A 72,089-nucleotide genomic window follows, 5' to 3' on the forward strand; every position below is an offset into this window, starting at 1 on the left:
ACAAAGATATTGCAATACCGGTCCTTAGAATGGCCGGGCTATGCAAAAAGTCAGTAACCAGAGAATAAACCACAATACAAAAGCACATCTTGGGCTATGAAAGACCACAACAGGGCACTGAGGCAAGGGGGAGGTGGACTTATATACGCACAGGGTGTGTCTGATTGGCTAACTTCCAATTAGTGTTAATTACAACACGTGGGAGGTGTCTTTTCCCTCTCTAGTGATCAGTGAAGTCATCACTGTGTGCCGGGTCACATAACCGGGTCTTACACACATATAAGGAAGCTGCCTTGGAGCGTGCAGCATCAGAAACACTGTCAGGTTGAGGAGTGGCAGCAGGGACAGCTGCAAGCTGTGGACAGAAACTGGAAGACGCCGCTCGCAATGATGGGGTAAGCAAGGAAGCCGCGAGCGGCGCAGGGGCAGGGGCCTGACAGCGGCATTTATCCGAACCAGTGTACAGTTACATAATGTTTCTGCGCATCTCCCCAGTCAAGCACTTTGTGCTCCATTCAGCACTAACGAGTGTCATGAAAGCCTCAGGGGGCTAGCTTGGCAAAGGGCTATGCTCCTATCTCATTTCTCAGTCCTCTCTCAGCATGGAGGGACAAACATGGTGTTAAAAGCTCACTTGTGGAGTAGTTGGCCCAGAGTCCAGATTCAGATACAGTTGTTAAAGTGGCCGGGTCAATCTGTCACAGGACCAATAGTTAAGTGCCACAGAACTGTGTTCTGTTCATCATTCTCTGTACATTCTCCCTGAAATGTACTCTGTCTTAGTACATTTTAAACAGTTTTCCTATGTTTGTGTACTGTGACCTTGTAGGATTTTTTTTTCTCTCACAGTGTTATCCTACCACTTAAGTTTCTCCATTGGATGTAAACTACGGTGCTTATATCCCATGTTACATCCATCAACTAATGTTAGAATTCTTGTTAAGTGTTCACAAGAACGAAGGAATAGAAAACAATGAGAGAAACCAGAATGTCAAAAGAAACTAGAAATAGAGATTGAAGGGAGATGTGGAGAAAATGCAGCAAAATTGATTATTCCCAGGGCAGTAAAAATCTGTGCACAGCACTGGTTACAAGCCTGCGCTGGGTTAGTAGTTTTTGTAAATACCATGCAAATCACCTAGTTTTGACTCAGGACATGACAATGGTATGGGGCTGTATTCTGAAAGATCTTCTAAAGCTGGAATATGGGGTTCAAGAGTATGGGTATCCTAAAATCCAAAGGTTTGTATATTGAAGCTCTGAGGGGAAGGAGTAACAAGTATGTATGTTAGGGATGTGATCCTAAGGTGCCCTCAGCATATTCTTCATCCATGGTAGAATAAAGTTGTTGCACCACCTCTTGAGGGTGGAGCACTAAGCACGTGTGTGGTGTGTTCCTCCATTATTGCCCAGTTATCCTCCATCATCATGCAGATTTCAACAGGTTATGAGCCCAGAAGGGATGCTGGAAACCAATGGAGCAAGTTGTGTTTCGACAGATATAAAAAGAACTAGGAGTTATGGAAGACAAATTTCTTAAAAACATTAAAGAAACCATTCTGAGTGAACCAGATGATACCAATGACATACATACAAATTAGCTGAGTTAATTTTATTGTTAGATGATAAGAGTCTGTCTTTAATAATGAAGGAGGCAGATGATTATGGAAGAAAAGTGCTTCAAATATTGAGACAAGGAAAAGACCAGAATAGTCAGTTTATAGTCAGCTAATGTCCCTTTGAAAGGCATAAATGAGAGTGTGACGGACTATGTCATATGCATAAAGACAGCCATTACAACATTGAGAAATGTGGGAGAAATAATAATATTGCTGACTTTGATGACTCTGGAAGGTTTGCCTGAATCGTTTAAGCAATTTGCGATCCATCTTATGCAAGGTTATAAAAAGTACCTTTTGTAGCGTTAAGACACAGTTGGGAAGTTTCAAAGGTACTGAGAAGCCATTGTGGTGTAGCTACTGAAATAGCCCGACACATAGGGATGGAAACTGTAGGTGCAAGAAAATACATAATGTTAAACAAGCGTCAGACAACTATGGTAAGAGGCACTCATATCATCAAACTCAGAGATGACCAACTTGATGAGCTAATACTAAAAGGGCTAATTATTGACACAATGACAACAATTCTGGCTTACTGCTAAAAGAAAATGACACATTCCATTTGACCACTTTACCAGAAGGTAAACTTTCAATGCGTGTATAAAATAAAGAACAAAGCTGATGGATCATAAAACGTATAAGGTCAGATATGTGGCTAAAGAATATAATCAAGCAAAGGGAGTTACATAGTTACACAGCTGAAAAGAGAGTTGCGTCCATCAAGTTCAGCCTTCCTCACATATGTTTTTGCTGTTGATCCAAAAGAAAAAGACCTTTGTTGGTCGAAACGTTGCTTGATGTTGCATTTTTTCCTAATAAATCTGCATACGGTTTCAATTTGGAGTGCCTGTGGTCCTTTCTTCTTTCGTGTATAATTCTGGGATTGCTGGTCCTGATCCGGAGCACCCTTGGCCGCTGGGATTGAGTGCGGTTCCCACCATCTACTTTGCGTTGATCCAAAAGAAGGCAAAAAAACCCAGTCTGTAGTGCTTCCAATTTCGCCACAAACTATGAAAAAATCCCTTCTTGACGCCTAAATGGCAGTCAGATATCTCCTTGGATCAAGCAGCTATTACGCCACTAATTAGAAATTATATCCCTGTATGTTACGAAGATATATTCTCTCCAACACCAAACATTACATCAGTACAAATCTTAATGCAACTAGCAGCCCATATTACTTTCTTCATCAAATTTATGTAAAAAACACTTATTTACATGCTCTAATTGTTTGTGAAATCCAAACAGAATGAAAAACTAGTTTTTAAATTGAACAAGTTATTAAACGGTTCAAAGCAGTCAGATACAAATTAGAGCGAAATGTTAACCACTGAGTGTACACCACACAGTATGAAAATTAAAAAGTGATGCTGATATGGGTAGACGATCTCATTATAGCTACAAATAATTAAACAACGCTCAAGGATATAAAATAAATGCTTACGGCAAAATTCAGGATGAAAGACTGTGGAAGAATCAAACGTTTCTTAGGCATTGACGTTGAACAAAGTAAGGATGAACCAAAAGAGAGAAGTTCATACTGGAGAAGTTCAGTATGACAGATTGTATACCCAGATCAACATCATGGGAACAAAGGCTAGATCCTGATGATCACAATAATCCCATGGACTGCAATGTTTTCAGTCGCAGGTTTAAGAAAACAGGGACAGTGCACTCCAATGAGATGAAGTGATCTGGGCGCCTATAGTGTCCCTCTAACTAAGAGTTCTGCTACAAGAGGTGTAATCACGACTTGAAACTAGAAGCATACAATGATGCTGATTGGGCCTCTCATGTGAATTATAGAAGAATAATGACAGAGAAGGCCATGCTTGCTTTCTCTTCTCTCTATCTTACAGAGAAGGGTACACTAATCTGATGGAAGTCTAAGAAACGAAGAAAACAGTCTGCAATCGCTTTGTCCTCGTGTGAATCCATACAAAAGATTTAGTACCTGATGAAGTTGCCAAAGGGGAGTTGAACATCATTGTCAATATGGACGAGTACAACTTTTAGGACAATTAGGGAGCAATAACTCTAGTAAGGAATCTAGTTTGTCGTAAAAAAAAGAAGAAGCATGTTGATATCAAACAACACTTAATTTAATCAGTGATTAATAAAAAGGGTCATGGTCCTCGATTACTGCCCATTGACTGGATGATAGCAAATCTATGACAAAGCCGGGAACAAAGATTAAATTAGAAGGGTATTGAGTTATTTGTTTGGACTGTAATTTTATCTTGGAAAAAAAAGTGTTTTGTGAATAACATGTAAGAGCAATGGAAGGTGTTGGGAACCTAATCGTAAGGTGCCCTCAATATGTTCTTTGTTAGTGGTACAAGAAAGTTGTTGCCTTTCCACTTCTTGAGTGAAGAGCAGTGAATCAATAAACATGTGTGTGGTATGTTCCTCCATTATTGTATGCTCTTGCCGGTTATCATACTCTCAGAATACAGATTGCAACAATGTGTTAGTAAAGTTCATTGTGGGAGCTAGACTGAAAGGCAAGAATGAAAAGTACATAACAGCGGTTATAGTTCCGAAGGGATTAAAGTAGAAGAGGGTGGTATTAACAGAACCAAAAAAATTTTTTCAGGTACAGCATTAGTTGTGCATTGAGAGGAGAATTCAGATGGATAGGTCTAAGAGAGATTTAAACATGTCAGACTATGTAGCAGAAGGTTGAGAGGGTCTTAACATGTGTTTAAGTGAGAGACCAAGATGTGAGAGGATTTCGTTGAGAGAACAGGTGGTGATGTGCGAGGAAAACAAAATAGCAAAAACATTCTCATTATTAACAAGAATATAAACATGCTACTGGCAGAGATGCAGGACGAAAACAATTCTAATATTTAGGGGTTGTACAAAAAGTATTTATTTCCCTTTTACATATTCCCATACAAACATTTGAGATATTTCTTGTGTCACAACTCCAAACTTTAAGAACACATATTTTAGCCTTTTCGGTAGTACTCAAAAAGTATTTAAAGGGACACTATAGTCACCAGAACAACTACAGTTTATTGTATTTGTCCTGGTAAGTATAATAATTCCCTTCAGGTTTTTTGCAGTAAACAGTTTTTTTTCAGAGAAAATGCAGTGTTTACATTACACTCTAGGGATTTCTCTACTGGCCACTCCTCAGATTGCTACTAGAGGTGCTTCCTGGGGCAGTGCTGCAATTCAGTGTCTCCACCCTCTGCATGGATACACTGAACCTTCCTCATAAAGGTGCATTGATTCAATGTATCTCTATGAGGACATGCTGATCGGCCAGGGCTGTGTTTGGCTTGTGCTGGCTCTACCCCTGATCTGCCTCCTTGACAGTTGCAGTCAATCCTATGCTTTCCTATGGGAAAGTGTTGTGGTTGGCTTTGGTCAACACTTCTGATTATGTCAGCCAAGCAGGCAGATCAGGGGCAGAGCCAGCAGCAGCAGACTGGAGTAAAAATATATTTTTGCTGTATTTACATGTTTTTGTTTTTGTTCCAGGACCTATAGTGTTCCTTTAATATCCTGCTTCTCATTCCTCTTCTTTGTTGCTTTTTCTGACAAATTCATCATTGATTTCATTATAAAAAAAAAAAGATTGCGCATAGAATTTAAAAAAAAGACAGAAACAAATTGACAGAAGAAATGCAGTAAGGAATAATTTGGAGCAAAAAAGGATTAGGAAAAGCACAAGACAAGCTGAATTAAAAACACACTACACTTGTTATGCATAATCTCTTCAATTATTTATGTTGTGATGTTTTTTTCATGGAAATGGAACGAAAAATCCTAAACTGTGAAGGCAGGTAAATTCCAACCATGGCTGAGTATTGTGATGAGTGTACTGATGAATCATTTTGTGACTGAGACACAAGGCAGAAAAGAGAGAAGTAGAGTAAGCTTGATTAACACATGGGAGCACACTGCTATAGGAGAGTGTTAGAAACTGTCACGCAGTAAGACACTAATGCATGCAGATGGTGTCTCTGGTACCATCGAGCAAAAGGATATGTATTACTGATATTTGTTGGCTATAATAATCTGCATAAAAATATATGTAGATAAATAACAAGTAAAGAATCAGCAAGCTGCAATCTCACAATCTACCCAGCTGCAAAACGCTATACCTCTTCACAGTTTAGTTTTTGGCTGTAAAGTCCCAAATTTGGGGTCATCTCTCGCCATCCCGGATTCTTCACTTGTCCTGCGTCTGAGGACACCAGAGACAAAGTCTCTGTGAGGCACAACACAAGTGCATTGTGTGCTGCGCAAACTTTACTGGAGGCATTCAGCATACGGACAGAGTGCTTTAACAGCACTCTTTATATGTGCAGCCCTCAATAGGGAGAGTCAGTGCTATAACCAGTGATTCATGCCAGGCTGGTATGTCTGTTTTTCTGATAGTGAGATAAATAATTATTATATACATCTCTAGAACGGGGCAGTATATAATGGGATAGGGGGTTTTGTGGAACACCAAGGTAAGAACAATACAACCAATGTGGCAAAAATGATGGTATGGTATATATCTACAAATAGAAAGGACAACATATGGTGAAGTACATAGGGATAAAATACAGAGTCCACGAGGTAGAGAACTTACAAAATGTAAGGAATACTGCACCTGTCTCCCCTCAAGGGTATTTTGAGATGGCGAGGATCTTTCAAATGTAGCCAAAAACCTAAAAAGAACAAATAGTACAAAATAGTGCAAAATTGGTTAAAATATAGCAAATGTAATTACAAGTTGCACTTACATACGAATAAAAACACAGGCTTGTCTCCACTGACAAGTGGACCAGGTGAGCAGACATCCAATCTGAGAAGTGAGATGAAGATGCTGGACCATTCAACACATAAAAATATAAAAACAACAAATGTAAATATAAAAGTCCATAAGAACAGAAAGTATCCAACGCGTTTCGTCACAAGGTGACTTCCTCAAGGGAAGTCACCTGAGGATATCCCCGAGGAAGTCACCTTCCCCGTTGTAGGGACGTATATAATAATTCTTTATCTCAGTATTCTTGAAGTGTTTGTGAGGTACACTTTTTTAGGGTGGTTAACCTATCCTTTTTTGTGTGTATACAGTACTATTTTGTGTCGTTTTTCTTATAGGTTCACCCTGTTTGCAGAGCCAGGTTACCCATTAACAACACTATGCCTGGAACTCCAGTTCTGGCTATGAGGGGGGCACTGGCTGAGCCAGGAATATCAAAAAGATGGATCTGCTTCACTCATTTTTTTTTCAATATATTTTGAACAAAAGTGATGCATTAACTGGAATCCTGCTGTGATGTATAACTAACTACTGACTGTGGATACCAGTCCTATTTACTTACTTTAAAATGCATTCAATACAACTACAAGCTACCATTTACACCTTTATAAATACTTTTTCGTCATTATGTAAGATGCTGATTAAAAGGGTCCTTGAATATTATCATAAAGGAACGCACAAAGCACAATAAACATGGCAGCCCACGGTTGTGGTTATGGTGCTGGAAATAACTGGCACCCTCAAAACATTTAGTAGTCAAACATCTAAGAATAGTGTGTCAACTTACCTGGGTCATTGTCCATTGTACTCCTACAATAAAACTCACAGTAAACTTCCATGCAGGGGCAGAGCAAAAACTGTTTTGGGACCCTGAAAACACATGCCCATCAGGCGGACCTAATTGCATGGCCCACTCAATGGGCCCCAGTGTAACCGCAGCACCAGCACTCTCTTAACCCCTTCCCTGCCAGTCGATCACTGCCTACAGTGATCAAAACACAGATCACAGTATTATACTGTGATCTAATTTTTTTTAACCCCTGACGATTAACTTTTATTTATTTTTTAATCCTCAGGGGTTCAATTTATTTAATTAACTAATTTAAATATTGTATAATTAAATATTTTTTTCTAGCTGGGGTGGGTGGGAGTTATGGGAAAATGGGGAATTTACGGTTAGTGCTGCTTACTGCTAGTTAGGGGTTAACGATACAAAAAAAGCTTAGAAAAATGTTACATCTGTAAAAAAAAGTTTTAAGAAAGTTTAGGAAAGTTTAAAAAAATTAATAAGCAAAACAAAAGTTTAAAAAATAGTTTTAAAAAGTAAAAAAAAAGTAAAAAAATACATTTAAAAACGCTCATTACCACTACACCTAGAACAAACTAGAGAAAAAATGATCCCACGCTAAGGTTCAAAATATGCCTTTTGAATTACCCAAGGGTGTATTCTTTAATAAATAGTATGTGTTTGTGGGGAAGTTTCAATAACCAACCATCTAAACTACTCCAAATTGGAACATGGACACAGCGTAAAACTTCAAAGTTAGAAAAAAACGGAATGGCTGCGTCTCAAATTTGCCCCTTCCACATCCACATATACCTGGCAAAGGTACATACGGGGTTATTGCTGTACTCAGACCACATAGCTGAGCAACATATGAAGTATTATACAGTATAAAAAATATACTGTGCAAACTCACTTTGTGTGTCAAAAAGGCCGAAAAAACGATTATTACCACTACACCTGGTACAAGCTAGCGGAAAAATGATCCCACGCTAAGGTTCAAAATATGCCTTTTGAAATACCCTGGGATGTCTTCTTTAAGAAATTGTATGGCTTTATGGGGTATCTGGATCATATAGCCTGGTAAAATACTCTAAAATGGGACATGGGCACAGCGTAAAAATGTAAAGTTTGAAAAAAAACTGGAATGGCTGTGTCCCAAATGTGCCCCTCCGATGTCCACATATACCTGGCAAAGGTACATACAGGGGTATTTTTGTACTCAGCCGACATAGCTGAGCAACATATGAAGTATTATAGAGTGGTGGTGCACATAAGGTTTGCAAAATATACTGTGCAAACTCACTTTGTGTGTCAAAAAGGCAGAAAAAACGCTTATTATCACTACACCTGGTACAAGCTAGCGGAAAAATGATCCCACGTTAAGGTTCAAAATATGCCTTTTGTCTGTACCGTATTCATAGCATATCCTTCCTGGCCTGGCTGATCATTTTGGCAAACACTTTTCAAAACATCTACAGGGATCTTTATATACTAATCTGTATCTTATACGAGCCGTCATAACATATCAGGTGACTCAAATGTGCCTTAGCCAATCTTCTCCGGGTCACATGCACATGGAGCCCCTTTGTCACATGACTCATAGGATGGATTCTCTGGGTCACCTCTGCCTCATGCAACCCCAGTGAATTTAACTGTGCTTCAACTTGCTTGCGAAATTTTCATTTTCTAATGTATGCAGAAAAGGTTTTTATGTGGCTGCTAAATCTAGAGATAAGGACCATATTCTTCTTCAAAAAAGAAATTGGAAATGCAAATTTATATTTTGTAATAAGGAAATGCAAATTCACATCTTTACCTCCGGAAAAGTTACTTGACTTGTATCCACTACACTCCATTATCACTATCCATTAACCCCTACACGACCTTAATACTTACACTACACAATACTAAAAAACGTATTTTATATAAAAGCTATATTACAGCCGAGCATGTAATAGAGAAAAGTAATATGTCATCAAGGGGTTCTGGAGACATTTATCAGTCCCTGAACCATTGGTCTTGCGGTTTATAATGATGCCTCCGTGTCCATGATGTCTGTTGATAGATCTATCTATAATACCTAAAAATACACCCTTTTTACCATTATGTTTCATCACTTTGGTACATTTGACATACGACACAGTACATCACAACGTTCTAGTTAGCAATCACAACGCACAGTATATTCTTTCCATATAAAAGTCAGTCAACATCTGTTTCTCCGTTTATAAATGGGTCCATTTGTTGTCGAATGGCAGCATTTCAACACTATTTTGCCCTTCAGCTGTTTTCCTAAATTCCAAGATTTGGTTCTAGTCTGGAGAACATGCACTCAGTATAAGCTGTCCATAATTATAGTCACTGCAGCACAGGATTTTAAATACCGCCGAACACGTGAACATGTACACACCCTTATAATAACCAGCATTAGGGTCTCATAAAGAAAAGCTCGGCTTTCTGCTGTATTCTGGAGATTAGAAAAGGATCTGCAGGATATTTAGCCCTTAGGCAGGAATATTTAATGTTTGCTTATAAACATGTTGTAGCTGTCATATTTCAGAACATTAGAGTGACCTATAGCATTGTTTTGTTAAAATCACAACTTGTTCCTTTGTCTTTTAACCAGCATGGGTTCTCCTGCCTTTTTAACATGCATAGCTTTGTACAGCCACACTCTCATTAAATGACTAGGACATTCTATTCTGTAATGGAATCCTTAAAAGATTGTCTTCTTTAATATATTTTATGGAAAATTTCAGTACGGGTATTTCTACTTACAAATAATTGGAACACACAAGTTTTATGTAAAGTTGTTTCTAGGTATAACAGTTAAAATCTTTACTAAAATAATTTTCCATTCTTGAAATAAATCTTCAGTCACGTAACATAATGGGAAACGCAACTGCATAATATATTTTAAGTACTGGTGAGTAGTAGTTAGGGGTAATTAGTAACAGGTAGGGGTAAATGTCTCCAGAACCTGGTGCTATGAAGCAATGTAGCTTTTGCTATACACTATTCTCTTGAACCTTCCTTTTTATATTGTAGCAAACTTTTCACCATATGGTAAATAGATTGTGTTAAAATAACGTAGGGGCTGAGTATATTGCTCTCCAGGAGAAAAACTGTGCAGCATTTCATTACACAGTACTTCACTGTTAATGGATAGCTGCTATTTGAGGTGTAGCGCTATATCTGCTTGAAATAATCCCCATTTTTAGGATAAGTCCCAATCTTTGTGGACATCATAAACTCAATATTCAAACAGCTCCAGACAATTAAAAAATGTTTCCATCATGCATAGCAGGTCTTTCCCAGAATGCCATGCAAATATGCAAATGTGGTATATTTGGCAGTTTAGAGCTTGAACTGTATTAGTTGAATGGAGGTGGCAGCTCAAACACGGTTTCTGTAGACTCTCTTTTTCCAAGCTAACATAAGATGCTTGTCAGGGAGAAGGGAGTAGCGCCTTTCAGTGTTTTCCGTTTGTATATGTGACAAAAAAAAGAGTGACTAGATGGAGATGTATACAGGGAGTGCAGAATTATTAGGCAAGTTGTATTTTTGAGGATTAATTTTATTATTGAACAACAACCATGTTCTCAATGAACCCAAAAAACTCATTAATATCAAAGCTGAATATTTTTGGAAGTAGTTTTTAGTTTGTTTTTAGTTTTAGCTATTTTAGGGGGATATCTGTGTGTGCAGGTGACTATTACTGTGCATAATTATTAGGCAACTTAACAAAAAACAAATATATACCCATTTCAATTATTTATTTTTACCAGTGAAACCGATATAACATCTCAACATTCACAAATATACATTTCTGACATTCAAAAACACAACAAAAACAAATCAGTGACCAATATAGCCACCTTTCTTTGCAAGGACACTCAAAAGCCTGCCATCCATGGATTCTGTCAGTGTTTTGATCTGTTCACCATCAACATTGCGTGCAGAAGCAACCACAGCCTCCCAGACACTGTTCAGAGAGGTGTACTGTTTTCCCTCCTTGTAAATCTCACATTTGATGATGGACCACAGGTTCTCAATGGGGTTCAGATCAGGTGAACAAGGAGGCCATGTCATTAGATTTTCTTCTTTTATACCCTTTCTTGCCAGCCACGCTGTGGAGTACTTGGATGCGTGTGATGGAGCATTGTCCTGCATGAAAATCATGTTTTTCTTGAAGGATGCAGACTTCTTCCTGTACCACTGCTTGAAGAAGGTGTCTTCCAGAAACTGGCAGTAGGACTGGGAGTTGAGATTGACTCCATCCTCAAACCGAAAAGGCCCCACAAGCTCATCTTTGATGATACCAGCCCAAACCAGTACTCCACCTCCACCTTGCTGGCGTCTGAGTCGGACTGGAGCTCTCTGCCCTTTACCAATCCAGCCATGGGCCCATCCATCTGGCCCATCAAGACTCACTCTCATTTCATCAGTCCATACAACCTTAGAAAAATCAGTCTTGAGATATTTCTTGGCCCAGTCTTGACGTTTCAGCTTGTGTGTCTTGTTCAGTGGTGGTCGTCTTTCAGCCTTTCTTACCTTGGCCATGTCTCTGAGTATTGCACACCTTGTGCTTTTGGGCACTCCAGTGATGTTGCAGCTCTGAAATATGGCCAAACTGGTGGCAAGTGGCATCTTGGCAGCTGCACGCTTGACTTTTCTCAGTTCATGGGCAGTTATTTTGCGCCTTGGTTTTTCCACACGCTTCTTGCGACCCTGTTGACTATTTTGAATGAAACGCTTGATTGTTCGATGATCACGCTTCAGAAGCTTTGCAATTTTAAGAGTGCTGCATCCCTCTGCAAGATATCTCACTATTTTTTACTTTTCTGAGCCTGTCAAGTCCTTCTTTTGACCCATTTTGCCAAAGGAAAGGAAGTTGCCTAATAATTATGCACACCTGATATAGGGTGTTGATGTCATTAGACCACACCCCTTCTCATTACAGAGATGCACATCACCTAATATGCTTAATTGGTAGTAGGCTTTCGAGCCTATACAGCTTGGAGTAAGACAACATGCATAAAGAGGATGATGTGGTCAAAATACTCATTTGCCTAATAATTCTGCACTCCCTGTATAGTGCAGTATTCTTCACACAGTGGGAGAATAAACAAAAAAAATGAATGCACTTACAGATAGATGGAGCTTTCAAGAACTCCACTTCTATGCGCGTCAGCGGTATAATCCTCGCTTATGGATTCTTGTGGCATTGCTCGGTTCCCAATGGTAATCTAGGATGTATAGAAATAAAAAAACACACAGATGTACTAATATGGTGTAGCATGTTTGAATAATACAGATACAATCTAATAAAATAAGGTTGCACTCACATGTTCTGGAGTGTAAATAGTGGCTCCTAAAATGTAGTATGGAGTGGCACAATCCCCACTCTGGGATACTGGTGAGCGCAGTTGCTATGTCTATAGTGCGCAATAAAACAGAAATAAAAATATAATGCACAATACAGAAAAGGTTCCCCACCAAGGAATTAGTTTGATCTCCAAAAGTATTAGGAATAACGGCAGGAGAGTCCAGAATGTCTTGAATAAATAGGTTAACTTTATTCTAATAAAACTAAATAAAAAACAATGAAACATAGGATAACACTAACGCATTTCACCAAATAAAGCTTTCTCAAAGTGTTGAGAATGCAAATGTATACAGGCAATACTGTCATTTTTCATCAAACAGTTCCATTGATTCCCTTTACAATAGCCTTTTGTTTTATAATATAGCTGTCCATACCACTACGTTAGCTTTCCAATACCCCACTACCCAGGTAAGTACAGCTGTTTGCCACCTTTTAAAAATGTTATTTATACCTTAGTCTACACATGACAGAAACATACAAGCACACAGAAAGCAAATATCAATACGTATAGTACAGTGTATAACTCATTTTCCAGTATGCAAGTTTTGTCGGGTGGATTGGTGCTTTATTGGCAGAGCTACAGGGCTAATGCTTATAACTGCAGGGCTAATATTTCTGGAAGAACCCCGTAAATAAACAAACCTCCATTTCCGTAAAAAAAAAAAAAAAAAAAAAAAAGACATCAGCATGAAGATGCTAAACATTATTATAACACCATGATGGGGGGGGAGAGGGGGTTTAACGAAAAAAGAATATATATATATATATATATATATATATATGTGTGTATACAAATACACGCACCAATATAAACCCATTTAATGCCTGAAATAGAAAAACTAAATAAAAACAGCCACACTGCAAAATAGAATGCAAAAGAGGAACAAGATGTAAGCAATATTTACGTCTTACTTATCCAGAGAGTATTTAATCTTAGCAAATAGAAAAAGAAAAATTACTAAAGCAAAACATCTTCAGGTGTAGGTAGAACTATCCAGTCTTGAACACAGATGGACATGAGTGTAGAGTAGGACAAGTATTCACCACCTCAAAAGGGTTGGATGAAGTACAGCGAGGAGTGAAAGGGACACTTTAGTCACCAAAACAACTTTAGCTTAAAGGGACACTGTAGGCACCCAGACCACTTTAGCTCATTGAAGTGGTCTGGGTGCTGTGACCCTTTTGAACTTAGTGCTGCAAAATTAAACACTGCAATTTCAGAGAACTGCAATGTTTAAATTGCAGCTCTAAGTCTGCCCTCTCTGGCTGTCTCACGGACCTCCACCGTCAGATTATCCCCATAGGAAAGTAGCTGGCGGGGAGGAGCGGGGACATCGGCGCTGGATTCAGGTAAGTGGCTGAAGGGGTTTTAACCCCTTCTGCCCTGCGGGGGGAGGGGTGCGAGGGGGGGCACTACAGGAGCCGAGCCTATAGTGACAGGAAAATGAGTTTGTTTACTGGCACTATAGGATCCCTTTAAAGAAGCAGTTTTGGTGTATAGATCATGTCTCGGAAGTTTCACAACTTAATTCACTACAATTTAGGAGTTAATCACACCTCCCCTGATTGTGACTGACACAGCCTGTATGAAAGCAAAATTATTTCATTTTCATTTTTCTTAACTTGCTTTAAAAGTTGTATCTCCTGCTCTGTAAATTGAACTTTAATTGTGTACAGGAGGCTCCTGCAGGGTCTAGCAAGCTCTCAACAGCAGGAAATAGGACATTCTAAATTAAACAGAGTTTGCAATAAAGGAAGTGTAAACATGAGATCCCCCTTTCAAGGGAGAGTTTAGGAAGGCTGTGTAAGTCACATGCAGGGAGGTGAGAGTAGGACTGCATAAACAAAAATTTTGCATAAACAAAATGTGATGTAACTCCTAAATAGCAGAGAATTGAGCAGTGAGGCTGCAGGTGCATTATCTATACATCAAAACCGCTATACTCAGCTAAAGTTGTTTTGGTGACTGTAGTGTCCCTTTAACTTTTGAGGGATCCAATTGATATATGCCCACAATATTGACTACAGTAGCCAGTACAAGGCACCAGTTGCGCAGATGTGTGTCCAGCTCTACAAAACATTGCACCTTATAAGCAGTACCTTGATAAGTGTTAAGGAGCAATCCTGGGATACCTCAACGATTAGAGATGTCTTTAGAACAAAGAACTTTCAGTAGGGACACTTAGGACCTGTTTTAGAATATGTACTCCGAAATAGAGTTGCCGTCAGTGTAAATGGGGTCTTTCTCCTGACAGCTGACATAAACAATGTTATATCTTGCATAGATTGTAAGCGGACAATCAAGTCAGTGGTAACTGAAGGTGGTGTATACTTGTCAGACAGAATATGCCAGCTAGGTGTAGTAGTTTCCACCATTGCCATTGTTGTGTTGACCCCAGCTATCTATGGCAACTTCAAAAATGAAAAATATCTGTAGAAATATTGGACCGCAGGTCTGTAAGCATACTTTTCAGCAGCACTGTTGTTATAGGTTCCTAGTCCCCTGTGGATGATGGAGTAGGATGAAATGTCAGGCTGTAGGAGGCCTCCTCTCCATGCTCCACATAGTTGTTGGAGAGATTGCTCCATTTTGGCTTTATTTTTGTTAAATAAATCATGACACAGTGTAATATGTCATGTTTTGCTGTTCATCTGAGGTTGTATTAATTTTAAGACCTGACAGGGAACAGATGATTGTTATTATATCTTGATATGTAAAACTATCTAATTCAAAGAGGGTGTACTTTCTTTTTCCCATTACTCACTATCTAACTATCCATCTATTTATCTATACATATATGAGCATGTGTGTGTCCTTGGAACAGTTAAGATACTACTCAAAATCCTCAGATTCCCAGATAAGAGGACTTATTTCCTCAACCCTCCAGGTAGTATTTTTATGTATTGCTCATTCTCGGGTTCTCTAGCAGAGGGTTCTGGGCAGTATCTTACCTGCTACTAGAACTGCACTCTTCTGGACAGAGAACTGAGATGTCCCACCTGGAACTTGTTGAAGCCACTCTCTCAACCTAGGTGTTACTGCCCTGAGTGCTCCTATCACAACTGGGACTACTACTGCCTTCTCTCACATCATGCTTTCCAGCTCCTCTTCCATTTCTTGGTATTTATACACCTTCTCGTGTTCCTTCATCTTGATGCTATAACGACCAGCATTGCAGTCTACCATGCCTTGTCTACCATACCGCTGTGTTGTTTGCCAACACTTGCTTGTATAGTCATGACAAAGTGGTCTGGTCACACCTGGAGATCTCTTTGATAGGCAGTCTTTATTTGGAGTGCATAATAATATACAGTATTCCCAAGATAATGAATGTGTGCAATATTCTCTTAATCTTTACAAAACACTTGCCGTATGTCTGGATGAGGAAGTCCCACAGGATCTTAGTCATTCTCAACTACCCTTTGTTAACTATCTGCCATCAGTTCCAGCCCATATTCTGCAGATTATTTTTCAGTGCACAACCCCAGCAATTTACTATGCCTCTGCTAATATTTTGTACCCGGCTGGATTGTCTCAGAGGCCTCTTTGCACAGTCTGCACCCTGAGTCCTGTCTGGTGGTGGTGGTGCTCCTATTGATCTGGTGCAGAGTGCAAAGAGTGCCTGCTCCTTTACTGTTAGAGTTAGTGCCTCAGTGCTAATCCTATATATAGTGCTGATTGCAGTAGCTATACACATGTTTGTAACTTCTGCTGCTGAGTCAGAACTTGCTGTTAACTCTAGAATGAATAGTAGATTTGTTGATACAGCAGTTAGATTATATAACTGCTGTATACTGCTGTTCATTGAAAAAAACAATACTATGTAAAACAAATAGAGAAACAGGTAGCTAGGCTTGGATATCTCTGGATCTGCGTACATATTATATAACTAAATATATTCGCAACACTCCAGAATGCATTAGCATAGGAACTCTAAAAAATGGAAGGGAGGGGTAGCCTTTCAAAACAACTATGCGCCCTTTATCGACTATTTCCTACAAGCAAAATGATACACTGGGGTGTTTATTAGTTGAATGTGATATAGATATAGTGCATATTTAACCAATTCATGTCACTGAAGCAGTTATGGTGCCTGGAGTTTCCAGGCTCTTTTCTTCTATTCACTGTTAAAGATTTCCGGTGCCTGCACTGGAGGTGTGGCTAAATCAGATATTACACAATGGGTGGGTGTTTGGATTGTTGAGGGCCCTCATTCATATCATCCAAACATCCCTTTGCACCTTTTGGGACAGAGATAGGCAGGGAAGATAGAAGGTTGCTCATGAGGCTGCATGTGTTGGGTAGGCTGCTTGTAGTGTATTGTGTCGGTAGAATACCTGTAGTGGTGTGTGTGTGGGCTGATTGTGGGGATATTGCTTTTGGGGTTAAATATGTGGGGTTGTTTCTGCAGGTAAGACTGCTGGAGAGGTTGCATGGTAGGGAAGGCTTCCTGTGAGGTTCTGTATTTAAATGGGGCTGTAGTTTGTGTGTATAGGTGTGTTGATGTAGTATGTGTGTATAGGTCTGGTAATGTGTCTGTGTGTGGAGGAATAGGGGGGGTTGGCTATGTGAGGGGGATAGGAGCTGTAGATTGTGGAAAGAGGAGGATTGTAGTGTATTTTGGGAGATTAGATGCTGTAGTGTATGTGTGGCGACATACGGGCTGTAGTGTGTGGGGGATAGGGGATGTAGTATTTGGGGGAGATAAGGCTTGTACTGTATGTGAGGTGTGGTGTATGTGAGGATAGAGGTTGTTGTTTTTGTGGGGATAGGGAATGAGGTGTGTAGGAGGACTGTCGCATATGGGGGATATGAGCTGTAAAGTGGACGGGACAGCAGGGGAAAGTATATAAAAAAAAACCATTTTATATATATATCTATATCTCAAACATCTATTTCCCCTCCCTATGGAGGGAGGTATGATGTATCCTGGTGGTTCAGTAGGAAAGGTCCCCTGCCAACACTGGGGGAAGTATCAGAGTGTTGCCATGGTAACCCATGGCAATGCTCTGATACAGAAGTCAGAGAAGGTACTTACCAGAGGTTCAGTCTCTCCCTAATCTATCCCCGATGGTATTAGTGTAGTCTGATGGGGGGAGGGGGATAACTTTGATCTCTCCACTGGCTGTTGAGCCCCTTCTATGCACGGTGCTGAAGAAGATCATTCAGGCTGTGGCCAGTGCAGCCCACCAGGTGTTGGTTCAGTTTACCCGATGGCCAGTCTGGGCCAGTTCCCATCTATGCAATGAAGAAACTCTGTTACACACAGTTGCAAAGGCATTCTTGTAGCTGAACATTGCCAACAAACTCATCCTGCTGGATGATGGTGCTCACTGTCTCTTCAGCATGCTTCTATGACACGCCAGACTGAGGGATAGCAGTGGCCAATTTAGTTGAAGAACTTATTATTCAATCCTTCACAGACGTTGTTGGTATGAGCACTGTTGTTCGTGGTGGTGTCATGTACATCCTGTAGGTGAGGGGCAAACATAGGCACACTCTCTACATCACTGGGCTTGAAAATTGGCATCTGAATCATTCAAAAGGTTCCACAAATAAGTATTATCAAAATACATGAGCAACTCCTCAGTTTCAGATGGATATTATTTTATGACTTGATTGAGGAATCCCATAACTTCATCAATGTCTTCAAAGGGTAAAAGAGCCAAAGCCTCAATCATGCCACAAAACAAACAACATCAGTATTAACAATGTACTGTGCTGCCAGGCCAAGTTCCTGGATATTACGGTAAGTGGACAACGTAAGATGATAGAAACAACCTTTGCTCTTCATATTGTTGCTAAACATTGCAAGAACAGCTCTCATTATACCATCTTCAAAGTCATGCACTACAGTTTGCCCATTGATATTATAATTTAGCAAACAACAAAACAAAACAACACCGTTGTTAAGTGTTAAATATCGTATAAATTACTTAACTCCAATCAATCTGTAGCCTCCCAAGATCGTTATCCACCCAAAACGATCGTAATATATGTATAGAACCACAAGTAGAAATGGGATACGGCTGTACAGTCTATGGAGGGAACATACAAAGAAAAAAAACAACAATAGTGTGATACAGTATATACAGTGAATAGTGCGCTTAAATGGATGCACTCACGAGATGGTAGAGATAAAAGAGCATTCAATGTGCCTCCCCAGGAAATATGGGGGGATACTGGTATCCTTTGCAAATGTCGAGCAGCCAATGGGACACAGGACTCCAGGTGAGTAGTAGTAGAAAATATTCGTAATTTTTATTCTCTTTAAAAGGTGGAACAACACCATAAAGATAAAATATAAAAGTGCAGCAATAGGTCCAACGCGTTTCGTTCAACACAGGAACTTCATCAGGGACCGCACAATAAAAGAAATCACCAGCAATATTGCAGATTGTAAAAAAATACACATCCACCTTTTAAAGAGAATAAAAATTACGAATATTTTCTACTACTACTCACCTGGAGCCCTGTGTCCCATTGGCTGCTCGACATTTGCAAAGGATACCAGTATCCCCCCATATTTCCTGGGGAGGCACCTTGAATGCTCTTTTATCTCTACCATCTCGTGAGTGCATCCATTTAAGCGCACTATTCACTGTATATACTGTATCACACTATTGTTTTTTTCTTTGTATGTTCCCTCCATAGACTGTACAGCCGTATCCCATTTCTACTTGTGGTTCTATACATATTATAATTTAGGTCTGTGCATTTATTAAGTAGAACTTGAAAGTGTTCTTCATAGGTTGGCATGAGTCTTATTTGGAAGAAGAGCGTTCACTAAAGTAATGGCTGTATCACCAGAAGATGAGATAAAGCTGTTTGAATATAGTTGCCACAATAGCAAAGTTGCCATTCATATATAGTGTATCAGTGCCAGCAAGGTTTACTTGAACCATACAATAGAATGTGGTTATTTATATTTGTCCCTTCATCATATAGTAAAAACCTCTTTTGGATTAGGACCATTTGACCAAGTAAACTCAGGCAGGAATTTCATCTAGATCTTTTAGCAGACGTGATACAGGTGGTGTTGGCCATTGGTTATGCAGAGTTTATTAGCAAGCATCAGCAGAGGTTATGAGTGTGTGTATGTCATCACCACATGGACTTACTTAATGTTAGCATCTTGGTCTTTCATCCAGTTGTGTACTTTGACAAGATGTATTTGGGATTGATCTGGGTCATGGTTGTGAGACTAGCTTGTCTCTGATTTTCTCTCTGTAGGTTTGCCATCATGCTGCGCTATTGTACTATATACAAATATTGCTGATCCACAATTGTACTGTGCGCCAATCCTTCAACCATGGCCAGATTAACATAGAAGGCCCAGCTTGTTGTGATAGGCTCACACTACGAGTTTAACTGTTTACTCTAATCCCAGTCAGTGGAGAGTGGGAGACCTAGTTATTAGGCATGTGCATGGGGAAAATTTTTGGTTCAGTTCGGCATTCCAAAATCTGGGACTTCCGCAATTCTGGACTTCGACACTTCGGAAATTCGCCAACTTCGGCATTTCGGAATTCCGGGACTTCTCTTGCAGCCGCTTAGTAGATAACTCCCTAATTCCCACGGAATTGGTCTTTCAACCAAATTTACTAATGCTAAGTAAAAATTACTTAGTATTAGTAAATTTTGCCCCTACTCGCTATACCGCGAGTAGGGGCATGTCTATTAAACAGTGTCACTGTTAAAAAATAAATAAATAGGGTCCCCCCTCCCGAGCCCCCACCCACAACGCACGATTGGGGCTTTTAAACTAAAGGGGGGACCGCTCTGGGGTGGGGGCCCTGAAGTAAAATGATGGGGAGGGGGGACCTATTGTCCTCCCCCCACCCCTGAGCGGTGGGTGGGGGCCCTAAATACTAATAAGGGGGGACCTAATGTCCTCCCCTCGGCCCCCCACCCTTGAGCGGTGGGTGGGGGCCCTACAGTAAAATAGGGGGGGGACCTAATGTCCTCCCCCCTGGCCCCCACCCCAGAGTGGTGGGTGGGGGCCCTAAATACTAATAGGGGGGGACATATTGTCCTCCCCCTGGCCCCCACCCCTGAGCCAGCACTTTGTAACTTCGGCACTTCGACCATTCTGCAATTTGGCAATTCATCTATTCGGACATTTGGAAGTACCCGAATGTCCGAATTGCCCGAAATTTGTCCGAATTCACACCGAATTCATCCGAATTCAGACCGAAACGAATTGCACATGTCTACTAGTTATATTGTAAATGAAAAATGGAATGGTAGTTTGGGCAATTTGTGCAGGTAAGGGGGGAAATTACAGAGCTCCCCCTCCCCCCCCCCCCAGTAATGTGACGTGTATACAGGGGTATTATAATATGCAGTGTGTGCTGGGATATTACAGAGCCCCCAGTAATGTGCAGTGTGCACTGGGATATTGCAGAACCCCCAGTAATGTGCAGTGTGTACTGGGATATTACAGAACCCCCAGTAATGCGCAGTGTGTACTGGGATATTACAGAACCCCCAGTAATGCGCAGTGTGTACTGGGATATTACAGAGCCGACAACTAAAACTACATATGCATCATATACATCACACATGTATATGTATCAGACACATACAAACGCATTTAGAGCTTGGTTGCTTCATCTAAGTGTTGCTTCTAAGTGTGTGTGTGGTTGGAGATATTCTGGAGAGTTTTACAGAAGCTTCAACTGTCTAAGAGTTGTGCTAAGAGTTCTTTTTTACTGTTACAGGTAAGATTCATCTGTAGGAAAAGGTTACTGACTGCACAAGGTTTGATTTCCTGTTGGTAATTATAAGGCATTTGATTGGATTAGGTAGCTACTTGCTATTGATTGCTATTTAAATTAGCTATTGTTTGCTAATAAGCAGAGGCCTACCCAGGTGTTAAACATTCCTAGTGGGAGGTGATTTTAGGAGTATATAAGGGTAGTTGTCATTAGCTTGGCTAATAGAGCTTGGTTGCTTCATCTAAGTGTTGCTTCTAAGTGTGTGTGTGGTTGGAGATATTCTGGAGAGTGTTGCTTCTAAGTGTGTGTGGTTGGAGATATTCTGGAGAGTGTTGCTTCTAAGTGTGTGTGGTTGGAGATATTCTGGAGATAACCTGGAGGTAATCCGAGGTATTCAGGAGGATAAATAAAAAGTTAAGGTTTGTTTGATTTAAATTATTCACCTCATTGGAATGGCAGACTTAGTTCAGTGTAATAGTTGCTTTGCATTTGTTTCACGTTCCACTTTTTGGAGGTTTGATTGTTGTCTAATCTGTAGACAGTTCTCTATTTTGCGGCAGGAGATTGTATTTTTGAAGTCTGAGATTTGTAAATTATCTGGTAAACAAACTCAGGCTGGAACTGCTGCAAAGCCACTGCCGCAGAGACATACTAGGAATGGCAGATGGATTACTGTAGGATCTGGTAGAGCACAGTCTGTTGCTCTACATAATTCATTTTCTGCACTTTCAGAGTGTAGTGGTGTCGTGGAGAGAGGCACTGAGGCTAGTGGTGTTGTGCAGAGAGGCACTGAGACTAGTGGTGTTGTGCAGAGAGGCACTGAGGCTAGTGGTGTTGTGCAGATAGGCACTGAGGCTAGTGGTGTTGTGCAGATAGGCACTGAGGCTAGTGGTGTTGTGCAGAGAGGCACTGAGGCTAGTGGTGTTGTGCAGAGAGGCACTGAGGCTAGTGGTGTTGTGCAGAGAGGCACTGAGGCTAGTGGTGTTGTGCAGAGAGGCACTGAGGCTAGTGGTGTTGTGCAGAGAGGCATTGAGGCTAGTGGTGTTGTGCAGAGAGGCTTGAAGACTATGGTGAGGCCTAATAGAAAGCAGTTGTTGGTGGGGGATTCCATCATAAGAGGTGTGGAGATGGACAATGGTGGTCTTGTGAGGTGTCTTCCCGGAGCTACTGCTCACAGAGACAGGAGACGTATCTGTAATATTGTTAAGCAAGCAAAGCAGGAAGGGGAATTGGATGTACTTGTCCATTTAGGGACAAATGACTTGGCTTGCAATGAGGTTTCAGAGGTTAAGGAAGTTTTTAGTGTTTTTGCCAATGATATACGGCAGGTTGCTTCCACATTGTCATTCTCTGAAGTTCTGCCTGTGCATAACACTCAGAATGACAGGCGGATGCGTATTAGGGACTTTAACTTGTGGCTTGGTGAATGGTGTCGGGAGCAAGGATTTGGCTTTATTGCTCATGGTAGCTCTGTTTGGAATGGAAATAAACTGTACAAAAAAGATGGTTTGCATCTTTCTCAAAAGGGAACAAATGTTCTCAGTGAGCAGTTCGGAGGTTTTGCTAGGATGTATTTAAACTAGGAGGGGGGGGGGGCAAAAGGGTGATAAAACATCAATCCAATTGTCCCCCAAAACAAGGACAGAAGGTGCCTGTAGCAAGTGTGTTAAAAAATGATAAGCTTAGAGTCATGTCTACAAATGCTCGCAGTTTAGGGAATAAGATCCATGAACTTGTGGCAATAATGGCAACTGATAGTGTAGATTTAGTCGCTGTTACTGAGACATGGTATAATGAGAAAAATGACTGGGACATAGCAATACCAGGGTACTCTTTATATAGAAAAGACAGGGAAGGCATGAAAGGGGGAGGGGTGGCCCTGTATGTAAAGAATAGCATAAAATCTAGCCTAATAAAGGTTAGTGAGGCGAACATAGAGTCAGTTTGGGTTACGTTAGAATTTGGTAATCACACAGTAACTCGTGTAGGTGTGATTTATAGGCCCCCAGGACAAATTGAAGAGTTAGATAATCTACTAGTTGAAGAAATAGCTAAAATGACAATGAAGGGGGAAGTTATCATCATGGGTGACTTTAATCTTCCTGATGTAAATTGGAAAACAAAAATAGCTACTTGTGCCAGGAGCACACATATTCTAAACTCCCTACTGGGATTGTCTCTAAAACAAGTCGTTGAGGAGCCAACTCGTAAAGAGGCCATACTAGATTTAGTGTTAACAAATGGAGATTTGGTATCAGATATTACTGTAGGTGAAAGTTTAGGATCCAGTGATCATCAGTCAGTGTGGTTTAATATAAGAACAGTGACTGAGTCACACCACACAAAAACAGAAGTTTTAGACTTTAGAAAAACAGACTTTTCCAAAATTAGAATATGTGTAAAGGAGTCATTATCAGACTGGAGCAATTTAAATGGAGTCCAAAAGAAATGGGATTATTTAAAAGTTGCACTACTGAAGGCAACAGAAAATTGCATTAGGCTTGTCAGTAAAAGCAAAAAATTCAAGAAACCACTGTGGTACTCCACAGATGTAGCCAAAATAGTAAAAAACAAAAAGTTAGCATTTAGTAATTATAAAAAAACCCAGAGTGAGGAAGACAGAATGACCTATAAGATTAGGCAGAAAGAGGCTAAGCAATTTATAAGAGCTTCCAAATCACACACAGAAGAGAAAAAAAGAGTAAAAAAGGGGGACAAAACCTTTTTTAGATACATAAATGAGAAAAGAAAAGTAAAACAAGGATTAGTTAGATTAAAAACAAAAGAAGGAAGGTATGTAGATGAGGATAAAGGTCTAGCTGACTGCCTCAATGAATATTTTTGTTCGGTATTTACAGATGAAAATGAAGGAAAGGGACCTCAGTTAAGAAAAAGGATAAATGAGTCATTTATTACACGTGAGTTTACAGAGGAAGAGGTTCTATTTCAACTGTCAAAAGTAAAGACAAATAAGTCAATGGGACCTGATGGAATACACCCAAAGCTATTAAAAGAGCTTAGTGGTGTACTAGCAAAACCATTAACAGATTTATTTAACCAATCATTGATAACAGGAGTAGTCCCAGAAGATTGGAAGTTAGCGAATGTTGTGCCCATTCACAAGAAAGGTAATAGGGAGGAGTCGGGCAACTATAGGCCAGTAAGCCTAACTTCAGTAGTAGGGAAAGTGATGGAAACCATGTTAAAGGATAGGATTGTTGAACATCTAAAAACACATGGATTTCAAGATCAGAGACAACATGGGTTTACTTCAGGGAGATCATGCCAAACTAATCTTATTGATTTTTTTGATTGGGTAACTAAAATTATAGATCAGGGTGGTGCAGTAGACATTGCTTACCTCGATTTCAGTAAGGCTTTTGACACTGTTGCACATAGAAGGCTTATCAACAAACTAGAATCTTTGAGTTTGGATTCCAATATTGTTGAATGGGTAAGGCAGTGGCTGAGTGACAGGCAACAGAGGGTTGTAGTCAATGGAGTATATTCGAAGCTTGGGCTTGTCACCAGTGGGGTACCTCAGGGATCTGTACTTGGACCCATTCTCTTTAATATTTTTATTAGTGATATTGCAGAAGGTCTTGATGGTAAGGTGTGTCTTTTTGCGGATGATACTAAGATATGTAACAGGGTTGATGTTCCAGGAGGGATAAGCCAAATGGAAAATGATTTAGGTAAACTAGAAAAATGGTCAGAGTTGTGGCAACTGACATTTAATGTGGATAAGTGCAAGATAATGCATCTTGGACGTAAAAACCCAAGGGCAGAGTACAGCATATTTGATAGAGTCCTAACCTCAACATCTGAGGAAAGGGATTTAGGGGTGATTATTTCTGATGACTTAAAGGTAGGCAGACAATGTAATAGAGCAGCAGGAAATGCTAGCAGAATGCTTGGTTGTATAGGGAGAGGTATTAGCAGTAGAAAGAGGGAAGTGCTCATGCCATTGTACAGAACACTGGTGAGACCTCACTTGGAGTACTGTACACAGTACTGGAGACCCTATCTTCAGAAGGATATTGATACCTTAGAGAGAGTTCAAAGAAGGGCTACTAAACTGGTTCATGGATTGCAGGATAAAACTTACCAGGAAAGGTTAAAGGATCTTAACATGTATAGCATGGAGGAAAGACGAGACAGGGGGGATATGATAGAAACATTTAAATACATAAAGGGAATCAACACAGTAAAGGAGGAGACTATATTTAAAAGAAGAAAAACTACCACAACAAGAGGACATAGTCTTAAATTAGAGGGACAAAGGTTTAAAAATAATATCAGGAAGTATTACTTTACTGAGAGGGTAGTGGATGCATGGAATAGCCTTCCAGCTGAAGTGGTAGAGGTTAACACAGTAAAGGAGTTTAAGCATGCGTGGGATAGGCATAAGGCTATCCTAACTATAAGATAAGGCCAGGGACTAATGAAAGTATTTAGAAAACTGGGCAGACTAGATGGGCCGAATGGTTCTTATCTGCCGTCACATTCTATGTTTCTATGTTTCTATGTTTCTATTTACACTCATAGAATTTTACACATGACCCAAATATATGTCAGAATGTGATATATATGGTTACACACTAACCACTCAACTATAGCGAATTGGAAATACAAACTGTAAATTTGATGCTAAAGTAACCAAGCTGTGACTATAATTGAGTTGGACAATATCTCCAAATCAGCTATTTTTGCTTTAATTTTGCCACGCAAAAAGTATCAATGTAGATCTACCATGCTTTATATAACTGCACAGCACACTTATTGAGCTTCATGTGCCTGCAGTGGGGTGTACACTGATCAGGTACAACATTAAAATCATTGACAGGTGAAGTGAATAACATTGATTAATTCTATTGTTACAATGTCACCTGTAAAGGGATGAGATATATTAGGCAGCAAGTGAACAGTCAGGTGTTGAATTTCGTGTGTTGGAAGAAGGTAAAATGGACAAGCAAAAACATCCGAGTGACTTAGACTATGGTCAAATAGTGATGGCTAGACGACTGGGTCAGAGCATCTCCAAATGGTAAGTCTTGTGGGGTGTTCCTAGTATGTAGTGGTTAGTACCTACAAAAAGTGGTGCAATGAAGGACAACTAGTGAACTGGCATCAGGGTCATGGGCGTCCAAGGCGAATGCTAGCTCATCTGATCCAATCACACAGAAGAGCTACTGTAGCTCAAATTTCTGAAACTAGTATTGATAGAGATGTGTCAAAGCACCCAATGCATCAGTTTGTCTGTGTAGGGACTGCGTAGCTGCACTTCGGTTAGAGTGCACATGACCCCCTGTTCACAACCAAAAGTGCCTTTAATGCACTTTAAAAAGCATCTGCACTGGACCATTGTGCAATGGGAGAAGGTTGCCTGATCTGATGAATCATGTTTTCTTTTAGATCAGGTGAATGGCTAGGTGCGTGTGTGTTGTTTACATGCCGAACAGATAGAAGCCGGGTGCATTATGGGAAGAAGAGGCAGTGTTTTTCTGGAAAATCTTTGGTTCTGGCATTCATATGGATGCTACTTTGAAATGTACTACCTACCTAGAGATTGCTGCAGACCACAAATACTACTTCGTGGCACTGGTGTTCCCTGATGACAGTGGCCTCTTTCGGCAGGATAATGCACCCTGCCACACTACAAAAAATGTTCAGGAATGGTTTGAGGAACTTTACAAAGAGTTCAAGGTCTCAATATGATTGAGTAAGCATCTTTAGGATGTGCAGGAACAACACATCCAATCAATGGAGTTAAGTTCCGTAACTTGCAGAATTTAAAGGATTTGCTGCTAATCTGTTGATGCCAGATACCACAGAACATGTTCCGAGGAGTCCATGCCTCAACCCATCAGAGCTGTTTTAGCACATAAGGCAGGAGGTTTTAATGTTGAGGCTGATCAGTGTATAGATATGTTTAGATACAATATTGACAGCACACCTATGAAGAGAGGGGTTTACCTCTAACACCCCTCAATATGAACATAATACAAAAGAAGAGAAGGTTGCGCCTGTATATTATAAATATATAAAAATAAAATATGTACCGGTATAAAAAAAAATATTATATGGGGATTATACCACCTACGCGCTACACACCGAGCAGTGAGCCTGCTCGGTATATTGTGAGTATATTTCTTATATTTTATATTCACCTGTCATCCTTAGCCACAGTGAGCACTATATTTTACTACTTTTTATTTTCTCGGTTGAATTCTCTGCTGCTGTACATGATTGAAAGCTTGGAGAATACATATATCCTTGAGTGGGGATCATTCCACTTCACGCTTTTCTAACTAGAGCTGGATTTTAGCTCTGGTAAATGTGAGTCATATTTTATGTATATACTCCCCGAATATACCGTACATACATACTATACCATTGGAGTTCCCCTTTGCTTTCTTTTCACATGTTCTACTTCTATCAACAGTTTGCTGCTCCATAAAGAACCCCTTACTTTTGGACTGCCTTATGTGGACATTTGTATTTATTATTTATTTGATTAGATATATTTTTATACATATGTTATTTGTATATATTTATAATATACAGGCGCAACCTTCTCTTCTTTTTCTTTATATAATGTTTTATACCTCAAGTGTCTGAGGATTTGTTTGGTAATTGCTGTTTTTATATGCCCTTTTATTTTACAGCTCACTTTGATCTCTGCATTTTCCTACATAGACAAAGTCAGCAAGAGCACTTCACACACTGCTAAAATATATATATTTTAGATATCTAAATTAAATAAAATGGTAATAATTAAAAAATATTATATATTCTCTGATTCAATTTGAAATATATGTCAGGACAGCATGTCTATTCAGAGGTGTTTGCCCTGCATGTTAAATTCAAGGTGAATTCTTGGGCAGGGAGTGTGTTTACCTATATGCGGGCACAGATATACGGCATAACATCTGATTTTGTGTCTGGTATCCTTTGACCTTGGTAAAAGCCATGGAAAGAATTATCAAATGACCTTGGTGGTTGGGGGTTATACATCACAAAAGTCAATCTACACTCCCTAGCTCCTAAAAAGCATTGTTAGGATTTTTTTTTCTTTTGCTTCAAGGGGTAGAGAAGCACTCATATGATTGCAGAATAAATTAAGATAGGAGGAACTAGACTAGAGAATTGAATGACGGCGCACAGAGTGGGGTGCTTCACACTAAAATGTATGTAAGTACTGTTTGTAAGATTGAACAGGTGACTGGAAGAATGCACTGTATGCTTGTCTATTGAGTGATGTGTCAAGGGCATTCTAAATATAACTTCTCATTAGCACAGAGCTGTCACTCACTTAACCCTATAAGTCCTCTATATGCTTCAGACAGGGGCATTGGACATATTATTCTTTAAAGCCGAAGACTAATGTTTTCCCTGATATGTATGTTGCATAATCCCCATAACCAGAAGTTTTTGCTAATCTAAAACCATGAGTGAGACTCTGTAAATGCACATACTTAACTCTATAATGCCATTGTACAGCGCTACGGCATTTGCTGGCGCTATATAAATAATAAATGAATAATATGTTAGCAATTATTTACCAGTCCAATATGTATATATTATTTAAAAGGTCCATGATCACTTACATATTACCAGTGGTTATGATTTGCACACACTAATGTGAAGCGTGATGTTACATCACAAAAGTCATTATAGCAGATCTTTATCTCTTAAATGTTTTTATGGGGTAATATTTATATATGGAATGGTGTAGACCCCAGCTGGGTGATGTAAAACCATGTTTAGGCACCGTAAAGCCATGTTTAGGCACCATAAACCAAGGTTAGGCACTATAACAACTTCATCAAAATGAAATTATTATGGTACCAAGTGGTCTCCGGTGCTGGATTATCTTTAGAGTTGAACCCGCTCACAAATGGTTTGGTTTGGTTTAACCCCAAAGTCTGTGCTCCATTGATTGGCTTAGAGAGGGCAGCTGACGATCTAAGCCAATCAGCAGTGCCCTTGTCCGATGCTGCCCGTACTTACGATTTAAGAAAGTGAAAGGACAAGGGGGCAGAGAGATACCTTGCTGCAGCACAGACTTTAGAGTTAAACGGTTTCGTGAAAGGTGAGCAGGCACCAGAGACTTCCAGGCACCATAAAAACTTTGATGAAGTAATTATGGTACCCCAAACTCTTGAGGACTAATTTAGGCCTTTCAGCACTGCAGCAGTGAACATCAGAGATCCAGTCTGATAACAATGAGATAATCACAAACTACTAAATATAAATAAAACAACATTGCTGGGGAACTATACCTGATGGATATAATATGCAATATATAGATATCAATAAATGAGAATAACTTCATTAGAATATGTTCACAACTAGACAGGAGGCAGTTTTTTGTGTGGTGTCACATTTTACAACTTAAAGTATCTGTATCTGTGTATACAAAGATAGTAATGCACTCCCATTCTTCAGAGCAAACCAGTGCTTATAATAGAGGGATTGGGGTGTGATAATACTCACCAAGGGAAATAAAGTTAAAACAATAAGATATGCTTTGCATTAATATATCCAATACCCTTTAGGACTGCTTTTCTCTATGTGTATGTCAGCAGGCAGTAGGACTCTGTGGGATCCCAACTCTTTCAGAGGTCTTCTACATGCATGCGCGGCTTTTCTTGGGCCTTCTTTGTCTCAATGTGTACCATTATTCACTCATGGCGATCTATCTTTTGGTATGCCTGGTCAGATCCACATAAATTTCCTCAATATTAGTATGTGAATTTTTTAATGTATTTAGTTGCATGTGTTGCCGTTGTCATGACGACGGTTTGCCTGTACCTACATTGATTAGACCCCTTACTACGGATACTTTAGCTGTCAGCAGACACTGTACCTCTGTTAGATGGGCTTACTACCCATCGACTTTTTTTGTTTCTGTTCAGTTTTGGTGTTCCTATATTGGGACGTTTGAAGAGTATTTACCCTTTGAAAAATGCTTTTACAGCAGAAACGTTAGGGTCAGAAACTTTCTAAGGTAATACTTATCAGCAGATTTGAATGTACTTTTGTTTTGTTTCTTTATTTTTTCATTTAATGCCTAATTTGCATTGGTTTTTGTTTTGTTTTCATCCTTGCTTATACGTATGTGTATTCTATAAAGCTGTGTTTCTAGTTAAAGTGACACTATAGTCACCAAAACAACTTTAGCTTAATGAAGCAGTTTTGGTGTATAGATTATACACATGCAGTCTCACTGCTCAATTCTCTGCCATTTAGGAGTTAATTAACTTTGTTTATGCAGCCCTAGTCACACCTCCCTGCATGTAGTGTGCACAGCCTTCCTAAACACTTCCTGTAAAGAGTCATCTAATATTTAAACTTCCTTTATTGCACATTCTGTTTAATTTAGAATGTCTTATCTCCTGCTCTATTAATAGCTTGCTAGACCTTGAATAAGCCTCCTGTATGTAACTAAAGTTAAATGTACAGAGCAGGAAATAATAATGTTCAAAGTAAGTAACATCTGATTGAAAGTTAAATATTTTTTTTCATTATGTTTTAATGCAGGCTGTTAGTCACAATCAGGGGAGGTGTGTCTAGGACTGCATAAAAAGAAACAAAAGTGATTTAACTCCAAAATGGCAGACAATTGAGCAGTGAGACTGCAGAGGCATGATCTATACACAAAAACTGCTTCATTGAGCTTAAGTTGTTTTGTTGACTAAAGTGTCCCTTTAATTATTATACACTTATCAATATGGCATACCTGAAAAATGTTGTCCTGCTGGAATTAAGATGGTAGACATGCCTCTGAGGGGGTGTCAAAAATAACCTAAAATTGCATCATGGTGACACTCCTAAATATGGAGGTGTAGATTCCCCTAGCACCACTGGGGTTTTCAATGGCCCCAAAAAATGATTTGTAGCCCCATTTTGAATTTATTAGCCCCTTTATCCACCATTCAGTGTGTCTTACACCCCTTTGTGTGTCTCTTACAACCCCCTTGTGTATCTCTTACTTCCCCAAGCCCCTTTGTGTGTCTCTTTCTTCCCCCAGCCCTTTTGTGTGGCTCTCTCCCTTCAGCCCATATAGTGTGTGTGTGCGTATACCCTCTAGGGCCCTTTGTGTGTCTTTTTCTACCAAGCCATATAAATATAGATATACAGCAACACACACAACCATACAGGCACACAGACATAACTATTCAGAAACACAGTCACTGAGATATGCAGGCACACAATCAAACAAACACAGTCATACAGACACACACATACCAGCACACAGTCAAACAATCTACACATGCAGGTACACTGTCATGCACACAGAGACATAAAGTCATACAGACACGCACAGACACCGTCATACAGAGACAGACGCAGTCATACAGAGACATAAAGAAGTAGGCATACAGAACAAGGCATTCAGAAAATATGGAAAAAGTAATACAGGGACATACATACAGAGGCATATCATCTTACAAAAGACTTATTGCGGTAGTGTATACTATGTAATACAAAGGACTTCATTGCTGTAGTGTGTATTATTGATTTTACACACTGCTTCTGTATATGTCCTGTTTTTAATATATCTTTTTTCAAGTAAACATATTTGAAACCATCCCTACTTGCCTGCTTTACCTGTGGACAATTATCCAAGCCAGTATTGGCACCTTGAAGCTGATTATATAGAGCATGGCATGGCTCTACACTTGTGAGTGTAGCCATACATCCGTTTGTTTTTTATTTTTATTTTAGCAGGTTACACTATGTACTGTTTTTTTTTTTTTTTATAGATTCTCATATATTGTATCTTCACAATCAGTGGCGTACACACAACCCATGGGGCCCCGGTGCAAAAACTAATCCGTGGGCCCCCCGCCTCCCTCTGCGTGCGGGCCGGAGCCACAGCACATGGCAGCGGGCACCTGGTTGCAGGGCTGCGACCCCTGCGACCGCGGTATGTACGCCAGTGCATGCAGATACACATACACTTAAAGGACCACTACAGACACCCAGATCACATCAGCTCAATGAAGTGGTCTGGGTGCCAGGTCCCTCTAGTTTTAACCCTGCAGCTGAAAACATAGCAGTTTCAAAGAAACTGCTATGTTTCACTAAGGGTTAATCCAGCCTCTAGTGGCTGTCTCATTGACAACCGCTAGAGGAGCTTCCGCAATTCTCACTGTGAAAATCACAGTGAGAAGACGCTGAACGTCCATAGGAAAGCATTGAGTAATGCTTTCCTATGTGCGATTTGAATGCGCGCGTGGCTCTTGCCGCGCATGCGTATTCGGAGCTGAGAGGCGGATCGGGGCGGAGGGATCCCCAGCGCCAGGGGACTCCGGCGCTGGAGAAAGGTAAGTGCTGAAGACACACACACTGTCACGAACAGACGCATACACACTAGCTAACAGGTACACACACACACACACTCTCATGAACAGACGCATACACACTAGCTAACAGACACACACATTTACTGACAGACACACTCACTGACAGACAGACACATACACACTCACTAACAAAACACACACTCACTAACAGACACCATACAGACTCACTAACAGACGCACACAAACTAACACACTCAGTAACACACTCACAGTAACACACTAACACACACACTGACACAAAAACTAACACTAACACACACACACACACACACTCTAACACACACACACTCTAACACTAACACACACACACACACACACACACACTCTAACACTAACACACACACACTCTCACAAAAAACACGTTTTTGTTTTAAAAAAAATTCACCCCCCAGCCTCCCTACCTTTTAGGAGTGCTGAAGGGATTCCCTGGGGTCCAGTGGTGTTGCTGGCCCTGGTGTCACTGAGCAGGCAGGTGAGTGCTCCCTGTTGAGCTCCCTCGCGCGCAGCGTACTGATGCCAGAGCCTGAATATGACGTCAAATTCCGTCTCCGGCATTAGTGCGGTGCGCGAGGAAGCTAGGCAGAGAGTGCTCCCTCACGCGCCCGCCAGCCTGCCTGCCTGGTGACACCAGAGCCAGCCTCGGGGGGCCCTGTCACACACCACAAACACACCAAAAGTGAAATTAACCTATTCATCACAAACAGCTCACTCTACATACACGCAAGCAACCACCAAACGCATGAACAATACTCTCTCATGAGACAAGTCACAAGCAAACACAGGTGGTCATTACACAGGTTTTTTTTTGCCAATGCAAGAGCTCTTTAGCAGGGCTCTGAGCTTGACTGCCCTGTAAGAGCACTGAGCAAACATGCTCACTTTAAGGAGACATGCATGTGATTGTAATGACACAACATGACCCCCACTCTGGCTCCAACTCCTACCACTGGGCCTCTCTAATTAGAAAATGCCCAAGCCACATTTTTTCCCAGACTGGCCCTGATGGAGGATTATGCAGAGTGATGGTAAAGTGCTCTCAGCAAAGTCCTAGTTCTTGCTGCACAGTGCAAGTGCGTGTAATGATATGTAATGATTATTTAATAATTTTTAAAAAGTAAGACTAATGGTGTTTGGCTGTCTAACTATTTAATTATAAAAGTTAGCAAACGCTGACTAGGCCTATGTACACAAAAGGCCTATTTCTCTCAAATATTGTTCACAAATCTGTCTAGTGAGCACTTCTCTTTTGCTGATATAATCCATCCACCTCACAGGTGTGGCATATCAAGATGCTGATTAGACAGCATGATTATTGCCCAGGTGTGCCTTAGGCTGGCCACAATAAAAGGCCACTCTAAAATGTGCAGTTTTACTGTATTAGGAGAACCCAGGGGGGTCCGAAAACCAGTCAGTATCTGGTGTGACCACCATTTTCCTCAGGCAGTGCAACAAATCTCCTTCACATAGAGTTGATCAGGTTGTTGATTGTGGTCTGTGGAATGTTGGTACACTCCTCTTCAATGGCTGTGCGAAGTTGCTGGATATTGGCAGGACCTGGAACACGCTGTGGTATACGCCGATCCAGAGCATCCCAAACATGCTCAATGGGTGACATGTCCGGTGAGTATGCTGGCCATGCAAGAACTGGGATGTTTTCAGCTTCCAGGAATTGTGTACAGATCCTTGCAACATGGGGCCGTGCATTATCATGCTGCAACACAAGGTCATGGTTGTGGATGAATGGTACAACAATGGGCCTCGGGATCTCATCACGGTATCACTGTGCATTCATAATGCCATCAATAAAATGCATTTCTGTTCACTGTCAATAATATACACCTGCCCATACCATAACCCCACAGCCACCATGGGCCACTCGATCCACAACGTTGACATCAGCAAACCGCTCACCCACATAATGCCATACACGCTGTCTGCCATCTGCCCTGTAACAGGGATTCATCCGCGAACAGAACACCTCCCCAAAGTGCCAGACACCATTGAATGTGAGCATTTACCCACTCAAGTCGGTTATGACAACGAACTGCAGTCAGGTCGAGACCCCGATGAGGATGACAAGCATGCAGTTGAGCTTCCCTGAGACGGTTTCTGACAGTTCGTGCAGAAATATTTTGGTTATGCAAACAGATTGTTGCAATAGCTGTCCAGGTGGCTGATCTCAGACGATCTTGGAGGTGTAGATGCTGGATGCGGAGGTCCTGGGCTGGTGTAGTTACAAGTGGTGTGCGGTTGTAAGGCTGGTTGGATGTACTGCCAAATTCTCTTAAACGCCTTTGGAGATGGCTTGTGGTAGAGAAATTATCATTCAATTCACGGGAATTCACGACATTCCTGCAGTCAAAACGTCAATTGCACGCTTCCTTTTAAACTTGCGACATCTGTGGCATTGTGCTGTGTGATAAAACTGCAAATGTTAGAGTGGCCTTTTATTGTGGCCAGTCTAAGGCACACCTTTGCAATAATCATGCTGTCTATTCAGCATCTTGATACGCCACACCTGTGTGGTGGATGGATTATCTCGGCAAAGGTGAAGTGCTCACAAACACAGATTTAGACAGATTTGTGAACAATATTTGAGAGACACAGGCATTTTGTGTACATAGAAAAAGTCTTAGATCTTTGAGGTCAGCTCATGAAAAATGGGGGCAAAAACAAAAGTGTTGCATTTATAATTTTGTTCAGAGTAGATATAAAATATACACCCATTATTACCCATAAAATGTTAATGGTTTCTTTGCCAGCATTTGGTTATCACAAGGCAGATATTTAACATTAGTATATTTGACATTTTTATGACAATTTTGTATGACAGGTAGATTTCAAATTAAAATATGTTTACTTGCTTCAATCTCTCCCTCGGTTTATCTCACTATGTTCCTGTCTCTCCTAATTCTGCCAAACTCTCTTACAGCAGGAGGCATTGGGATGGGATTAGGCGTATAACCAGATTGGGAGAGGTTCACGTGTAGGTTGAGGTCAAACTGAGGACGAGTGGCTTCTAGTCTGAAAAGAGCGTCCCAGTTGCTACCAGTGAATGCAAATTATTGACCACATGTTTTTTTGCACAACATAAAACCAGACACAAGCATCAAATAATTTTCGCTGGCATGCTTTATTTTCTTACAACCAATAACAGTTGCTTAAAATAATTTTTTTATTAAGTTGATTATATTGGACATGTGCCAGTAGAATAAAACATTAAAATATTTTTTTTTATAAAAAGTATATATATATATATATATATATATATATATATATATATATATATATATATATATATATATATATATATATATATATATATATATATGTGTGTGTATATATATATATATATATATATATATATATATTCCATTTCTGTTTTCATTTGTTTTTGTTTTTTTTATTTATTATTCCAGTAGCATTCCTGTTCATCTTATTTATTATATATTAAAAGTCTGGCAACTTTTTGGAATAGAGTTAATCTGATGATATTAGGCTATCTTGGCCTTGAATTGGAAATGTAATTGCATATTATTTTGTGCTTGTGTCCCTTTCAATCAAAGCATTTGGAACAAATAAATAAACATTGAACATCATCTGATATGGTTTGATATTTAAAAACGTTTAAATATCTTGCAGGGACAAAGTATAATATGTGATCTCCACTGTCAGTGCATATCAGTGGTCCAAGATTAGAAGGAACTACACTTACAGGCAATAGTTGCAATTCAGCCCATCTGCCATTAATGATAGGCCAGGAGAGGAGCTGGTGAGAGAGAACCACAATGTCTTATCCACCTAAGTTCCTCTCCAGGCATGTCAATAATAGAAAGAGGCTGTTCCCTAGTTTGGCTTTCGCCGATTAGCAACAGTTTAGGAAAGGCCCTCCCTGTTCCAGCATGACTATTCCAATGTGCACAAAGTGAGGTCCATGAAGACATGGTTTACATGTTAGATGTGGAGGAACTCGAGTGACCTGTACAAAGTCCTGACCTCAACTTCACTGAACACTTTTGGGATTAAGTAGAAGGCCGATTTAAATTAGACCCTATCTTCCAACATAAGGGCTTGACCCACAGACACAATCCAATATTTGGTTGAAAATCTTCTGTCACGCCACTCGCCGGGTCCGCTCCTGCCAGAGAGTGGTCTTGGACCTGGCAGGCGCATCTTGTCGCGGGGCATTCCCACATCGGAAGGGGAATGAAGGGGAATGAGTACTTACCCCTAGTCATGGCACCGGCCAAAGAGCGGACTGGGACCCAGTGGGTGTATCCTGTTGTGGTGGCAATGGGAATGCCGCTGAGTACTCACCTTCTCTTGCGGCGCCCGCTGACCTCTGACAGGGACTCCTCTTTTCTCACAGCGACTGGGTCTGTAAACATTGGAGCCGCTGGCCGCTGCAAGTAAGAACCTTTTAAGGTTCTTAATTAACCCTGGGAACGTGTGTGTGACGTCACACACACACACGTTCCACTGTCACATGCTCTTCTGCTGCCAATCAAGGAGTACCTTAGGCCAGTGGTTCCCAAACCAGTCCTCATGGCCCACCAACAGTTCAGGATTTATGTATTTCCCTGTTTTATTCCAATGGAGATACTAACAAAACCTGGACTGTTGGTGGATCTTGAGGACTGGTTTAGGAGATGCTGCCTTAGGCTATTGAAACCGTTTTTGTTAATTTCTCTGTGCCCTGTCATGGTATCCACTCTGGTTATCCGAGAGCACGTTTCTGTGTATTTTGACCTTGGCTTTCTTACTGACTATTCTGATCTCTGTATCCCTTGAACTTTGGCTTGGCTCCTGACTATTCTGACTTCTGTATTCCTTAACCTTGGCTTACCAACCGTTTACGTATACTCTGTATTCCTGACCTTCGCCTGTCTTGTACTTTTCTTTTTATACGTTAAATCCGTCCGTTCTAAGGCATGGTAATATGCCTTAAAGGTTTTCTTTAAGTTTACTTAAGTTCTGCGGGTTGGGCATATTAGTGTATCCTGACATCTTCATAGACGAGTGGCAGCATTATATCCAATGATGCATTATTCATGAAGCACTTGGCCTTGACTATATCTCAATATATTACATAATATGCCTGTTAATTCATTGGGCAGACTATGTTATCAAATCCCATAGTGCATGGTGGGTGAAGTCATCCAGTGTATCACAAAACATGTTGCACAAAGTGACTGACACTATGCAATTTGGGACTAATCAGTAACAGTGGCAGCTGTGATTACCACCTGCTGAATAGGAGTATAAAGCTCCAGGCAGGCCAGAACATGTGTCCCTACACTGCCTTAAAGGAACACTGTCTTATTTAAAAAAAAAAAATACATTAAAATCAAACAAATTAGTCTCCTTTTCTCCTGCGCTGAGTCTCCGTTGGCATTGCTGTGACCTCCTTGGGTTGCATCATCATGGAGAAATACATCCAGGGTTTTGGGGGTAGCAGAATGGGTGTGGTAGGATGGCAGGCACTTTAGCAACTTCAATAAAAATGAAGTTGTTAAAGTGTCTATTGTCCCTGAAGCAACTTGTTTTCCAAACTATAGGCTGAATAAATGCATTCACAAAGACAAAGAAAAAAATAACAGAGCTAACATTTATATAAGGAAACAAGCACCATTTATGCTTATTCACTTACGCACTACATGTCTGAAGATGTAAGGAGACCGAGGGCGAATTATATTACCAGCAGTTTGTGCAGTAAAACTGCTCTTCAAAAAGTCATCACATATTGTTCTGGTATGCTGAACATGCATAGTCACGATGACTACTATATTAAATTTACCCATTGTACAAGTTTGCAAAATATGTTCTATAATAATAATAATAATAATAATAATAATCACGGAGTATACCCCAGGAGACGACTGGCAACTTTATGGCCTTGGGAGCAAGTACAGTTAGTTGGTCACTCACTGTATTCCAAAATATGTTAATAAAAGTGACTGACACTGTAAATCTCACCAAATGCAGACAGGCCAGGACATGCGTCCCTACACTGTCTTAAATGAACACTGTAGCATTAGGGATACATTTCTGTATTTCTAATGCTCCATCCCTGATGCCCTTTTTCAATTAGGTCCCCCCTGCATGTTTTAAATAAAAAAATAAATCGAACCAACTACTCACCTTTAGCACTATGTTGTGGAGCATTGAGAACCGTAGGCATGCGCAGTGCTTGCAATAACGTGCCTAAAATCCAACATAGGGAATCATTGCATACAATGATTCTCTATGACCAACTGTGACGACACTGCGCATGTAAGCAGATGTAGGATGAATTATGCTACCAGCAATTTGTGCAGTAAATCTGCTCTTCCCTTAAATCAGGGGTCCTCAAACTGCGACCCTCCAGATGTTGCTGAACTACAACCCCCATGATTCTTTTAATTACATAGATAGCCAGAGAATCATGGGAGTTGAAGTTTAGCAACATCTGGGGGGCTGGAGTTTGAGGACCCCTGCCTTAAATAATCATCACCTTTTTTCTGGCATGCTGACCATGCATAGTCAAGATGACTAGTATATTTAATTTCCCTGTTGTACAACTTCGCAAAATATGTTATATAATAATTGTAATAATCATGAAATATACTCCTAGGGAGGGCTGGGAAATGTTTGGCCTCAGGAGCAGGTACAGTTAGTTGGTCTCATAATGTCAGTGTGCAGGAAGTGAAGCAGGGAAGACCATAGAGACTGTCAGTTTCAAAACACTGCCTGACACAAGGTATATGTATATGGCTCAAGAATTCTGTCAAAATCAGAGTAGGTATGAGTTTAATTTTCTTTTCTTTTTTTAACATATACCTAATTTAACAAAGAATGTTTTTTCTTTTCAAAACTTGATGGAAGAATCATATTAAAAAAGTATATTTGTCCTTTAACTGTAGTCCACTGGGCACCGTTTACTGGCTCTCCTCTTACCCTATGGGACCAACTATTTTCTGAGAACATCAGCAACAATGAGCAAAGCAAATATATCACAGAACTAATAGAAAACAAAAAACAAAAAAACAGCAGGGTGTAAGCAATAAATCACTCAGTATAGCTGCACTAAACCACAGTGACACAAAAAGTATACACCGATGTTTACCAAAAAAGTGGGCTAAAACTGATGACAACAAATCTGCAAATAAAATAAAGACAAATACAGTGCAGACTATCTGGGTAGAAAAATATAAAAGTGGAAAATGTGGGGGAAAAAACCTCACGTTTACCAGAGCCCTATCACCCCTGACTCTGGGTTTGCAAGGCCAAATGGTGTGTTCTCTGAAGTCAGATGGTTCTATGTAATATAGGACAGAAAGCGGCAGAAACCCCTAATTGAATAGCATCTTCAACAATTTATTAATAAAAAAGGATTCAAAACTCTTACTTTGTGAGTGGTGGGTTATGCCAACAAAGCTACCCACATAAAAGCATGTGTATATCAAATGAAAACGGTTGTAGCCACTTGATAACAGTCACTTCTGGGTTTCGTCCGTCCCGATCACGTGATCACTTCCGGATTCCGCCTCTCCAGTGATGTCTGTGTGACGCGTTTCGCCTGCCTACCTGGGCTTCTTCTGAACATAATGGTTCTCTAGCTCTTTCTTTTAAATCCCTAGCTCCTCCCCTTCTGTTTTCTCATTGGTCCAGGGGTGTGGTTTCAACGTAGGGGATTCATTTTTTTCTTGCTCTATGGGAGTGTCCATCCTCTTATTACCTATTGAAACCATGAGAAATGCAGATAAACTGCTGATATACAATATTACCCTTCCAAAAAGCATATATACATGACTACATTCACATGTAAATATTGCAAAACATTTATCTAAAATTCAGAGAAAACATACATTTATGTTGTTGTAACTCCCAATACAAAACATATAATTTATTCAGAAATAAATGAAAAGAGCATAAAATCACCATCTAAATCCTAAGAAATCAAAAGGGTAGATGGATATAAATAAAAAAATAAAATAAAGTAAAATTGGAGAAAAGGAAAGCACAACACTATATAGCAGCAATTGCTTTGGATGTATATATCTATAGGTAGATTTACTGAAGATTTAGAGAAAAAAAAATCCTCTATCCAAATCAACAGGAATAAAATATACAGGGAAAGAATAAATAAAGTGCTAATGTCCATTATATCTTACACTATTGTTACTAATGCTATAATGATCCTAAGGAGTCAGTGATTTAAAGTGACAGCAGTGTCAGTTTATCTATAGGGCTCTCCCATGTTATCGAAGGATGCATAAAGCATCAGAGCTATATACATATGAACCAAACAAAGAGTTATACATACAGAAACAAATTCCTCTTGTTCTAAAAATAAAAAATAAAGAGTGTATTGAATGTCATAAGAATAAGTAAACCCTGTAAGAAATAATAGGGTTGACAAATATTGAGGACAGTAGGAATCATTCAAATCTCGAAGTCCCAATTTAAACCTCTGGGGAATAACGACTTTAATTTAAACACCCACCTCATTTCTTGTTCCGCTAGTTTATTATCAAGATCTTCACCTCTCCAGTTCCAATTGGCCATTTCAATCCCAAGAAACTGCAATTTAGTGGGGTCTCCTTGATGTTTGTGTATAAAATGTGAAGATAATGGATGCTCCTTAAAGCCCTTTTTGATGTTCCGCAGGTGTTTCTCAATGCGGATATGTATCTGTCTGGTGGTTTCCCTACATACTGCATCTTGCATGGACAAGTAAGGACATAAATGCAATTGGTGGTATGACAGGTTATCATTGTTTAACATTATATGCTGTCTCCGTATTCAGTGGTGTATCCTGGTTTTGTGCTGCCCTAGGCAGGACAAAACTCGGGCGCCCCCCCGCGCCACCCCCACCCAACCTTTCCCCCCGCCCCGCATTATAAATACACACACACACACATTCACTGACAGATACGCATACACTAGCTAACAGAAACACACACTCGCTAACAGAAACACACACACACTAACAGACACACTCACTAACAGACACACACTAACAGACACACACTCACTCACTAGCAGACACAAACTAGTAGACACACACACTCACAGGCAAACACACACACACACACACTCAGACAAACACACTAACAGACACACACACTAATAGACACACACACTAACAGACACAGACACACACACTAACAGACACAGACACTAACAGACACAGACACTAACAGACACACACACACTAACAGACACAGACACACACACTAACAGACACACGCACTAACAGACACACACTAACAGACACAGACACACACACTAACAGACACACACACTAATAGACACACACACTAATAGACACACACACTAATAGACACACACACACACACACACTAACAGACACACACACTAACAGACACAGACACTAACAGACACAGACACACAGACACACAGACACACACACACTAACAGACACAGACACACACAGACACACACACTAACAGACACACACACTAACAGACACAGACACACACAGACACACACACTAACAGACACACACTCACCCACCCACACTAACACATTTTTTTAAAATGTATTTAAACACCCCCCCCCCCCCCCCCAGCCTCCTTACCTTTGGGAATGCTGGGGGGGGGTCTCTTCTTCCCTGGTGGTCCAGTGGCTGCTGGGCGATCGGCACTGGCGGGTGAGCGGCACTGCCTGGCGGGCGGCCGGCGAGGGAGCACTTCCCCTGAGCTGTCTGCTCAGCTCCCTCGCGCGCCTCAGATTGAGGCTGGGAGCCGGAATATGACGTCATATTCCGGCTCCGCCTCCCAGCCTCACTCTGCGGCGCACGAGCGAGCTGAGCAGACAGCTCAGGGGAAGTGCTCCCTCGCCGGTCGCCCAGCAGCGCCGCCCGATCGCCCGCCGGCAGCCCAGCATGTCTGTTAGCCGCAAGGCTAACAAGACATTTGCCTTGGGCATTTGGGGGCGGCTTTGTTTGCCTCGCGGCTAATACGCGGCTAATACGCCCCTGTCCGTATTCCCTCCTATCAATTCTTTTTTCACACATATTTATGCTCTTGTAGTCCTACATGCTAAGCAATATACGCATTGAAAAAGGTTTTGTGTTCCTATCTTGTTTAAAACTGCTTCTAATGAGATGTTTTTTAATACTAGACTAAAAAAATAAACCAATACTTGTTAATAATCTTCTTAAGTTCTTTATTCTTTCCTGAATAATTAAAAATTAATTGGACTTCATTAGTCTTGTTGTTTATTTGGTTATTCTTCCTTTTACCATTTTTTAAAATATCTTTCCTATTAAGAGTTTTAGCTTCCTTATGTGCCTTATCCAATATAGCTTTTGGGTAGTGTTTAGCTGTAAATTCACTAACTAATTTGTTCGCTTTGGTCTCGTATGAATCAATATTAGTACAGTTCCTCCTAGTCCTCATCATTTGTCCCTTAGGGATGTTATCCAACCAGGGACCATAGTGACAGCTATCATAAAAAATAAAACTATTCATGTCCACCTTTTTAAAGAAGGTTTCAGTGCAGATCTTTCCATCTAAAATACAAATCTTTAGGTCTAAAAAAGTGACCTGGTTGTTACTATGGTCGATGGTGAGCCAAACGCCCCAAGAGTTGGAGTTGAGATACGTCATAAATAACAGAAGCTCCTCTATGGAGCCTCTCCAAATCCAAAATAAATCGTCGATGTAACGGCGATCGGTGACCAGATTCTGCCCCCAGCCATGATCCCATAGATGTACGACTCTTCCCAACAGGACATAAATAAATTTGCATAGCTGGGTACGAATCTAGTCCCCATCGCCGTTCCAAGAAACTGTAAATAATAAAAAAAAAAAAATCTATAAAATGAAAATAATTGTTCGTAAGTATGAGGCTAATACCCTCTAAAATAAAAGCTTGATGATTGAGAGATAAATTCGTAGAGGACAAAAAGTACTTAATGGCCTCAATGCCTATCTGGGATGATGGAGTAGAGAGATGAGACATCCGCAGTGACCAGAATGTCCCCCTCCCTCCACCAACAGGCCCAAAATCTGACTTGTGTCTCTAAGGTATGCTTTCCTTTTTTTTTACTAGAGGTTGTAAGATTTGGGCAATATATTCCGACAAGATGGCTGACACTGAGCCCATGCCCAAAATGATGGGTCTTCCTGGTGGTCTAGTTTCATGTTTGTGGATCTTGGGTAGGAAGTAATACACTGGTATTTTCGGGTGTATGACTGTTAGGTATTCATATTCTATTTTAGATATAACTTCCGACGCTAAACCCTTACCCAAGTATTCTAGGAAGACTTTTTCCATATCCTTAGTTGGATCCCCTTTCAATTTTTTATACGTAATCCCATCATTGAGTTGTCTTAATGATTCTTCTATATAATATTCTTTATCCATAATAAAGATGCCACCCCCCTTGTCGGCTGGTATTATTTCACAGTTCAATTAGGGCTTTTTGTTCTCCTTTATTTAAATTCATCAAGCCCAGGTAGGCGGGCGAAATGTGTCACACAGACGTCACTGGAGAGGCTGATCCTGAAGTAGTCACGTGATCGGGATGGACGAAACCCGGAAGTGACTTATCAAGTGGCTACAACTGTTTTAATTTGGTGTACACATGCTTTTATGTGGGTAGCTTTGTTGGCATAACCCACCACTCGAAAACTAAGAGTTTTTAATCCTTTTTTATTAATAAATTGTTGAAGATGCTATTCAATTAGGGGTTTCTGCCTCTTTCTGTCCTATATTACATAGAACCATCTGACTTCAGAGAACACACCATTTGGATTCTATCTATACAGTGTGGAGCCTTGCAAACCCAGAGCCAGGGGTGATAGGGCTCTGGTAAATGTGAGTTTTTTCCCCACATTCTCCACTTTTATATTTTACAATCCAGATAGTCTGCACTATATTTGTCTTTATTTTATTTGCAGATTTGTTGTAACCAGTTTTAGCGTGCTTTTTTGGTAAACATTAATAGAAAACTAGGCACTAGAGATGTCAAAAAAGCCATAATTACTAGAGTCTAGGTAGCTGTTCCCAATACATTTGATAAAAGTCTGATAATAGTGAAAATAACATACATATATATATATCATGTGTTTTTCGTATAAGTTCATTTATGAGAAACGATATTTGCAATTCTCAACAATAAATTATGCCAGTGCAAAAAAATAGATAAACACAGGTGTGTTAGCCTGTGTTTTCAATAGCAAGATGAAAAAAGTAAAAAATATAGAAGTTTTGTGTTAAAACCTTTCAGGATTCCATCTATAGTACTTGTAAAGTAAAAGCAGCCAAAATAATTACTTAGCAGCAACTAAATGTGTTATATTGACCAATTAAGATTTGTTTCTTTTCATATTTTATTATTGTGTATGGTTACATATCTGATGAGGACTTTGCCCTTTACCCATAAAAGTGTATTTTTTTGAGTCTTGAACAAATATGTTACTTCAACATACAAAATGTGTTACGCCACATCAGTTTACATTAGTAATTCAAAGTAATTCACTAAAGTGTGACTTATCATTCATTAAAAAAATAATTCATAAGGAATTTCAGTGTATGGGGCAATGTGTATATGTGCTGTGTGTGTATGGCGGTGCAGTGTGTGTATGGGGGGCAGTGCGTGTGAGTGAGGGGTGCAGTGTGTGGGGGGGGTTGCAGTGTGTGTAGGGGGTGCAGTGTGTGTATGGGGCAGTGTGTGTGAGTGAGGGGTGCAGTGTGTGTAAAGGGTGCAGTGTATGTGAGTGCAGTGTGTGTGAGGGGTGCAGTGAGTGTATGGGGCAGTGTGTGTGAGTGAGGGGTGCAATGTGTGTGGGGGTGCAGTGTGTGTGTGTGTGTGTGAGGGTTGCAGTGAGTGTTTAGGGGCAGTGTGTGTGAGTGAGGGGGTGCAGTGAGTGTATGGGGCAGAGTGTGTGTATTGGGGTTGCAGTGAGTGTTTAGGGGCAGTGTGTGTGAGTGAGAGATGCAGTGTGTTTGAGGGGTGCAGTAAGGAGTGCTATGTGTGTGTGAATGGGTATTGTGTATTGGAGGGCAGGGGGAGCAAATTATTATTATTTTTTTTTTTTAAATGATTACATTTTATATTCCCCTCCCTTCTTACCTTTGCTCAGGGAGAGGGACATTTTGTGCAAACCCAGGTGGTCCGGTGGAGAAGCCCTGCTGGTCAGGTGGGAGTGAACTTTAGCCTGCAGCCATGGCAACTCTCCAACCTTGCGAGAGGAGACCCGTCGGAGCTGCAGGCTGAGCTGCTCCAGGTCCTCTCTCCCTCCTCTGCCGGCTGTCAGCAATGTGCCTGTGGGCCGGAGGGGAGATCTCTGATCTTGGATAGCGCCGGCCCTGCAGGGAAGAGCGGAGGGGAGGCAAGGGAGAGGGAGCACAGTACTATTTTTAATCCCCCCGTTGCCCCTTCTCCCCGGATCCGCCACTGGCTTCAATGGCTTGGTCTCGTGGGTATTGGTCTCGTGAGTATGGTCTCTGTACATTGTATATTGTGTGTTCTCCCCTAATTGTACAGCTCTGGGGAATATGTTGACGCTTTTCTAAATTTCAGTAATAAATGAATAAAAATGTAATTCTTATGTTATTGCATAACCATGATTGTTTGGGGAGTTCAACTCCAGTAACGTCTTTCCTTTACATATTTAAACTGACACGTATATACACATTTGACTACGTATGCGCCCTTTTAGCTACATATTTTCATGTTTGCATTGATACATTATTATTCCTATGACATAGACATAGAAAAGGATAACAAGATTGGAAACCTTGGTCATTCTTCATATAGGGATGGTGAATGTGGTCAATGAAATTGATGGTTCTAGAGCCCCTGCCTAACTGCCTAGCTGGCAAATTAAGTTCACTTAAACCTAGATCATGACGAGTTTCCAGTATGTTTTGGATGTGGCATGCTTCTTTGCAGGATGTTTGGTTTCACAACTAGTGATGTACCGAACTGTCCGCCGGCGAACAGTTCCCGGCGAACTTAGCGTGTTCGCGTTCGCCGCGGCGGGCGGACACATGCGCAGTTCAATCCGCCCCCTATTCGTCATCATTGGGCAAACTTTGACCCTGTGCCTCTCGGTCAGCAGACACATTCCAGCCAATCAGCAGCACTCCCTCCCTTCCACACCCTCCAACCTCCCTCCCAGCATCCATTTTCGATTCATTCGGAAGATGCATGCTTAGTGAGAGGAGGGAAAGTTTAGCTGCTGCTGATTAGATAGGGAAATTGATAGCTAGGCTAGGGTATTCAGTGTCCACTACAATCCTAAAGGACTCATCTGATCTCTGCTGTAAGGACAGCACCCCAAAAAGCCCTTTTTAGGGCTATAACATCAGGCTGCTTTTTTTTTTTTTTTTCCCTGTGTAATGCAATTGCAGGTGCCTGCCTGCCTGCCAGCTTCTGTGTGAGGTTCACATTGGATACTGTGCCTATTTGCCCAGTGCCACCACTCATATCTGTTTTAACAATTGGTTAAGCTTTACATTTAAAATAAATAAATAATCATTTTTTTTCACTGTAATAGAAGAGCAGTTGCCTGCCTGCCAGCTTCTGTGTCAGGTTGGATGCCTTGCCCATTTGCACAGTCAGTGCCACCACTCATATCTGTTTTAACAATAGCTTAAGCTTTAGATTTTAAAGAAATCATTTTTTTTCACTGTAATAGAAGATCAGTTAGTTGTCTGCAAGCGTCTGGGTGTCAGGCCTACTTCAGCTTGTGCTCTGCAGACCTGTGCCAGCGTGCTTTGACAGTTGCCAATCATATCTGGTGTCTCTTTAGCGTGCTTTTACAAAGAAAAAAGGTTTCCAGTGTAAGCTAATGGCAGACAGTCAGTGTCCTTCAAGCGGCTCTGTCAGGCCTTCCTTCAGCGTGTGCCCTGCACAACCCTGCCAGCGTGCTTTGACAGTTGCCACTCATATCTTGTGTCTCTATAGCGTGCTTTTACAACCAAAATTTTGTTTCCACTGTAATAGAAGAGCAGTTGCCTGCCTGCCAGCTTCTGTGTGAGGTTCACATTGGATACTGTGCCTACTTGCCCAGTGCCACCACTCATATCTGTTTTAACAATTGGCTAAGCTTTACATTTAAAATAAATATTTTTTTTTCACTGTAATAGAAGAGCAGTTAGTTGTCTGCAAGCGTCTGTGTTTCAGGCCTACTTCAGCGTGTGCTCTGTAGACCTGTTCCAGCGTGCTTTGACAGTTGCCAATTATATTTGGTGTCTCTATAGCGTGCTTTTAAAACCAAAATTTGTTTTTCACTGTTATAGATTGAATAGCAGTTACTTGTCTTCAAGCGGGTGTCTCAGGCCTACAGTGTGTGCTCTGCAGAACTGTTCCAGTGCACATTGCCAATCATATCTGGTGTCTCTATAGCATGCTTTTAAAACCAAAATTAGTTTTTCACTGTTATAGATTAAATAGCAGTTACTTGTCTTCAAGCGGCTCTGTCAGTCCTTCCTTCAGCGTGTGCTCTGCAGAACTGTTCCAGTGCACATTGCCAATCATATCTGGTCTCACAGTAGCTTGCACGCATAGTACCACTAATCCCCAAAAAAATGACAGGCAGAGGCAGGCCACCCCGCAGGGGCCGTCGTGGTCGTGGTGCTGTGATTCCCTTTTGCCCTAGAATAATGCCCAGTTTTCAGAAGCCTCGTACCCTGAACTTGAAAAGTTCTGAGGACTTAGTTGACTGGCTAACACAGGACACCCAATCTTGTACAGCCTCCGCTCGGAACCTTGACGCACCATCCTCCTCCAGCTTAGCTTCAGGCACCTCTCAAGATAGCACTCACCCGCCTGCCGCCACCACCAAAACTAGCACCACAGCCGCTTTACTTGGTATGTCAGAGGAGTTATTCACACACCCGTTTGAAGAAATGAGTGATGCGCAACCATTATTGCTAGAGGATGTAGATAACAGGGATATGTCTCAGGCAGGCAGCATTAAACACATGGAGGTACGGTGTGATGATGATGATGTTGTACCCGCTGCTGCTTCCTTTTCTGAGTTGTCAGATACAAGCGAAGCGGTTGATGATGACGATGCGTCCATGGATGTCACGTGGGTGCCCGCTCGGCAAGAAGAAGAACAGGGCGAAAGTTCAGATGGGGAGACAGAGAGGAGGAGGAGGAGACGAGTTGGAAGCAGGGGGGGGTCGTCGCAAGGAGCTAGTGGCACAGTCAGACAGCATGCATCGGCACCCGGGGTCAGCCCGACAGCACGCCAATCAACGCATGCTGTGTCCACCACCAGAATGCCGTCATTGCAGAGCTCAGCAGTGTGGCATTTTTTTTTGTGTCTGCCTCGGACAACAGCGATGCCATTTGCAACCTGTGCCAAAGGAAACTGAGTCGTGGGAGGTCCAACACCCACCTAGGTACAACTGCTTTGCGTAGGCACATGATCTCACATCACAAACGCCTATGGGATCAACACATGAGTACAAGCAGCACGCCTACTCTAAGCCGCCATCCTCCTCCTGGTCCAGCATCTTCAGCCACGTCAACCACTGCTGTCCTTCTTGCCCCCTCTCAACCATCTGCCACTCCGTCTCCCGCCTTGAGCAGTTCCCGCTCATCTGCCCACAGTCATGTGTCTGTCAAGGACATGTTTGAGCGTAAGAAGCCAATGTCACCAAGTCACCCCCTTGCCCAGCGTCTGACAGCTGGCTTGTCTGAACTATTAGCCCGCCAGCTTTTACCATACAATCTGGTTGAGTCTGAGGCGTTCAAAAAATTTGTAGCTATTGGGACACCGCAGTGGAAGGTACCCGGACGGAATTTATTTTCACAAAAGGCAATCCCCAACTTGTACTCGATTGTGCAAAAGGAAGTCATGGCATGTCTGGCACACAGTGTTGGGGCAAGGGTCCATCTGACCACTGATACCTGGTCTGCAAAGCATGGTCAGGGCAGGTATATCACCTACACTGCGCATTGGGTAAACCTGCTGACGGCTGACAAGCAAGGAATGCGTGGCATTGCAGAGGAGTTGGTGACACCGCCACGAATTGCAGGCAGTCCTGCTGCCACCTCCTCTACTCCTCCTACTCCATCCTCTTCCATAACCTCCTCGGCTGAGTCCTCTTGTGCCGCTGCTTCTTGCTCCACATCAACGGCACCCCCCCAGCTCCCCAGGTACTATTCCACATCCCGGATACGGCAGTGTCACGCCGTCTTGGGTTTGACTTGCTTGAAAGCAGAGAGTCACACCGGACAAGCACTCCTGTCCGCCCTGAACGCACAGGTGGAAAAGTGGCTGACTCCGCAGCAACTGGATATCGGCAAAGTGGTGTGTGACAACGGAAAAAATTTGATAGCGGCATTGAAGTTGGGCAAGTTGACACATGTGCCGTGCATGGCACATGTGTGTAATCTGATCGTACAACGCTTTGTGCATAAGTACACAGGCTTACAGGACGTCCTGAAGCAGGCCAGGAAGGTGTGTGGCCATTTCAGGCGTTCCTACACAGCCATGGCTCACTTTGCCGATATCCAGCGGCGAAACAACATGCCAGTGAGGCGCTTGATTTGCGACAGCCCTACACGTTGGAATTCAACACTCCTAATGTTCGACCGCCTGCTCCAACAAGAAAAAGCTGTTAATGAATATTTGTATGACCGGGGTGCTAGGACAGCCTCTGGGGAGCTGGGAATTTTTTTGCCACGTTACTGGACGCTCATGCGCAATGCCTGTAGGCTCATGCGTCCTTTTGAGGAGGTGACAAACCTAGTCAGTCGCAACGAAGGCACCATCAGCGACATCATACTATTTGTTTTCTTCATGGAGGGTGCCCTGCGAAGAGTGCTGGATCAGGCTGTAGATGAGCGTGAAGAGGAAGAGGAAGAGTTGTGGTCACCATCACCACCAGAAACAGCCTTATCAGCATCGCTTGCTGGACCTGCGGCAACGCTGGAAGAGGATTGTGAGGAAGAGGAGTCAGAGGAGGATTGTAGCTTTGAGGAGGAGGAGGAGGAGCAAGACCAAACACAACAGGCATCCCAGGGTGCTCGTTGTCACCTATCTGGTACCCGTGGTGTTGTACGTGGCTGGGGGGAAGAACATACCTTCAATGACATCAGTGAGGAGGAGGAACGGGAAATGAGTAGCTCGGCATCCAACCTTGTGCAAATGGGGTCTTTCATGCTGTCCTGCCTGTTGAGGGACCCTCGTATAAAAAGGCTGAAGGAGAACGACCTGTACTGGGTGTCCACGCTGCTAGACCACCGGTATAAGCAGAAAGTGGCGGAAATGTTACCCAATTACAACAAGTCGGAAAGGATGCAGCATTTGCAAAATAAATTAAAAAGTATGCTTTACACAGCGTATAAGGGTGATGTCACAGCACAACGGGAATCTAACAGGGGGAGAGGTGGAAGTCATCCTCCTCCTCCTCCTCCCACGACCACGCCAGCAAGGACAGGACGCTTTAAAGACGTGTTGTTGATGGAGGACATGCGGACCTTTTTAAGTCCTATGCATCGCCACAGCCCTTCGGGATCCACCCTCAGAGAGCGACTCGACCGACAGGTAGCAGACTACCTCGCCTTAACTGCAGATATTGACACTCTGAGGAGCGATGAACCCCTTGACTACTGGGTGTGCAGGCTTGACCTGTGGCCTGAGCTATCCCAATTTGCGATAGAACTTCTGGCCTGCCCCGCTTCAAGTGTCCTGTCAGAAAGGACCTTCAGTGCAGCAGGAGGTATTGTCACTGAGAAGAGAAGTCGCCTAGGTCAAAAAAGTCTAGATTACCTCACCTTTATTAAGATGAATGAGGGATGGATCCCGAAGGGACTGACACTGGGCGATACATTCGACTAAAAAAGGCCTGATGAGATGAGCTGCCTTGGGCTAAAAATGGTCCACACGCTGCTGTATTTTAGCTCTGAATGACGTTTGACTTGCGTGACTTATCCGCCACCAACTAGGGTTCAAGCCGCCATGTTTTAGGGCACTTTCTGCCTGTGAAACAAACATCAATTTTTCTGGTCGCTGCTACAGCAGCGGCTGCAACAATACCAAATTTTTCAGGCATGTGTACATGCCTAATTTTTAGGCCCACTGGTGCAGCACTGTGGCTTCAAAAACCAAACCAAAAATTAAAATCCTCCAAGATGGCACCAATATACCAGTGGTCTAAGCATCTTCCCACCTTGGCCTAAAAAGGGGAGGTGATTCAACAATTAGAAATCTCTGCCATTTACACGTCCACTGATAGGAGACGCGGAAGGTATTAAACTGATATGAACAATACTCCACTCCTATCAGTAGGTCCGTCCCATTGTGATTTATGCCCCCCACCCACCGCGCAGGGATGGGGGCCGGGGGGGAGGAAAGTAGGCCCCCCCATTGTGATTTATGCCCCCCACCCACCGCGCAGGGGTGGGGGCCGAGGGGGGGAGGACAGTAGGTCACCCCATTGTGATTTATGGCCCCCACCCACCGCGCAGGGGTTGGGGAGGACAGTAGCTCCCCCCAGTGTGTATCAGGGGCTTTGAGGACAGGTGTCAATCCATACCTGCCAAGTGACCCTATGTAGGGTGAACAGTCCCTATTCTGCTCTGTGTCAGTGTGTATCAGGGGTTTTGAGGACAGGTGTCAATCCATATCTGCCAAGTGGCCCTATGTAGGGGGAACAGCCCCTATTCTGCTCTGTGTCAGTGTGTATCAGGGGTTTGGAGGACAGGTGTCAATCCATATCTGCCAAGTGACCCTATGTAGGGGGAACAGTCTCTATTCTGCTCTGTGTCAGTGTGTATCATGGTCTCTGTGGACGGTGAATAGTCTCTATTCTGCTCTGTGTCAGTGTGTATCAGGGGTTTTGAGGACAGGTGTCAATCCATATCTGCCAAGTGACCCTATGTAGGGGGAACAGTCTCTATTCTGCTCTGTGTCAGTGTGTATCAGGGATCATTAGGATAGGTGTCAATCCATATCTGCCAAGTGACCCTATGTAGGGGGAACAGTCCCTATTCTGCTCTGTGTCAGTGTGTATCAGGGGTTTTGAGGACAGGTGTCAATCAATATCTGCCAAGTGACCCTATGTAGGGGGAACAGTCTCTATTCTGCTCTGTGTCAGTGTGTATCAGGGGTTTTGAGGACAGGTGTCAATCCATATCTGCCAAGTGACCCTATGTAGGGGGAACAGTCTCTATTTTGCTCTGTGTCAGTGTGTATCAGGGGTTTTGAGGAAAGGTGTCAATCCGTATCTGCCAAGTGACCCTATGTAGGGGGAACAGTCTCTATTCTGCTCTGTGTCAGTGTGTATCAGGGGTTTTGAGGACAGGTGTCAATCCATATCTGCCAAGTGACCCTATGTAGGGGGAACAGTCTCTATTCTGCTCTGTGTCAGTGTGTATCAGGGGTTTTGAGGACAGGTGTCAATCCATATCTGCCAAGTGACCCTATGTAGGGGGAACAGTCCCTATTCTGCTCTGTGTCAGTGTGTATCAGGGGTTTTGAGGACAGGTGTCAATCCATATCTGCCAAGTGACCCTATGTAGGGGGAACAGTCTCTATTCTGCTCTGTGTCAGTGTGTATCAGGGCTGGACTTTGAGGACAGGTGTCAATGTTAGGTGATTTCTGCCCTTTATGGATTAAAAGCAGACTCTGCATCAACTGTGCAATTTTCCATGGGAGTTTTGCCATGGATCCCCCTCTGGCATGCCACAGTCCAGGTGTTAGTCCCCTTGAAACAACTTTTCCATCACTATTGTGGCCAGAAAGAGTCCCTGTTGGTTTTAAAATTCGCCTGCCCATTGAAAATCTCGGGTTCGCGACAACACTATTCACAACTCTTATTATTGTTATATTTATATAGCGCCATCAAATTCCGCAGCGCTTTACAATGGGTGGACGAACAGACATGTAGTTGTAACCAGACAAGTTGGACACACAGGAACAGAGGGGTTGAGGGCCCTGCTCAATGACCTTACATGCTAGAGGGAGTGGGGTAAAATGACACAAAAAGGTAAGGATAGTATTAGACTAGTGACAGTTGCAGAAGAGGAATCAGCCATGAGCTATTAACAGTTTAATTGATACGCTTTTATGAAGAAGAGGGTTTTTAACGATTTATTTTGAAGGAGTGGAGACTGGGTGAGCATCTAACGGGCCGGCACATCCATAAGGCGGCACAGGCGGCCGCCTTGAGGGCGCCAGAACAGGGAGGCGCAGATATTTCAACTCACCTGTCTCCCTGCAGCCACCACAGAGCAGCCAGGGAAGTAACCCAGCATCTCCTGATGATGTCAGGAGGAGGGGGCATGACTTCCCCTGCTCTCCTCCACTTGGGGGTCTGAGAGAAGAGCAGTGGAAGTCATGCCCCCTCCTCCTGACATCATCAGGAGAGGCCGGCCATCTTCCCTGGCTGCCCTGTGCTAGTTGCAGGTTCCTGCTCCAGGTTCTAGCCCACCCCTCCCTGGCCCAATGTAAGCCTGAGGGTTTTTATTTTTATTGTCAGCCCATGCCCCCCTCTAAAGCCCCTGCCCACCCCTTTCTATAGCCCCAGCTCCCTCTACAGCCCCTGTTCCCATTTCAATAGCCCCTGTGCCCCCTTTTACAGCCACTGCCTACCCCTTATATAGTCCCTGTGCCTGCTCTCAGCCCCTGGCCCCTCTACAGTCCCTGTCTACCATTTAACACCCCTACCCTCCCTTCTGTAGCCCCAGTTCCCCTCTCTAAAGCCCCTGCCCCCCTTTCTACAAAACCTGCCATGCCCCCTCTTAGCACCTGTGCCTCCTCTAAGCCCCTGTGCCTCCACTGGGCCTCTGAACCCCTCTACTGCCCCTGCCCCCCTTCTGTAGCCCCTGTGCCTCCTTTCAGCCCCAGGCCCCCATTTACAGCTCCTACCCTCCTTTACAGTCTATTGGCCTCCCTGCTACAGCCCATGCCCACCAGTTTTATAGCCCTGTGCCCCCCTGTGTCCCCCACCACATCCCCCGTGCCCCCCACCACAGCCCCTGTGTCCCACCTCTACAGCCATATGTCCCCCACCTACAGTCCTTTGTCCCCTCCTTTACAGTCCTGTGTCCCCATCTACAGTCCTGTGTCCCCATCTACAGCCCTGTGTCGTCCCCCTCTACAGCCTCTGTGCGTCCCCCTCTACAGCCCCTGTGCGTCCCCCTCTACAGCCCCTGTGCGTCCCCCTCTACAGCCCCTGTGCATCCCCCTCTACAGCCCCTGTGCGTCCCCCTCTACAGTCGTCGTGTGTCCCCCTCCACAGCCCCTTCCCCCCACAGACCTTGTGCCCCATTGTACATCCCCTATCCCCACCAAAGCCCCTGACCCCCTTCTAGAGCCCTTGTGCCCCCATCTACAGCCCCTTTCTACCAGGAATAAGGTGTTCTCAGCCCCTGTGATTTTTTTTGGGGGGGGGAAGGTGGGGTGGGGCAAAACTTTACTTTGCCTGTGTAACCGAAAATCCTTGCACCAGCCTTGCATACATAGTGTCCTTTGCCATGTTGTTTTCAGTTCCTATGATTATCCCTAAATTCTGAGTCCCTCTAACGCTTGTTGCAATGCCTAGCATTCTCTGCCACACACAAATCCAATAGGGATCCATACCTTGAAATACTGTATTTAAACTACATGTGATAGGGGAATTAGATTATTGCAGGATTCCTAGATATGTACAGTGGTAGTTCGTGTGAATCAGAATGTGTGATGATTGCCCATTCACACTGTTCTAGCTATAACTCCCTGGATTTGTGTCTGCATGGGACAAATGAGCTCTGAGCAAATGTGTTCAATTATGCGTTACTAAGCTCCTTGTTACACTAGTTAAACAAGCATTTATAAACTAAATCTGTTGGTGGAGCATGGGTTTAGTGTTATCTTTGATTGAAAAAATAAAGTCCTGGTTCATGCGACACAATCTAGTAAACAAGAGTATATACTGTGCCATGTAAATGTATTTCCCCCACCTTGGACACAATTTATGATCGTGACATAAAAGTTAATTAAACATTTTTAAAACCATTTTAAAAACCAGACATTATTGCATAAGTATTCATACTCATCATCATGAAACCCTGAAATAATCTACTACCGAATGCCTTCAGACGTCGCATAATAGTTGAATGGTGTTTGCCTCTTTGCAACGTTCCCTTGAGCACCAAAAACATGTCACATGACCTGATAATAGGTAACATTTTATCAGGTAAATGGTAGCATGTTTCTGCAATGCCCAGATATTGGCCTTGATTACATCGTATCTGCAAAACGTTCGGCTAATATTTCATTAAACTTCAACTGAATTTAATGCCAGTTGCTCAAGAAAACACATTTGTTGCCTTTTTATCGAATAACCCAATTATTTATTAGAAATTAAATGAAAGCCAGTGGGGGTTATTATAACCTCCATATAAGAACAAGGGAGAGTTTTAATCTTCCTCAGGTTCCCCCATTTACCATGCCAAGTGGTCACTATCATAAAATAATAGCAACTGGCCAGCTATTGCCACTGGCCCAGGTCAATCCAAAGGCACAAAGGCAATGGGGGGGGGGGGCTGTAAAATAAGGAATGGGGGCTATTTACATGGCAGGTATCCTAATCAGTGAGACAGCTGCTAGAGGCTGGATTAACCCTCAGTGAAACATAGCAGTTTCTCTGAAACTGCTATGTTTTCAGCTGCAGGGTTAAAACTGGAGGGACCTGGCACCCAGACCACTTCATTGAGCTGAAGTGGTCTGGGTGCCTATCATGGTCCTTTAACAAGGATTATGTCCTTGATAACTGCCATTGAATCACCAAATACAAATTTCCAATGCTAAGCATATTATTGATTTTGTATATTTGTACAAAATTCGATATTATTCAAACCAATATTTATTAGCTCCTGATAAGCCTTTAACATAATTTATGTTATTGAACTGACAAAAGGTTTATAGGGATCCGATAAATAAAAGATAAATGTGATTGCCTGGAATGTAATGAAGGCCATGTTTGGAGGACATATCTAAACAAACAGCATTATGAAAACCAAAGAGCTATCAAAACAAGTCTGGAATTAAGTTCTGAAGAAGCAGGACTGAGTCATAAAAAATATCCCAAACTTTAAACATCTCATAGAGGAGCATTCATGTGTTAAATAAATTAAAAGCTGTGACATAACCAGACACTGCCTAAAGAAAACGGACCATGGAAACCCGGTGACCAGCTAAGGAGAGCATTTGTTAGAGAAGCATTACTTTAAAAAAAACGTAAAAATTAATTGGCAGTAGCCAAAAGGCAGGTTAGAAGCTCATTTTTTTTAAAAAAAAAACTTCTTAACTTTTTTGCTAAACACTAAATGTAAATAACTCTAAGAATATCATCCTGAAGTAAAGCATGATGGTGGTAGCATCGCATTGTGGGGGTGATTTTTAGTGGTTAGCATTTGGCAAGGGAAAATGGTTAGAATTGAAAGGTAGATGGAAATAAAAAAGAGCAATTCTAGAGGAAAACAGTTTTCAGTTTTCAAGACACCTGAGAATGCGATGGAAGTCCCCCATCAAGCAGGATAATTACCCAGAGCAAAAGCTACAGTTGTGTGGGTTAAACCCACCCTAAAATAAAGTAAAACATTCTGTCTATTTGAGAATCCATTAAAAGCAAAGATCCCCTTCCACCTGGTCAAGGATAATGGTAATACATTTCAGATTGTGGATGTGCAAAGCTAGTAGAAGCATATCCAAAATATTATCAACTGTAATTGCAGCTAAAGTTGGTTCTACTAAATAATGACGTGAATGAGTTTGCAGCCAAAATTGTCTAATAACCTTTTGTACCACAAGAAAAAAATATTTTGTCCCTTCAAAGTCGAACAACCAAAAAATGTTTATGCTTAAATGTTTCATACATTAAAAGTAAAAGTAAAGATACTCATCATAAATCTTACTCTAACGTCAATATAAGGTAACCAGGTATACCTACAACATAAAAACATACATAATGAGGGGGCGGGGCCTAGCGGGCGAACGGCACAGACGCCATTTCAGAAGCTCCGCTAATCCTGCAGTGAAAAAAGAGAATAATACCTAAACGAGCACACCCCGACCGCCGGGGCGACCAGATTCAGCTCCGGGAGAGCAAACGGCACACGTCGAGGCCTTTCTTTCTGCAACAGGGTGCAAAGCAGAAACGCCGGCCTTCAAAGGCCTCCCAAGCGGCCAGCCAGAAATACAGACCGCATGCAACCGCGGCCTGGTGGGATACAGACTGGCTCACACCCGATCAACGGCAAGCGCAGACACCAGAGCCGGAGGAGATGGGCAAAAAATCCCACATATCTCAGGCATCCATACCCCAAGAAACACAGGACATCGGCAAGCTGCTTCAACGCACACCCAAGCCCAGAGAGCTGGAGCAGGCTGAACCAGGGGCCTATGACTACCAGGAGAAAGCAGGGGCGAATGAAGACACACAGGGACCATCCACAGGGGGGCTCCCATCCCCACAAACCCCAGTCAACACTGAACCTGCAACAAAACAGGACAGTGATAACCTCTTCGACAGAATCCAAAAGCTTTTTGCCGCAGACATAGCAGCAGTGCGGACCGAGGTACGGGCGGTCACTGCCCGCATCCAGGTGTCTGACACAAACATAGCTGATCTGCAAAGCAACCTGGCAGCAGTGAGAGACACCGTAACGAAACTACAAGAGCAACACTCACACATGTCTCTGAGACTAGACTTACTGGATGAAAGATCCCGCCAGAAGAATGTAAAGATCAGGGGGGTCGCAGAAGCAGTAACTATGGAAGAATTACCGCACCTCATAAGACGCCTAATAACTACATTGCTCCCAGCAAAACAGGCGAAGCAATTCGCACATGACGGCGCATACTGTATCGCAAAATCCCCTATGGCGCCGCTCGCAGCACCCAGGGACATTATACTGCGATGCGGAACGAGACAAGACAAACAAGCCTTGATGAGAGCAATCCATAATAAATCGCCTATGGACTTTGAGACCCACAAAATCTCACTCTTCCAAGACCTTCAACGCACCACTGTACTGTGGAGAAAGACTATGAAACCCATCACCCAAAGGCTGCAAGAGGCAGGTAACATATAGATGGACTGCCCCTCGATCACTCACAGTAATTAAAGAAGGCACCCAGTTCAAGGCCACCGATGCGGCGGAGGCCAACACATTCCTAACAGCGCTTGGCATCAGAGACACCCCGCAGGAGCGGAAGGTCCAAGATACCAGTGGGTCATGGGATGTCGACAACGTCACCCCCTTTGTCCCCCGACATGGACATGGAGCAGTGACATAGGGAATCACACCTCAGCCACAGATTAAGACTCTAGCGCTCCTTTGACCCAACCTTCATATTGAGCACCCCTACTTCTACTCCCACTACACTGATTTGACGGATACCCCAGAAAAAGTCTGTTCCCACTATAGCCCGTACTATAGCGACGGACATAACAGGGCCCCACGCAGGCCTGCTTCCCAGCACCCCCCCGACGTCCCCTCCGGTTAGGGACTACACAAGACCCTCAACTACCAGACGACAACTAATAGCCCAGACTAAACGTTAAGGTCCCCTATTCCAGTACTCTCCTCTCCCTTTTTTTTTTTTTTATGTCAACCACAACCTATATTATAACCAAGCGTCCAAGAGGAAAATAAACGACCTGACGAGCTCCTAAGATACACAGCTGACTTTCATTAGTGGGTTTTACACCCTAGACAACAAAGCGACATAAGAGCAAGCTACACAAGACATGGATCCTAGTTTATAGGTCATAGCCCACTGTAACACATTTCGAGCGTTAAAGTTACTACAACATACTACTGTCTTTTTCTTCAAAATATAAAATGTGCATTGTTATGCATTTCTAACAAATCTTATTATATGTTGATTGATGTGCCAGCAAAAGCCATTGGGGCAATGCTAGCGAGTATGTTAAACTTACTATATGCACCAAAAATAAAGAAAAAAAAAAACAAAAAAAAAAAACATACATAATAGTGCAGAAAAACTCTTATATATAAAAGTCAACCCTTACTGTGAAGAGCACCCCATGAAAATACACTCACGTTTTCCAGAGCCTTACAATCCCCTATATGGGTGAATAGACATAGGTAGAAAGGGGGAAATCCCCACTGGAACACCGGTCATTAATGCGTTACACCAGTGTTTCTCAATATTTTACCTTGTACTTCTGCAGGTCTAAAAAAAATGTATAAGTATCCCTGTCTCGAGAGAACCTCTCTACCTGGGGGAAGCTGCAGTGAATCCTTTCCCTGGGGTCCAGTGTGGGAGTTGTTTAAACTTTGTGTCCTTCCAGCTCTGCAGGGCATGCAGGGGAGCAGTACTGGAAGTTCATGAAGATTACAGCTCCCTCACTGCCTCCGCCTCCATTTCCCCCCCTGGACACTGTATTTGGGCAGAGTAGCCATGCGCTGTTTGGACAAGCAGGTGCTTTCTTTGCCTTAGTGTGAACCAACAAATGTATAGGTGGGTTTAAACTCAGGTTGACATCTGTGTGCATGTGACAATTAACTTCTCCTATTTAATTTTTTCTTCTCAGTACTTTCTTCATTGGGGAAGTGCCATCCCCAGAAAGTGGCACCTTGCTGATTACCCTCAGAGCCAGGAATGTAATGCTCTTTTAAAGGTGAGTGCAATATCTACCATAGGTGTACTGCCTGCATCCTGTAAAGTACCGCACATTTGGTTGCTTTTCTCTCTCTTTTTTTGTATTTCTCTTGCAGGAACATCAGTGAGGGAGTGGTTTGTTGCTACCCTAAGAGCAAAAAGGTTTACCCTACGGAGCCAATACCATATAGGCTCCAGACCATGTGAATGGTTCTATTTATTTACCCATCACCGATTATTATCCGAGAACATCGGCACTATAAACTTTATATTTTTTCTTTTCCATATATACCGTTTTCATTTTCAAGTTTGTTGTCACACTGAATTGATGGGGTAAGTTTAACCTCTGCACTATCTATATTTTATAGTGCTCCACGAATTAGTATATGTTGTATACCATACATTTCCTGTACATCAAAGATTTATTGTGGAAAAGGGGTATTCTGTTTGAACTTCTTAGGGCTATAGGTGTGACTATTTGTAGCTAGACATAGTTATAGCAGTACTATCCTATAGATACACTATATCAGAGCTATTGTAGCATGCTGACTTTGTTCCACCAGTGCTCCACCAGTGTTGTAAAAGACAGAAATGAATCAGGTTAAATGTGTGTCTCATAATCTTCTGTAGTCTCTTGGGATTTCCTCCATTTAGTCATTATATGGTACATACAAGTTTTATTATTTTATCTACCTCACCAATACTGTTGATATATTAGTTTAGAAAAACATCGCCTGAGAGGGGATATGATAACATTATACAAATATATTCGTGGCCAATACAAACCATTGTGTGGAAATCTATTCACAAACCGGACTTTACATAGGGCATGAGGTCATGCGTTTAGACTGGAAGAAGTCTGTAGAAGTGGTTTTATCAGAGTCCATACAGATGTTCAAACAGCTACCAGATGCATACTTGCAAAAACAGAATTTTCAAGGTTATAATGTTTCAATGTAGGGTAATAACAGCTTGATCCAAGGATAAATCTGACTGCCATTCTGGGGTCAAAAAGGATTTTAAAACTGGTTTTATTGCCTTCTTTTGGATCAACAGCAAAAAACAAATGTGAGGAAGGCTGAACTTGATGGACGCAAGTCTCTTTTCAGCTATGTAACTATGTAACTATATTACACTATATTCTGTCTCCTACATATTGGCCCGCTGTGAATTTGAACTGAAGGACACCTTTAAGGCACTGCTCCCCCCTTTCTTATAACCTTTAGACTTAGTCCTTTCCTTAATTACTATAATTTTAAAAAACTATTCTGAAAGGGTACCCGTACATGGCAGAGAGAATCCATACAACAGTCTGGGGGACATTTCAGAATTTGAGGCACTGTCCAGTCATTAAAGAAGTATGAAGCATTGTTGGTTTAAACTGTTATAGATTGTAAATAGTAACCTTTTTCTTTAAACAGATAAGGAAAATTTAGTGCGGTAGCAAATATGCAATTTGAATAACTTATATCATGTGAGACAATCATTTCAACTAAAACGAACCAGCTATGTCAATTTTATAATGTTCAATGTGATTTTTCTATCAAAGTGTACTTTCTAATGATGTACCTTTAAGGAAACAAAGCATTATTTAACCATAATACGCATAAAGAAAAACCACAATAAATGAATCCAATGTTATCGTACTGTAACAAATCACAACTATGCATTCTGTACCATACCAAGCCAAGAAATTCCCACTAGTATGTTATGAGTAACGAATTATGAGTCCCTAAAAGTACATACAATTGACAGAATAATAACATATTGTCTTTGGATGTTAAATATGTTGCAGTTGAACCAGATTATTTCCTGTTCTACAAGATTGAACTCTGTTTTGTAAATATTAAGATCTCTTGCAAAATTATGAAAACTGCATAATATAATGACACTTTAAAAACTACAAACAAAATAAAAAATAACAATATCTGAATGGCAACATATAGTGAAGTTGTCTTTGCACTAAGCATCAAGATATGGTATGTATTATCATTTATAAAGAGCCAATATATTATAAAGAGCTAAGGATTTACCTTTTAACTATCCCCTCAATCTATGGAGTAATATGGCCGCTGACATAAAATGTAGCCTAAAACAGGGAGAATTTTATATTTTATACAGCTTTGCTGTATTGGCCTAAACTTTGCATGCCTGGTTTTGAGAATGCTTTTAGAGAATAACCCCATCATTTGTATAGCAACCCACATATGTATTTCAGAAAATATGACAAATTTAAAGCTTTAAAAGGGAAACTCCACTGCCCAAATACAAAATAAATAAAAGATCTGTGTTTAGTAGATATACTCCAAATTACAGCATGCATGCTTTTCATTGTGCATTTTTTTTACTTAAAGTTATATTTATAAACCTCATGCAAAACCTGCATTTGTCCTGTGTTCAACTTTTGCAAGCCCTCCCCTACTAACTCCGCCCAGACTTTCTGTAGCTGTCCAATCACAGACTTCCCAATACAGCTCAGTGAGAAGTCTTTGCAAGATAAGTGTTCTGGGCAAATGCTGCACCTTGTGTGTAGCTCCACTGACCTAACCTAACCAGAAAGTAGCAGGACCTGTTGCATGCTTGAGAGCTAGGAGGTGTAACCAGGTTAATTTATAAAAGTGTAAAATTCTATTGAAATCTGCACTTTTTGCAAAATGCAAAAAATAGGACATTTAGAGATTCTGTGAGAGACATGTTCGAGATTCTTCCTGGGTCATGGCTGCCTAAAATGCATCCAAACATTTAGTATCTCCTCCGTCTGCATGCAAACACTGAACTTTCCTCATAGAGATTGATTGATTTAATTCATCTCTATGAGGAGATGCTGATTGGCCAGTGCTGTGTTTGAATTGTGCTGGCTCTGCCCCTGATCTGCCCACTTGTCAGTCTCAGCCACTCCTATGGGGAAGCATTGTGATTGGATCTGGCCACCACTTCTGATGATGTCAGATGTCAAAGGAAGTTCACAGGCAGAGGCAGCAGCTTCAGACTTGAATACAAGTAAGATTTTACTATCTTTAGGGAGGCAAAGGGGGCCAAGAGGGCTGGATAGTGGTTTTAACACTATAGGGTTAGGAATACATGTTTGTGTTCCTGATCCTATAGTGCTCCTTTTAATTGTCAACCTTAATGAGATTTGTAGTGAAAATTCAATGTGTGATTTAAAAAAAAAAACGGTAAAAAATTCTTACAGTAAAACTGGTGATTCACTGGTCTGGTGAAAATATTCCAAACCCCAAAAATAAATGTTTTGTAGTTAATATGACCCCCATATAATTAGAAGATCCTCCCTTAAGCCCCCACCCAATATGTTCCATAATTTACTAAAAGTGAGCAGCCATTGGCTTTGGATATCAGTTACAGAACTGTGCTTTACTGGCTTGGAAGCCAAACAATTCTGATAATGTCTGTGACTTGTGTAGGGTGAAACATTTTGGTTCTTCTGAAGACAATTTTTTTTGGGGGGAGGGGGGGGGGATTCGACAGAATTGAATTAAGATCGCTGTTCATTTTGGCCATATTTCGGATAAGAAACATATTCAGGAAAGCTATTTGAACAGCCAGAAAATCAGGAAACATGCTGCCTTTGACTGTGGTGACATGCAAAAATGGCTACAATATTGCCTGGCTGAGTGGATACGCAATATCATCCATTTTTGCGTTGACAAAATCAGATTACTATACTACATATCTGAATTAAAAAAAAAAGAAGTGAGAACCTTTTAGATTGTTTGTAATATTTTTACTTTTGCTATTGTGTTTAAAATAAATTGGGGAGCAGTAGTCATTTCAAGTTCAACATATGGGATTTATCCAAAAGGATATAAAAAATTTCAGTGGGCAATTGGCTCACCCCTTCCACCCTAACACAAACAAAGCTTTCCCACACATCCAGTCTGTAGCGTCACTGATCGTTCTTCAGTGTGGAAAAACCTCAGTTCCTTAGCAGCAGCCGTAGTCATTAAAATTCAAAAAAGAGGATCTTTTAAAAAATAAAGGGAAAAAAATGGGTGAGTAGGTCGACAACTGCCCTCTCACCTTTTCCTTTCATTTTTGAAAAGTCCCCTGTTTTCGAATTAAATTGTTTCTGCTAATGATGATAAGGTTAGTGGGTGGTCAATTTATTTTAGGTTGATGAACAAAGAAATTAACACCAGCAGGACCACCACATTTTAGAATACTTTTTTTTTTTCAACCAAGAGTTTAACAGCAGAAACACACTGTGTATATTATTAAAAGAAGAATCTTGCAATTTTGAAAGCAGTGGCACGGAAGCACAATGCAAACCAAATATTTCACAAATCAGTAAAATTATTTTAGATCAATGAATGGAAGTGGGTATAAGTGGCTCTGGCAGTAACAGCTAGCCAAATAGTTTTTCCTTTTTTATTTTATCTGATGATAAGGGATTTGATTGTTTCTGTAAAACTTGTCTCTGTCGATTACTGACCGTACCCTCACATTTCACCCCTGCTCTGCTTAATAGTGACAGTAGTAGTGGAGAAATTGGTGTTGGTTGTGGATTTTGACACCTGTGCAAAATCCGATACAGCACCTGTGGACCTGCTGCCTGCCCTAGTACTTTCATGTTCTGCCATCAGTATACAGACCTTTTTAGGACTAAAGATAAAAATAGTTAGAAGAAAGAATGGTAAGAATAATTTTATGATTTATATTTTTTTTTTATTTTACAGGTATTAGTTTGAATGACCCCATCACTATTACTAGAATGAGAGGGGCAAATACCTATTTTTAATGGGGGTTGGTTATAGAATTGGACCTTTAGAAAATCAGGGGGGTTGAGTTAGTTGGCCATGCAACTAATTAGCATGTCCCCCCACCATTGTATAATTATTAGAGTCCCCACCCTTTGCATATGGGTAGTTGAATACTAGGTACTCCACCCTGAATAATAAATATAGGACCCTCACCGGCCTTATGGGTGACGGCCAGGCGGAGGACACTAGTCTTCCTCCCTGAATGTTTTAATTCACACACACACACACATACACACAACACACAAGATCCAGCTCACTCACTCATCCACTAAACAGCAACTTCAAAGCTTACAGATTGTAATAGTTTTTTTGGGGGGATGCCTTATTTAGGGGGAAAACGGTAGCAAGCATGTGCTAGAAAGCAGGATTACATTCGGGGGAATTCCTTCTAACATAGACCAGTTCACTAGGACATGGAATCCTGCAAATCTATGTTCGGGGAAACTTTCCCGAACAAAGATTAACTTACTCGCGCATAGAATCCCACCAATCTATGTTCAGAGCAAATTAGTTATCTCAGGTACACAGATGTGTCTGCAATGCATGTCATTGAGAGAGGTTATTTATATATTTACATACTGTCAAATTCACGTGTAGGAACCTGGAACATTATGTACTGTAAATTCTACTAATATATTGCAGTAAACCTGTACTATAAACTATAAGATGCGGACACAGCAAGATGACATGCAAGTACTGAATGTACTGAAAAGGTATGCACAAAGGAGTACACTATTACAAAATGTGTAGAGAAAACAGAAAACAACTTCCTTAAAGGGACAATCCAAACCCCTAAAGCAATTTAGCTTGTAGAGAGTGTCCTATTTTTAATTTTTTTTAAATTTTGCATGCAGTGCAGATTGCAATACAAATTTGCTTCTTTTTTTTTTAAAATTAATTGTGTGATACCCCCTGGCTGTCAATCAGACTCCAGTTCCTGTTACGTCCTGGTTTAGTTAGTTCAGTGAAGCTAAACTCAAGAGGCAGCAATTGCCCAGAGCACCTGCCTTGCAAAGACTTGTCATTGAGCTGCATTGTGAAGTATATGCTTGGACAGCCAGAGAAAGTCTGGGAGGGGTTAGAAGGGGAGGGCTTGCAAAGGCAGCCGACAAGAGAACTGCTGCTTTTGCAAGCTGTTTTACCATTCTGGTTTTGTCTGTTAGCCAGGGCTGCCGTCAGAAATTTTAGGGCCCCTTACACAGCTCAAGATCTGGGCCCCCAGGGCCAGCCCCGAGTCCGCCCACAAGGATGAAGTGTGTGTGTGTGTGTATAGTGGATGTAGAATGTGTGTCATGGATGCAGTGTGTATAGTGGATGTAGAATGTGTGTAGTGGATGCGGTAAGTGTGTCATGGATGCAGTATGTATAGTGGATGCAGATTGTACGTTTTTGTGTAATGTATGTAATGTTTGAATGCATGCATTAGATGCAGAGTGTGTGTGTAGTGAATGTAGGTGTGTGTATAGTGAATGCAGAGTGTGTGTTTTTGTAGTGGATATAGTGTGTATAGTGAATGCAAAGTGTGTTTAGTGAATGTAGTGTGTGTGTGTGTGGTGCGTGTTTAGTAAATGTAGTGTGTAGTGAGTGAAACGTGTGTATAGTGAATGTAGTGTGTGTGTGTGTAGTGCAAAGTGTGTTTAGTGAATGTAGTGTGTGTAGTGTAAAGTGTGTTTAGTGAATGTAGTGTGTGTGTAGTGCAGAGTGTGTTTAGTGAATGTAGTGTTTGTAGTGAGTGCAGAGAGTGTATAGTGAATGTAGTGTATGTGTAGTGCAGAGTGTGTTTAGTGACTGTAGTGTGTGTGTGTGTAGTGCAAAATGTGTATAGTGAATGTAGTGTGTGTGTAGAGCAAAATGTGTATAGTGAATGTAGTGTGTGTGTGTAGAGCAAAGTGTGTTTAGTGAATGTAGTGTGTGTGCGTATTTGTAGTGCAGAGTGTGTTTAGTAAATGTAGTGTTTGTAGTGAGTGCAGAGTGTGTTTAGTGAATGTAGTGTATGTGTAGTGAAGAGTGTGTTTAGTGGCGGGGCCAGGCCACCGAGCTGGAAGGCAGCAGGGCACCATGCCTCCAGGCCTGAGCCCAGGAAAACAGCTACAAATCCACACACGGACCATCCTAAAGCAAGGATACTCGACATACAATTAATGAGAAGCATCCGAGCTTTACGGTCATACCAAATTGAGGCTGGTTGCGGGCCGGGAACTCAGAGAATCCTGTCACGGGCCTTCTCACTGCCATAAGCCTGGATGGGGAGAGCCCAGCGGACGCACAGATAATAGACCACCAACCCAGAGACAACCGTAAACCGGCTATAATACTTACATGGAAGACCACACCGTGGTGGATGGCGGCCCGGCTCCGTTCCCCCCCCCCAGGGGGGTAATCCCGGCCTCATGGAGACGACACTCCTCAGGGCGTTAGTTACCGCAAGGGGCCCAAACCGTCCACCTGAACGGGCAAGGCTACGGAAAGAGGCCCGCCCATAAACTTACTCCAGACGGAGAAGCACCAAAAGGGTCCAGCATGGGTGGCCCATGCGGGCCCTGACAGAGCCAGGCACTGGACGACTCCTTTGTGTCAGGCCCCTGGCCACAGGAGAAACGGACACCCAGGCCTCTGGGTTTGTGGGGTCCCCAGAGAGCCCTGTCCCCGATGCTGTGAGCCCTGCGGGGCGGGACTGCGCTATCCTTTTCGACGGACCGGTGGTCGAGTGGGACGGACACCAATTCTGAATGTGTGGCCGGCACCGGGTGAGACACAGGAGTGCACTTTCTAAGGGACTTCCGCGGAGCCGGGGAGGTGCAGGAAGCAAACGGCTCGTGGTCTTTGTGGTGGGGTCCAATGGACGGTCAGCGCTTCTGGGTGCCCACAGGGCCGCGGGGGGCCCAACCGGCAGACAGAAGGAGGCCTGGCGACCCAGGGACAGTATGGTTGCAGCGCCATGAGAGACTCCCCTCAGATGGCCATGCGGACCAACCTGGCCGGTTATAGTTCATATTTTTATTTATACGTTCGCAGTTTATACGTTCGCAGACAGTGAACCCCCCCACATATTGTACACTCCCACCAAAACAGAGTACACATTTGCATACACACACAGTGCACCTCTCACACACACACACCTTCTCTTCACTCACATACACCCTTCTTCCCCACATACATTCACCCCCACACACATACATACATGCATGCTCCACCCCATTACACACCAAATCTTATATAACGTATTATGCAACCTACCTAATTACCTAATGCCTGCTTTTATGAGACTAATAAACGTATTTGGGAAATTCATCCTTCTGGGCTTTCTGCAGTGCAAGGTTAAATAGGGCCATGGAATGAAGCACCTGTGATTTATATATATGATTTACATATATATATATATATATGTATATAAATCCAAGAGGGATGCACATTTATATACATATGCATGGATGAATGAAAATGTTTTAGGGTGAGATGTTGCATTGTTAGCTGTTACAATCAGTGTGTGTGTGTGTTTTTTCATGTATGTCAGTGAGGGTGGGTGAGCATGTGCATCAGGCTGAGTAGAAATCCAAGTGTGTGGGATAGTATGTGCAAGTGTATGTAGATTTATGTAGGTTACAAAATACTGTATATGTGTGTGTATGCAGCTCTCAGAGGGAGTCTTTATGTGTGCAGGGATCAGTGAGTTTGTTCTGGGGAGAATATGTGTCTGAGTTTGTTTATTTATGCATGTGTCAAAACATATGTTTGTGTTTGTGTCAATGTATGCATCAGTGTGTATGGGTAAGTGTCAAAGTGGTTGTTTATGGGATGACAAAGTTACAGATTGCCTAGTGAGGAACTTTCCCTGGCCTTGCATATATTTGTTTATTATACACTTACTGTAACTATGATAAACATAATATTAAAAATATACCAATGTTAATTCAAATCTTAGTGCTTTCATACTTATATTTTATGTTCAGACAGCATGCATGATATATTAATGAATAAGAATTATTTAGCCAAAAAGATAGTTGCAAAAATATTAACAAGTATTAAAAAATTAAATCTAACAAAAGCAGGATACCATACATTACCAGTAACATTAGGAAGCTTGGGGATTAACTGCCATGACAAAAGTTTTCACAATAATAATGTGATTTCTGTCTAGGTCAATCAAAGTAGTTATACAATGCTTACTGTGCGACACAGAGGTGTAAAGAGTCAGCGAGACTAATTGTTATTAAAAACGGTAAGTGTCACATTTTATATTGGGACATAAAGGCCATTACCAGATCAATGCCTGTTTTCAAAGTACCAAACATAGTCCTACATATCTATTTTAAGATATTTAACTCTCTCACCTAAAAGTTAATAAAATGTATGATATCTTTTTCTGGTCAATAGTGTAACGGGTGGGAGAGGGGTTGTGAGATGTAGAGTTTGCCGTGTTTTTCCACTAAATTGTACTCTTTGGGTGCACTGTCCACATGTTACATATGCCAGGTACATGTCAATAGATGAGGAACAGGTGAAAGAAGCTTTGATGTTAAATTCCTGCTGTTTCATATTGGTACCTTCTCTGGAACTAGGATATCTGATGTCTTTCCTATTCCATGATAAAAAGTGTAATTTTTTTGTGCCCTGAGACACAGAAGAGAACTCTTTAAGAAGTGATTTTCTTACATTTGTTGGCTGTCTGTATACAAGGAGAGATGGGTGTGGGAAATTTCTAGACATGTGCAATTAGTTTCATTTCGAATGTACATTTCGACAAATTTCCCGCAATTCAGACATTCGGATGCCTATGAATGTCCGAAGTTCGAATTGCTGAATTTCTGAAGTGCCGAAATGAACCTCCGAATTGACGAAGTTCTGAATTGCCTAAGCTCCGTAGTGGGTTAAGAGTAGGGTAGTGGAGTAAGAGTAGGGTTAGGGCCCAAATTACCAAAGTTCCGAATTGCCGAAGTTCCAAAGTCATGAATTTCAGAAGTGCCGAACCGAACCGGATGCCATTGGTCCGAATTGCCGAAGCAGAATAATTTTCTTTCTTACCCGAATTTTTTTTCACCCTAATGGTCTTCATTTGCACACAGATGTTACAGAACTGTTTGTAGATGGCCCTGCTCTCACAGTGCAAATAATGTATGGGTTTGACAGATGACCTGCACAGCATGATGGATTAGTCACAGAAATCTGTGCATGCCTAAATGATTGACTGTTTAGTTTTATTGCACAAAATGTTGGAGAAGTGGAGCGCTGAATTATTGAATAGAAAGAAAGGGTATACAAATAGGGAACCTAACAACCTATTAGAAAAATATATAACATACAATGGGAACAGGTTATACCCTTAACCTTTAACTGCAGTCTCTATTACTACAGTAATGTGGATGAGCCTATCTTTCCTGGATAGTCAAACACTAATATGTCACAAGTGGCAAAAAAGAATCAATTATAGATCTTATGTATTGAATGCAACAGACTAAATAATAAAGTCCAATTTTGGTCTGTGCAAATTTCCTTTATCCCAGGTATTCTCTTCGGTAGTAACACTCCACAGTAGAGTTGAATATATGAAAAAAGTATGCAGAGAAAAAAATATAATTAGTAAATCTCTGTATTAATGCTTAAGAAGTAGTCAGAATTAATTTAAAAATAAAACTTGCTTTATTTAGCTCTTTGCTGAAATCGATATATAAAAGCTCAAGTAAAAAGTTTTCATAAAATAATGACAGAAAAAAAACCTTCATTGGCATATGTCTATAGGCTGATTTGCAAAGTGCATGTTAGGTGCAGACCTTGTATTGCTCACGGCGTCCCGGATCAGCAGCTTGATGTTGCCTTGCTGGATACAATATAGGTAAGTGTGCCCTAGATGCTGGCTTGCAGTGATCAGCCCTCAGTCCTTCCAGACGCGTTTCTCCGTCACAGCGGCTTTTTCAATGGATACGGACTGTCGGGCAGTTGCCGCTTATATAGCGATGTATTTTCATTCAATTTTCACATATCAGTAAGCACACATTTTAAGTTATCTTACATACATTTTACATTTAATATTGTTACATTGTCATGATACTGGCACGTATTTTTAAGTTCTCATTCTTAATCTTTAAGTATTATGTTACAATTCTTGTTGCTATTTGTAACCATAGTAACTCCCGCTGAATATCAGTTTTAAACGTAACTGTCATTTACTCAGACACTTATTGCATTGATCTATTTACGGAAGAAAAGTCAGTTTCAATAATGTGTAACAGTTCATATAATATTCGTACCTATCTGAGAGGGAAGTAAATTAGATGGGCAAATTGAAAAACGGATTTTGATACAAATAATACTTGTATATTCTATCTAATACTGCAATAATGTTTCATTTGCAGGGTAAAGTGCCTAAACTAATAGTTCAAATTAGTACTGACTGGTACTATGTTAATATAGGACTTTCCCACTATCTTACCACATATATTTATTAAAGGGACCTTGTCCCCATTTTAATGTTTAATCAGGACATAGTAAGATAGAATGTTTTACCACACATATTTATTAAAGGGACCTTGTCTTCCTTTTGATGTTTAATTAGGACATTGTAAGATAGATGTGAGCTGTCTCAATGGCAGTATTAAAATCTGGACATAAATGAAATAAAAATGTCCCGCATAGTTAGGCAGAGTTAGACTCTAAATGTCAATAGTTGCAGGTTTGAAATTTCTAAAATAGATAATTATAACATAAATATATAAAAAATAAAAATAAATGAAATATAAAGAATAATAAATATAAGAATAAAAATACAAATAAAAATAGATGAAAAATAATACATAAAAATAAAAATAAAAATGAGAATAAAAATAGAGAATAAGAATATAGATATGATAGCGTCCTCATTAAAGGGACCTATCCTACTCATTTACTTAATTATTGTTTTTATTGTTATTCTAAAATATTTTATTTTGAAATATTTTAGATTCTTTTCAAAGGGGCTTCCTAGTTGATTTTGTAGCATTCTTTTATTTCTCAGATTGGTGTTATATGAGAATAATCGGCTTGTTTTGAGATGATTCAACCTAAAAAGTGGCATAGTT

This window comes from Pelobates fuscus, chromosome 3 (assembly GCF_036172605.1).
Source record: "Pelobates fuscus isolate aPelFus1 chromosome 3, aPelFus1.pri, whole genome shotgun sequence".
NCBI classification, from domain to species: domain Eukaryota; kingdom Metazoa; phylum Chordata; class Amphibia; order Anura; family Pelobatidae; genus Pelobates; species Pelobates fuscus.